The 72,089-nt window shown below is 36.3% G+C and overlaps 1 protein-coding gene and 1 pseudogene across 1 annotated transcript; both read left to right on the forward strand.

Moving 5' to 3' along the window:
• The first annotated feature begins 18,821 nt into the window (after window positions 1-18,821).
• LOC145036310 (vinorine hydroxylase pseudogene) lies at window positions 18,822-20,139 on the forward strand (annotated as a pseudogene).
• Window positions 20,140-21,517: 1,378 nt separating this feature from the next.
• LOC145036311 (cytochrome P450 82A4-like) lies at window positions 21,518-54,661 on the forward strand. The gene is made up of 2 exons (XM_078984759.1): window positions 21,518-21,661; window positions 54,029-54,661. The coding sequence occupies exons 1-2, from the start codon at window positions 21,518-21,520 to the stop codon at window positions 54,659-54,661; spliced, it is 777 nt and encodes a 258-aa protein (XP_078840885.1).
• The last annotated feature ends 17,428 nt before the right edge of the window (window positions 54,662-72,089 follow it).

Genomic DNA, 72,089 nt, shown 5'->3' on the forward strand with positions numbered 1-72,089 from the left:
TTGTCAAAAACTTACAATGAATAGAATCCGGTTTTTGAAAACCGGGATATATTGTAAAAAATGGGGACTTAAGGGTGAAAGTTTTATAACCCGGTTTAAAGTAAGGAACCGGGTTATATGATTGATATAAACAACCGGGACTTATAAGGGTGAAAGTTTTATGACCCGGTTTAAAGTAAGGAACCGGGTTATATGATTGATATAAACAACTAATGATACAACCGGGACTTATAAGGGTGAAAGTTTTATGACCCGGTTTAAAGTAAGGAACCGGGTTATATGACTGATATAAACAACTAATGATACAACCGGATCTTTTAATAGTACAATTATATGACCCGGTTTTGCAAATGAAAGTGTGTTATGTGGCTTTAGGGTGTGCATTTAAGAGGGATATAAGAAGTGGCGGAGACAATAGGGGGGCTGCGAGGTGCTTAACCCCCCCCCCCCCCCACCCTAAATCTCTTTCCAAATTGCAACTATATGTTATTGATAAGATAAGCCAATGGTAAAACTCTTAACCCACAATCCCACATCCATCAATTGATAATGCTAGAGCCCACTCAGTTATTTAAAAAAAAAAACAATTATTATTATACAAATATAAAACAAAGAGTCAACAAAATATGAGAACTATGAGGCCAACCGCCGCCTTAACGTCTTTCATTTGAATTTAATTGGCTATTAATTAATAGTGATATATATATCAATTTGTAAGTAAATTATAAGAATACGCCATTTGTTTTAAATAATGTTTCGTAATTCTATGTTTTTTTTTTTTAATTTAGACTATTACTTTATTATATTTTGGCGATGTGAGACTATTAACCCATTTATCCTTAAATCTTGGCTTTGCACCTCGATATAAGATCCATTTGTCAACAACCAGGTTTTTTACATTTAATTCATCCCCACTTAATGATCACCCTCTATCTCAGTGAGAAATGCTCATTTATATTCCAGTTAGTCAAGTTTGATACTTATAGTTTTTTTATACTAATTGTTTTTATCATATACAACATAATAACTACTCAGTCAGGAGTGATGCTTACACCTAAATATACTTGCACATATCACACAATAAACTTATAGAAAAGACCATCCCATTTCGTGAACATACGATACATATATGTTCTGAATGTGAAAAAGCTAAATGTCATACATTTACTTATCTCTTTACAACTTAAACCAACATATCATTGAGGGCGTCATTTAAATACTTAAGATATTCCATTCAAGTTAACACTACAAAAAAAAGTTTCCAAAAACTATTGAGATCATCATCCCTATTGCTAGGCCTCTGAATCCGCCCGTGTCCATGTTTGATTTTAATAGCAATGAACTTATTATCAGTTAAAAATGGAAATATACTACTGTAAGAAAAATTAAATGGCACTGAACTTATTATGACTCCTACAAAATCAAACAAATATAACAAACCTTACCTATCAACAAATCTATATAGACATTTCAATAGGTTACAAAAACTACTGTTTTTTAATATTCATAGATGTTCTTCCTACTAATGGGTGAAATTCTATCTCTTGCAATATGATAATAGTTGTTTGATCTTTTTCAAGATAGCACTAAATTTGACTATAACCCTACTAAAACATATAACGAATGGGAATTAAATTATCAACCAGGGCCATATCCCATAATTCTAATCGGCCATGGAAACAGAAACTACATAGCATTATCAACAAGAAAGAAATTTTGGATGAATATCATCTGTAATCCGAACAACATACCATAACAAATATTGACGTAATACCTAACTTAGATAACCACTTTCTTTTCTTCATTATCGCATCTCCTGTTTTTCCATACCCTAGGACGCCAAAACTCCTCGTTTTCCATGATTACCACCTCACATTTGCGAATTTGCCTCCATTTTTTTGATTTTCACAATTTAAACTTTACCACTCTCTCCTAAATCCTAATCGATTAACATGATAATGCCTTTTTTGTATTGGGTTATTGATGATACAAGGCCCACATCTGATGTATGAAAACTGAGCCTCGATTTGATTTTCCTCTGTGCATAGTTTTCTTTTCTCTCCTCTCTATCTTATGTTTTCAATCATGTCGTCTATCCAGGGCCGGTCCAAACATATATGGGGCCCAGGGCGAAAAGAAAAACATGGCCCCTCAAATACAAATATAATAAAGATTTAAAAAAATATCATTACTGTTCAATATAGAAGTTTTCGATTATAAATAAAAAACAAACTAAATTGTTTATATTTTGAGCTAAATTGAGTTTCAACCAACTTTAAGTCCTCAAAATCATTTAGGTAATAATTTTTTTTTATATATATAAACTACATAGCCCATAAATTTTGGGCCCTCTTGAATCGTGGGCCCTGGGCAATCACCCAGGTTGCCCACCATCTGGATCGGCTCTGCGTCTATCTTCCCAGGTGTTTATCTCTCTCTACACCAACCCCTCTCGATTTGATATTCATGTGTCTCGGTTTCTCGTCCTCGTATGGATCTATATCTATAAGGGTAGAATATGACGGGATTCCGGAGGGAAAATTAAGTAATCGCGCCATCAGGAAAACTAAAATTTTGAAATAAAATATAATTATATGCATTTATAATAATTGAGTTTTTTTATCAGTTTCTATTATTTATTTTTTGGAAAGGAACATCCTTAACGAAAGTTTCGGGCTAACTTCGTGCACCGATTAATTCTTTGCTGCAAACATAAGGTTGTGCCTTATGATCTTCATGATTATGGGGTTGAGCAGTGTCGGAATTTGAGCATGTATTAATAGGTTATCCAATATATCATTTCTCTCATGTTTGTTTTACAAAATGTTTTTAGAAAGAAAAAAAAATGTGAAATGAATTGCAATTGTTTATAATGGTTGGTTCACATAGAATGAAATATGTTTTGTGTTTGGTTTGGTTCGCATAGAATGAAATATGTTTTTTGTTTTGTTTTGCAAATTTGTCAACGTCATTGAAAATTAATTAGGTAATATAACCAAAATGATATTTTATTGATTTTTTTTGTAATTTTTTATTATTTAAAAAAATGATAAAACTTCCATTTATTAATTTTCACCCATTCAAACCTACATGGGCTTATTCATGTGGGCGAGTGTGTGTAGGTGTAGGTGTAGGGTGGGATGATGTCGGTGTTGGTGTTTTGGAATAAGCCTTTTATCTTAGGTTTGTAAGTGTGAGCATGGGTGTGGTGAGGCTGGTGTGTGGGGGTGTTTGTGTGGGTGTGGCGGTGAGGTCGGTGCGAGATTCTTGCAACGCATTTAACCAAGAAGGTTGAAGAAATAAGTGAATATATAAAATTAATCAAAGAGCTAACTTGCAAAAATTTATTGATGTTGCATCTAGAAGGATGAATGTTGTATAGATAGTGAATGTCATACGCATAAAGCCAAAAAATAGCAAGATTCTTACAATGCATTTGACTATAGCTAATAGAGCTTATATGTTTCCTGAAGAAATACTATTGGTTGAGATGGTAAAGTATTACGATAACGAGTGACAAGAAATGATGGTTTTTACCATGTTTGATCTCTCAATACAAAGTTTAAGTTTTATAGTAAAACTATGTAAATCATTTCATGAATGTTTCCATTTATATAAACAATTTCTACATCCATCTAATGTAGATATGGGTCAAAACGAACCATAAGTGCACCAACACCAATATGGTTGTAAACGTGAAACATAACCAACATATTAACACCAATATGATTGAAAATTTTCAAGATAACCAACATATATTCAAGTAACCTAAAGTGCACTAAAAAATACATAGATTAAGGTTGGCTCCGCACATATCTTACACTTTACAAAAAATTAACCTACAACACCTTCACATTTTCACTCTCATCTTGATTTTATCATTTTTTATGTATAGGGACCTCCTTGTTTGTATAATATGTGAATACATGAAATTTTGAACTTCCACCTTTTTTTTTTGAAGGTTTGACCCACCCTGAATGGTTTTAGATGAAGCTCCCCATGTGTGCATGTAGTTGACCTACTCAAGTCCTTAAGGAGTGTCTTCCTATTATATTCGTGAAATTCTGCAAAGTGATAATCATCACTATCAACAACTTCTGACTCTTCATCAACTATGTCATTTCCTGTAGTTGTGATATTATTTTTTAAAATTCCATGTTCATATACATCCACAACAATGTGGAATTCACTCCTATCTACATCCACATCAAGTTGTATGTTACACCCCTATACATTGTAGTCACCATCATCATAATCATCTCCATTGTTTTTAGAACCATATATACTCTCAATAAAGAAAGCATGTCCATTGTCACTATAGAAAACATCTCCGGTATCATCACTCACCATTCCATCTAGGATACCCACTCCTACTTGAGTTTCATAACAATTTTGGGCATTGTACTCAATATCACACTCGTAAAAAATGAATACTCCTCTAAAAATGGTTCAATCCAAAAATGTGGAAGTATCCCAATTTTGGTGGCGCAAATCATTTCGCCCGAAACGGAAAAGGGCGCAGTTTTGCCGGCCAAACATATGACCCAATTGTGTTTAATTAGTTTGACAAATTTTCCTAATAGTTTGAAAATTGTCCTTCCAGTCTTTATCGAAAGTAGAGTCTTCATCGTATTCGTAGTCTATTGCACATAATAAAATTTTATTGTTAAAATTCAGAAGTATGGGTTGAAAAAAGTTAGTTTATTGATATTGACTAAAAAATAGTAACTTTTTATAGTAATATTTTTTTAATATAAAACCCTAATGATTTTGAATTATATGACAATATCTATTAAAATTATATAATTTAATGGATGCTACCCACCAGTGTTGTAAATCAAAGTAAGAGAAAACTTTAGGAAAACCCAAGATATTTACATAAAATCCTTAAATAAACCATTATATTATTTATTTTTTTGTATACTAAAACATTTATATTTTTTTCAAAATGACTAATTTAAGGCTTTGAGTTTGGTAAACCATGGAAAGAAAAAATGATAGGTAATCGATTCTCAACGATTTGATGGTTAATTTTCATTAGATTAAAAATTTTCAAAAAGATAAGGGTTTTGATGCACTAAAAAAAATAATATAGTGGTTTTTCTAATGCTTATATAAAAATAGATTTTCTAAAGTCAAAAAAACATAATAAGACTTTCAGAAAATATACAGGTTTCAGTGCACTAAAAAATAATGTAGTTATTTTTTTAAGAAGTCAAAACTGAAAAAACGATCCATGTGGTATGCATTTTTTCTGATGTTTAGCCCAAACCTCGATATTTTTAGCTTCGTAGTCCTTTTGAACTAGTTTCATTGAAGATTTGGTCCTTCAGTAAACTAAAATGACTTTAATACCCTTGGGTATTTATTTTCTATTTTTCTTTCATTTTTCAAGTCTAATACTTATTTACTAATTTTAATAATAAAAATGTAAGAGGCCCATCTCTCTCTCTCTCTCTCTCTCTCTCTCTCTCTCTTTCTCTCTCTCTCTCTCTCTCATCCTTACTTTTTTTCCACACAAAGTCATCCTCTCATCCTTTGTTCTTTCATACACAAACATATAACCACCCATCACTTTCGGTCACCTCTAGTCCACCTGCCATTAATCTGTCCAAAGCTATTTCTTGACATCTGCATTCTTCACTGCAAAAATATTACTCATTCCTAATTAACACACAATAATTCACATATTTCAGTATCCATGATCACGATTCACCAAGAACTCTTTGAAATATAATCACTTTTTTTACATTATTTCAATGAAAAAAAAGCATAAATGATATTGACATCTTTAAAAAAAATCACAAGACAGCGAAGAAATTATCTAGGGTAGTGATTGAGAGGTATTAGTGGAAGATGACTCCAGATTTCCATACAAACAATAAGGTTTTGGAGGAAGTTGCAATCATCCCTTCGAATTCACATGAGGAACAAGATTGTGGATTTCAAACTTGTAGATAAAATCGCATATGAAATTATACACACCATTAACAAGAACCAAAGACGAAATCAAGAACCATTCATCCCAAAATCTTTCCTCGTCTCTCTGTTTCTCTCTCTAAAATCCTTCCTATTTTACCAATCCATGTGACATTTTGTTTTCGGCCTAGAATCAACATCTAACACCTTTACGAAGTGTATCTAAAAATAACACAAACCTCCAACCACCGCCACTTCCTATCAATGAACATGACCTGAAGAAACATAAAACATTTGAAAAAATTGATGTTTTTTATGTTTATTACATTTATGGAAAAATCTATTGCATTCAGAGATGGAATAGTTAATTAATGTTATAATTTTAATCATAGATTTAGACATATTGGTTTCAATGGATGACATCTAGGTACAGTTAATCCCAATCGGTGGTGGTGATAGCAGCGGTAGCTAGATAATCGATGGATGGAGAGGATGGAAAAGATAAAGCATATGGGGTTCAATGAATCAAATTTAGGTACAAACAAAATTTGAATTGTTTGTGGTTTGTTCAAATTTCGATGGTTGATGTTGCTTCCATTGTAATAGAAGTCTCAATTGTTTTCAACTAAAACAAGATGTGTTTGATTTGCAAATGGGGGAGAGATGGGGGCCCTTCTTTATTTGGTTTTACTTTTCAAATTTTAAATATAAAGGGAAATGTTTAAGAAAATATAAAAACAAATTAAAATGGTAGATTAGTCTTTTCAACTAGAATGTGGACTAATTCTATAGGCAAACTATATTAAAAGGACCATGAAACCAAAAAAGTTGAGGTTTGGACTAAACCCAAAAAGAATGCATACCACAGGGACCATTTTTGTAATTTTGTATTTTAATAATTAAATAAAAATATATTGGGTTTCTTATGTGGTTTTCCCTAAAATTAAATATAATTCTCAATTCAGTGTTATTATTAAGATTATGTATAATTAATTTATCAATTATTTATTTAAACTTTTATATAAGGTAATGTAATGTAATTTATAGGTTATATAACTTATAATTATTATTGTTGTTAATTAATTTACAAATTATTTATTTAGAAAATTTCCAATTATTAAAATTTTTTTGTATATTTGTTAAAGTGACGATATTCATTAAATTTTGCGCCCATTCAAATTCCTCATAAAAATCCAAATAGTATTACCTAAAAAAATTTCTAGGCATACAATCAAATTAATATATATATATATATATATATATATATATATATATATATATATATATATATATATATATATATATATATATATATATATATATATATATATTAAGACAATATGACATATGCCACCTTACAATTAAAAATCCTAACTAATAGCAATTAAAATACAAAAAAATAAATAAATAAATAAATAAAATAATGAAATCCATAACACGTGAACTAACAAATATTAAATTAAATGCAATGAAACAAATAAACTGTAAATATGTCTTTAATTTGTAATAATTTACAACCCACAAAGACATTAGAAAGTTAAGGCATTTGAGTATATACATTGGTTCTATTTGCCTACTCATGAGATTAATTTTAAGTCTTTTCTCCTACTATAAAAACAATGATACAATCATAAATATTTCTTGAATTTGTCAAAATATACTTATAAATAAACCTAAAAATGTCAGTTGCTTGGTTCTTGGTTCTTGAGCAATAACTTGCAGCCTCATTAATTTCTTCATTTCTTTTGGATTTAATAATCCTTAATTTCTTTATTTTGTGGTTTTTGAATAAAATGATGTAATAGGAAATTAAAAATAAAAAATAAAAAACTTGGAATTTTGACAACAGTAGGGACCAAGATCATAATAAAAACAAATAGTACGAACCTTCCAAGTTTAAAAAAAAATAAGTTAGGAACGAAGCGCGCAAATTACCCCATACCATAGGGACCATTCATGAAATTTACTCTAAAATATAATTATATGCATTTACAATAATAGAATTTTTTTTTATCAGTTTCTATTATTTTTTTTTAGAGGAACTTCCTTAACGAAAGTTTTGGGCTACCGTTCGTGCAGGAATTAATTCTTTGCTGCAAACAAAAGGCTATGCCTCATGACCTTCATGATTATGGGGTTGAGTAGTGTCAGAATTTGAACATGTATCATTAGGTTATCCAATATATCATTTCACTCATGTTTGCTTTACAAAATGTTTTTAGAAAGAAAAAAACTATGAAATCAATTGCAATTATTCATATGTTTGGTTCACATAGAATGAAATATGTTTTCTATTTGGTTTGGTTTACATAGAATGAAATATGTTTTTTTTTGTTTGCAAATTTTCAACGTCAATGGAAGCTAATTAGGTAATATAACCAAAATGATATTTTATTGATCTTTTGTAATTTGTTATTATTTAAAAAAAATGATAAAACTTCCATTTATTAATTTTTACCCATTCAAACCTACATGGGCTTATTCATGTGGGCGAGTGTGTAGGTGTAGGTGTAGGGTGGGATGACGTCGGTGTTGGTGTTTTGGCATAAAACTTTTATTGTAGGTGTGTAAGTGTGAGCGTGGGTGTCATGAGGCTGGTGTGTGGGGGTGTTTTTGTGGGTGTGGCGGTGAGTTTGGTGCGAGAATCTTACAATGCATTTACCCAAGAAGGTTTAGGAAATAAGTGAATAAATGATATAAATCAAAGAGCTAACTTGCATAAATTTATTGATATAGAGCTTATATGTTTCCTAAAGAAATACTATTGGTTGAGATGTTAAAGTATTACGATAACAAGTGACAAGAGATGATGGTTTTTACCGTGTTTGATCTCTCAATACAAAGTTTAAGTTTTATAGATAAACTGTGTAAATCATTTCATGAATGTCTCCATTTAGAAATACAAATTTTACATCCATCTAATGTAGATATGGGTCAAAACGAGCCATAAGTGCACCAACACCAATATGGTTGTAACGTGAAACATAACCAACATATTAACACCAATATGATTGCAAATTTGCAAGATAACCAACATATATTCAAGTGACCTCAAGTCATTTGCTGTAGTTGTGATATGATTATTTAAAATTCCATGTTCATATACATCCACAACACTGTGGAATTCACTTATGTGTACTTTCATATTAAGTTGTATGTTACACTCCTATACATTACACTCACTATTATCATAATCGTCTCCACTATTTTCAGAACGATATATACTCTCAATAAAGAAAGCATGTCCACTCTCATTATAGAAAACATCTCCAGTATCATCACTCACCATTCCATCTAGAATACCCAGTCCTACTTTAGTTTCACAACCATTTTGGACATTGTACTAAATATCACACTCATAAAAGACTGAATACTCATCTAAAAATGGTTCAAATTCATCAACTCTCACATTATAGACCCCCCAACAGCTTGACATCATAAAAAACTGAATACTCCTCTAAAAATGGAAATTGCAATCAACATCATAACATTCCACATGTTCTTCAGACTTAACTTCATGATTAACAAAATTACCCTTAGATACTTCTTCTCGAGTTTTAGTTTCATCTTTAATGACCAGTATCTTTTTTTTATATGTTACCCATGGTATCTCCTTCATTCACATCAATGACATTACTTTGTTGGCTAAACATCGATCCATGTTGTTCAGAACTCTTTTCCATGCCGTGGACATGCATTTTTCCCAAAATTCATTTTGGCTTCAAGTACCCCTAACTTTTTGTTTCAACTTTGTGTTCAATGATGTCACAATATGAAATTTTTAGACCTAGCAAAGCCTAAACCCAAACCTAGTACAAGTGAATCTACATTGCACTCCTCGTTGCATTGTATCCTCTATGGCCTTAAGGGCTTGTTTAGAAGCTTGTAACTAAGCTTGGATTGAAAACTAAATTAGTTTAAGCTTGTATAATTCAAGTATTAAAAAAGGAAAAGGGTTAAAACAATAAATATTCACCATTAAATGGTGAATTCGGTCAAGGAATAAAAACAAATGAGAAATCGGTTTTAGGAATCAAAATATCAACTTGATTTCGGTTCTTACACTTCTAGAACATTAAGAATTCGGTCCATAATCCAAAGAAACAAAAGAGAATTTGGTCATGGAAAGGAATTGATTCAAGAATTTGGTTTCTAGAATCTTTTCTAATATTGTTTTCGGTCCTAAATTCAATACAAGAAGTGTGTTCGGTCTAGGTGTGACCGAATTCACTTTCTATTGGACCACCATAACCGAATTCTCCATTCCCTTTAGACCAAGAAACCGATTTCCTCCCATGATAATCCCTTTGACACACTTTCCTAAGCTTACATTTAGCGCCTCATAAGTTCCTTCACATATAAGTCACAACTTAGATCTATTTCTCTCATTTCCCACAAGCACTAAACGAAAACCTTCTCATTCTCTCTCAAATTTGCCTTCACAATATCATTCTCAGTAAACTTCTCATTCTACAAACTCTCTCAAGTATCATCCTTCATATCCATCTTCAAAGTAGTTAGAAACTAAGTCCCTGGATATTCAATCTTCAAACTTGATTTCCTTTGAGTACATAGTAAGGTCTTATGATCTAAGTATCTTTATATTATATTTCATTCTAGTTTCAAATATATTCACACACTATTTTGTGTTTTAAAACCATTAGGAACACGACATCTTTCCCGTAATCTAGTCTGAATGTCACCGTTTCTATTTTGTATTCAAAACCGTTACCACACATAAGGTAAGTTCATACCCCCAATATTTTTCTAAGCTTTTTCAATGTTTTAGGGGTGGGGGGAGGGGGAATATAAGTGAAACACAAGAAATTGTGTGTTTAAAAGTATAATTTACTTATTATGTTTTCTTACCGTTAATTATGACTTCCGCCTTACTTCATGTTCCTTGTTTGGTTGTGGGCTTAGGGCAGATTCACACATTCAACTGTCTATTCAATATGTATTATATATAATTTTTATTCCCTAAATGATTGCAGAAGGAATAGACACGGTCATTGTCACAACTAGCATTTTAGCTAGGAAATTCTATTCTAGTGTAATCATCCAACTATTGTAAAACATATACTCTAAGTAAATATCACTCATTGCTCATTTAAATTCACCTCTCATGTTCAACAAAGAGTCTGAAACCCTGAGAACCCTGGTTTAAGTCCATTATGGACTAGAATTTTCTTATTGGGCCTAATGGACCAATAAGCATTTAATTCAACTATATTGGGCTTAGAAACCCTATTTGGATTCTAATTGGACCCAATTCATAAATCTATAATATTTTGGATCATTTGGGCCTAGAATGATTCATTCTAACCTGATGGGCCTTATTGGGCCATAAATGGATTAATTAGCCCTAATGGGCCATAAACTCATTCCTTTATACCATATTGGGCCGTGAACATCAATGAATGCCCAATGGGCCGAAAATTATTATTGGGCCTAGGAAATTCGAACAAAACCAAGAAATTAAGCCCAACACCATTTTTCCTTCATTCCATTAGGCCATTCTCGGCCCAAGTAAAAAAAAAGGAAAAAAAAAGAGAAAAGAGAAAGGAAGGGGAGGATTTCTTAACCCTTTACACATAATCTTTATTTGTTGGGTATCCATGCAAGGGTGCATGTACCCATGCACCTATCACACCACCATTAATCAACTCCATATCTCTCCCCTCTCTTCTTCTACTCACGACTGAGAGCAAGAAACACACACACACACACATCTTCAATATTTCTTTCAAAACTCTCTCAAACACTCAACAACACCCTCTTTCCTTTCATCCAAATTTTCGAGAATTCCAAGTGTTTCAAGAAGATCTTCACCAAAGATCATCAATCCTAGGTAAGTCATCGTCACATCCAAGCAAAGTAACTTCATTATTATGCTAGATCACTCCTCAATATTTTTTTGTGATCATACTCTTAGAAAACCCCCTAAGTTCAAGATCTACTCAAGGAAGACTTGCTAGGGCCGAAACCTCCATCTTTTCTTCACCAAACCAAGAACAAACAAGCAAGGTGAGTTCATACCCCCTTGTTTTCGGTTTTCATATGATTTTTGGGGGATAATGCAAGTAAAATGTGTAGATCTATGTGTTATGTGCATGTATTGTGTGATTTCTTAGTTTATTTTGTAAAAATGTGTTAGATCTTAACAATCTCGATATTTTAAGTAACCTTGAGCAAAGATCCATGAACTAAGACACTTTATACATAATATTATTGCTCCTTCTTGTCTTATCTTGAAAATTTTGTCTCTTAGGTCTACCGGGTGTCAAAATTCCTTCACACACGTGGAATATGCTGTATATATTCCATTTGTAAAGTAATACCCAAACTTATATTCATGTACATTCACTGTGAAAGGAGCATCTGGTGGCTTTCCTAGCAAAATATCCTTGAATATTGGTTACTGATCAAGAACATTTACATCGTTGTTGGAACCTGCAACCCTAAAAAAAAGTATGCCAAATCCATAATTCTTGGGAAGAAATAACCTCTAATACCAACAAAGGCGTTCCATGATGATCACTTTATTATTGGCCTTTCCACACCATGGGACAATTTATCCATATCCACTTTGTGAAATCAATGCTTCCAAGAATACTTTGAAAACTCTGTCTTTGTTTGTGCGCCACATATAGTTGTTTCATATCATTCAATGGTGATTTGCGCAACTAACTATCATCAAAGGTTTCAACACCTCTTTACAATCTATAGAAACTTTCTCAGGCAATTCTCTCGGAAACTCTCATATAATCGTTAAGTGAATCGGGTGACTCCCCCATATCCATAATCTTAATCGTCGAAACACATTTATGTAACCATGTGAAACCTCACTTACCTCTAGCATCGTACCTCATTTGGAAAAGTTCATACTTAAGCATATATTTAATAGGTAAAAATGTGTATTTATTTTATCAAAAAGCTACATTATAATTTACAAAACTTGAAAGAAACAATACCAGCTTTCCAATGTGTTGACTATCCGTTCAAACACATTTTTTCACAAACAAACCTTCTTTTGAAATCGCTAGGTTGGCAGACACAATTATCCGAAAAATAATCGTTAACTAGACATCTATACCCTTCTTCATGGTCTCAGTTTAACGTCGCTCATCATGTAATTAGTGGAGCGTGATCTAGTTGTAGAATACAAGTACATCATAGTCGCAAAGATATTGACATCGTGGTTATCATCTTTAAACGTTTGAAAAGGATCAAATGGATCCATTTTTTATTTTGAATAATTGAAAGTTTATATGAAATAGAAAGAAAGAAAAGAAAGTGGTAAAAATTGGTATTGTTTTTATGTCTTTATATGTGAGTTAAATTGAAAAAAAAAAAATTACTTTGTGATCGTTCCTCAACGGTCTAAATTGTGACCGATTGCAAGCCAATTTCAATTTGTTGCCTCTCGTTTCCATGAAAACACACAACATAAAGGCTAAAAATGCCCAAGTGGGCGATGTTGCACACTATAACGTCCACATATTCAGTTTAGTCAATTTAGAGACAATAAACGTCAAAAAATGACTTTTCAATGGAAGAATGCTAAAATCCGAGGTATAACGAAGAAGTTATGACCTGTCGAAGTTTTGCGGCAAAATCGGCACGACTCCGCATAACGTAAAAAGTGAGTTTTTGATAAATTACTTTTTAGCCTTATAAATCAAAACTAAAGTCGTAGTATACTTTAAACCGAGAACTTGCATAAAAACGTCTAAATCTAACTTCATATAAGGAAGTTAAGATCTCGAAGTCTATGTGTTATATGCATGTCTTGTGTGATTTCTTAGTTTATTTTGTAAAAATGTATTAGATCTTAACAATCTCGATATTTTAAGTAACCTTGAGCAAAGATCCATGAACTAAGAAACTTTATACATCATATTATCGTTCCTTCTTGTCTTATCTTGAAAATTTTGTCTCTTGGGTCTACCGGGTGTCAAAATGCCTTCACAAACGTGGAATACGATGTATATATTCCATTTGTAAAGTAATACCCAAACTTATATTCATGTACATGCACTGTGAAAGGAGCATCTGGTGGCTTTCCTGGCAAAAGATCCTTGAATATTGGTTACTGATCAAGAACGTTTACATCATTGTTGGAACCTGCAACCCTAAAAAAAGTATGCCAAATCCATAATTCTTGGGAAGTAACAACCTCTAATACCAACGAAGGCGTTCCATGATGATCAGCTTATTATTGGCCTTGCCACACCATGGGACAATTTATCCATATCCACTTTGTGAAATCAGTGCTTCCAAGAATACTTTGAAAACTCTGTCTTTGTATTTGCACCACATATAGTTGTTTCATATCATTCAATGGCAATTTGCGCAACTATTTATCATCAAAGGTTGAAAACCCTTGAAATTAGGGTTTCATCCAGACTGGCAGACTCGCCGAGTAGCCCACTTAAATCGGGTGCAAATCCCGTCTTTACTCGACGAGTGGGGTTGCTGACTCGTCGAGTACCCCCCTTAAGAAATGAAAATTACTTTATTTAAATCACATACCAGAGAATGGGGCATTACAATTTGAGCTTATAGTGTTGAATATTACATGTTGATACACCATAAACTCGAGATTTACAAGTCTCATGTTTTATAGACTAAATTTATCCTCTGGATAATCGCATGCTTAATACTTATGTATTGAAATACTTGTGTAAAAATGTATTTATCATATGTAGCTTCATAAAAAATCATGATGCACATGTTCATTAACACATTTGTTATACAAAAATTTGTGGACATGGGTTTGGTCACTCAAAATTTTCGAAATCATAGTGTATATATATATATATATATATATATATATATATATATATATATATATATATATCCATGTACTTTTGGATACATACATACTCCCCTTTAAAAAATCTACACTTATATTTGGATAAAATATTGTGTTTATCATTTATGGTGTTACAAAAGTCGTGACAGATTTGAGTTAAACTTAAACAGCATATTTTGTGTTATAAACTTGCAAAAATCGGTAAAAAGGATGTTAAAAATAATCACAAAGTTTGATATTTTACTAAAAATAATGTTATTAGTAAAATACTCATAAACTTGTTTATCATCATTTTTGGATGGTTTATAACCCAAGATAAGATGATACTTATGCAACATATGTTACAACTAGACACATTCACTAAAGTCTATTTATATAATATGTTGTAAATGGTTTAACAGAAATCATATACAAAACAATTTTATGATAGAAAAATGTGTGTGTCATAAACTGTCTGACATAAAACTTATATTGCATGAGTAATAAGTTGTGTGTCACGAATTTACACTAGTACAGGTATTTCATTATACAATAAATAGATTCGAAATTTGTGTAAATTCGTTAATGCTCTAGTGAGACACTGTATTCACCATACCTACCTAGTGTACACTCTATGTCTTATAGTTATAGCCAGAGTCTCCTGGAGGGAGAACGAGATAATTGTGTATAGATCTATACGGGGATTGACACCCACACCTAAGTTGTTCGCTACAGCTAGACGGGCCCAGTCTAGGGTGACAAATATGTTACTGCATCCGACACCTGAAGAACGTCATGACAGGCATAACAGTCATATCAAGCCTTGTTATAATGACTTACATAGTGATTAACAACACTATCTTGATTTAAAAATAAAAAATAAAAAATAAAAAAAATAAAAAAAACCTTACACTTCATTGGTTTTTATATATTATAAAACTAAACACCATTTCAGTACTTTGTTAACACTAATCCAGTCTTATGGTTTATGACTACTGTTTCATACAATCAACAAATATGGGAGTTTTGGGGAACATATATTCACATGATTTAAAGGAAAAGTGCATACATATATTCTTGGTTTTGGAAACAAACATACAATTCACTTTTATGGAAAATATTGGATATTCTGGAAACATACAAAATTTTTGTCAAGAAAAACATATACAAACTATTTTCATAATAAAATGCTTATGAACTCACCAATATTCTATGTTGAAGCTTTTCAAAACGACTTGTATTATAAGGAAACTAGTAAGCAGATACTCGAACCATGGATTTTGGATATTTTGCTGCATTATGAAATTTACAATTATGTCAATTTTGTGTATCATTTGAACAATTACAAATTGTAAACTTATGAAGATTATAATCTTAATGTATGTCGTTTGGTGGCTATGTCCATTTATATTCAATTGTGATTATACAATACAATGACGTCATCCGCCCCCAGACGTTTCCGCCGTCCTAGTTCGGGGGTGTAGCACATACCTCCTTCATTCTAAGTCATTTTTCGACGTTCATTATATCCACGGAAAGGTAACGAGAAGCTATACACTTTTATCAACTCATCCTCGCCTTAAGACTTCCCAGACAAAACCTAAAATTCATAAAGATTCGAATTGCAAAATCACTGATATACCCTTGGGCTCCGAAACACAATCAAACACTTGGATCACTTAATCTATAATACTCTCATCCAAGAAGAGCTAGTATCTCTTCCCCTAAGGCCTAAAGCCTTATGATAATTGATGATTCAGGTCATGTCCCCGAATAATGAAGCGATTCAAAATCGAGTGTTACAACTCATCCCCGCAATAGTTAGACTCATATGAGAGCTGTACAGTATGGTCGAATCAATTACTTTGAGATTATTTAATCTAAGCTCCAAGTGACTTAACATACTTATCGAATAACATGCGACTCCACCCTTGAGTCCTAAATCACTAATACTGTCTCGACCCATCTTGATTCCCCTTAGCTGCTTTCCAAAAGCAGCCGAGACCTCCTAGGTCCCATCTTGCATGTCGAATAACCGATTCACTGGATTTCCACCTGGTTACGGAGAAAATTAGTCTCACAAAGTCGCACCATGTGACTTCCAAACAAAGGCCTCATCTGATAACAATTTCCTTAGCTATCTTGCCACTATGGTTCCAATAACCTTTCTGATTCAACCAATTATCATAAGCCATCAAACTGACATCACCAAATCCAATGCTAAAAGTGAATGGTACATGGCCATCTGTAGTCTTATATCACAACCGACCTCATACGACCCACCAATTCCTTAATCCCAAAAATGATGTGTCGTTCACGGCCTCACATCCTAACCTACCCTGGTCTAATCCCCACCTGATGAAATCCTTAAGCCAAATCATAGATTTGTCATACCCTCGCAGCTACTCAAGAACCGGTGAATGCTACGGGCCACCCCGACAGTCTTATAACACTCCAATCTATCTGCCGCCCTAGTGAATGCTACGACCACCCTCCAGTCTTACAATATTCATATCTTTCCATGGCCAACGTCTATGGTCTAACCGCTCATATCCTTAACGTTTGATTGAATCTTTAACTTGCTTTCATTTTCCAACCATTAATGTTAGTGGAGATGAAGTGTTGGCGTAAATAGAGAAGTCATGGTCACCTTATGATTGATTGGTCATTTGTTCCAACATTGGGTCATGCAGCCAACTGTTATGTTCAAACATTTAAGGATTCATTTTAAGGTTTCTTAAAAAAAACCACAAAGAGAATTATTTAAACCTCCACCATCCTTTCAATCCTATAAACTTTGTAATTATAAAAAAAATTCTTTATTTTAATAAAGTTACTATATATTGTTTATAAAATTATTTTAAAATTTTAAAAATCAATTATTTAATTATCTAAAATCATATTTATATTTATTATTGTTTTTATTTATTTATTTTTATATTTCTGATTTATAATTTTTTAAATTTTTTTTACAATGTAGACAAATATGCTTCATTTAATATAGTATTATTTTTTTTACGTTTGTTATGTTGATCAGAGGATTAATCGGGTACCATTAATTCCTAATTTGTTGAATTATAAAAAATTAAATAAGACTAATATCATATCAAACTTCGTAAATACCACTAATATGTAACGTCCGGGTTTCAGGGCTAAGCATATTTTTCAATGTAATAGTGTAGGTCAACTCTTTTAACTCTTTTTAAAGTAATAAAGGCGAAATATTTGAGTATTATGTGAATTATGTTTATTTATGTGCTTATTATTTAATTATAAATATATAATTAATAAAAGATAAAAATAAGCGTCAAAATTAAAGTGTGAGATAAGCCCGATATCTTTATATAAAGTTGTAGTGGTTGAAACAAGGATTCCAAGGATATAAAGAACGCCAAAATCCGAGTTATAACGAAGAAGTTATGACCTGTTGAAGTTTCGCGACGGAATCGACACGATACGAGGAAGCGTAAATAGTGAATTTACGATAGAACAAGATTTAGCCTTAGCGATCTAAACGAAAGTTGTAGAATATGTTAAACTAAGAACATCGATAAAAAGAACGCCCAAATTCGACTTTGTACGAAGAAGTTATGATTTTTCGAAGTGTACAGCCCGAAACTCGAATATTAGATCGAGCGATTTTTAGCCAACACGACCTAAACGAGAATTTAATATCTCATTAAAAGTAGCGTAATGAGAAAAACATGGGCGAAAACGGACGTCGGATGAAGAAGTTATAAAAATTTAACGGACCAATCATGTCCCGGCCTGTTAATAATATAAAATTTAAAATCGAGTCCAAATTAGCCGACGGAGTCTAAATGAAAATTGTATAGTACATTCCCACCTTCGTGTGCATAAAAAGAACGTCGAAAACGGAGGTCGTACGCGAAAGTTACGAGTTTTTGAAGTTGTAACTTGTATATATATATATATATATATATATATATATATATATATATATATATATATATATATATATATATATATATATATATATATATATATATATATATAAAACGTTAGCAGCCAGGGGAGTTCAATCTGTATATATTATGAACCCTCGGTATGATCATTTTCATAATTCATTCTGGACGTAGAAAGCATGGAGCTGTTTCTCCCATTATCAGCCTGTATAGCAGCGATTGTTTTTTCTTTGCTACTAAAATTCCTGCTGCAAAGCTTTAAAGGAAAGAGAGTGAAGAACAGAGAACCACCTGAAGCAAAGGGCCGATGGCCGGTGATCGGACACCTGCGCCTTCTAGGTGGAGCTGAACTACCTCACAGGGTCTTAGGTGGCATGGCAGATAAATATGGCCCCATTTTCACCATCAAGCTTGGTGTTCACAATGTTTTGGTGGTGAGTAACGCTGAGATGGCGAAAGAGTGCTTTACCACAAATGATAAGGTGTTTGCAAGTCGACCCAAGTCAATGGCAGTAGAACACATGGGCTATAACTATGCCATCTTGGCTCTCGCTCCTTATGGGGACTACTGGCGACAAGTGCGCAAGATCTTGACGCTCGAGGTTCTCTCTCAGCGACGCGTGGAGATGCTTGGACCTCTTCGTGCTTCAGAGGTTAAAGCATCCATGGAAGATATATATAAGGCTTGGGCAAAGAATAAAGAGAGTGGAAGTTCCGACATGGTAAAGGTGGATATGAAACAATGGTTTCAGAACTTGATATTAAAACTTGCCCAAGATGAATTGGATGAGCATGTTGGAAGGAAGAGAGCAGTAGAGGAGTCGGACCTCAAGAACCTTGTTTACCTTGACGCAATCGTTAAAGAAACACTGCGTTTATACCCGCCTGGACCTCTAAACCTTCCTCATGAGTCCATGGAGGATTGCATTATTGGTGGCTACAAAATCCCTAAAGGCACACGTTTATTGACTAATCTTTGGAAAATTCAACATGATCCTAATAAATACTCAGATCCTGAAGAATTTCAGCCAGAAAGATTCTTGACAAGTCATAAACATGTTGATGTAAGGGGAAACAATTATGAATTGCTTCCTTTTGGTAGTGGTAGAAGAGTATGCCCTGCTATTCCCTTTGCTCTTCGGTCTTTGCATATAACTTTAGCTACTTTAATACAACAATTTGTGCTTAAAAACCCATCGAAAGAACCCATTGATATGAGTGAAAGTGCTGGAGTGACTATCAGCAAAGCCATCCCACTTGAGGTCCTTCTGGCGCCTCGTTTATCCCTTGATATGTACCCTGTTGCTCCATGATATGTGAGCTTCAAAGCAACTGCAAGCTCCAATGCCGCCTGACGATAAGCCCGAACCCCAAACCCGTTGAAGATTGATTGGAAGATAATCACGAATCGACTACTGACTAGCCTTATCAACAACTTGTTTAGTCATACTATGTTTGTTTTCGATCATCCTTATTTTTGGATGGTTTCTACTTACTGTTGTTTGTAATCTCTCTCTATATAGAGAGAGCCCTCCTTGGTTTATAATTCAATCGTCAATAATAAATAATTCTTAGCATGAAAATATTATTTCCATATTTATTTAGTATTGTTGTTTACATGAACTTTGTTCAAAGTAAAACGTGTGTAAACACGGAAAGAATTCGAGTAACTAAGATATCAGTTTAAAAATAGAATTAAGATATCAAACGTAAACAATCGCCAACAAGAATAACAACGTGGTAAATAAAAGAGATATGGAGATTTAAGTTGAAACCAAAAACAGAAAACTCAAATAATCAATTCACTATAATTTGAAGTTTTTATAGGGTTTGAGAAAAAAAAATTGGATAAAATTGCAAATTCCATCCCCGTGGTATTCAAAAAACTTTGGATAGGGTCCAAAAAGTTTCTAACTTGCATGGAATGTTCAAAATCAAAGTTTTTCTAAGTTTTTGGTCCATGACACACTTGAAAAGTCAATTTTGCCCTTTTCATTTCTTTTTTCTATTTTCTTTATTTATTTTGGTATTTAAATAATTTAAAATAAAAATAAAATCTCTCTCTCTCTCTCCCTCCCTCTCTCTCTCTCTCTCTCTCGTATCATCATGATCTTTCTTCTATATTCAAAACAATTTTCCTTAAATAATCATTTCAAACAAAGCCAACAACAACAATCTAAAATCAAAAAACAAATCAAAGATATGTATGTGTTTGTCGTTCTGTGTCGTCTCAAGAACAATTTCAAACAAACTCAACAACAACAATCGAGATGGAAGAAGAAGGGGAAAACATAACAAACACAACAACAAAAAATTTCCTGGATTCTAATGCTGAAACTCACAAGAACATATATACACACATATATTTCTTGATTTCTTCTAAAACCCCCTTTTTTTTTTTACCTCCGATTCTGAATCTAAGTGTTCTTGGACCTCCGATTTTACTCTGTAACTCAACTCTAAATTTCATCTTACCCCATAGAGCCCCGACGAATAGAAATTGGTTCAAAACCTGATTCTAGAAGTTCAAGGCTTCCAGATCAAAAATCGATTAAAAAAATAGGTTGGAGATTTCAAGAACATGATAGTGTTGTATATTTAGCAATTGATGTTCCTAAATTGAGATGGAGGAAGATGGAGACAAAGTTTTGTTGAGAAATCAATATCTTGCCTTTAATTTTCATTTCGTTTTCCGGGTTTTTTATTTCAGATATAGGCTTCGCAGCGCCGCCTGCCATGGAGGTTATCTTCAGATTTGCATAGTTAGGGTTTGCAGCGATGGTGAAATAGTTATGGTTTTTCTGCTTAATCTTTGTTTCCTGGTGTGAAGTAAATGAACGCGAGGACGATAAGGCGTACGTGTGGATCGGAAGAGATGAAGGTTTTGTGCAACCAATTACAAAGAAAATCCTCGCCGGAGCCGGAGTCGAGAGAGGATGTGAGCGAGGAAGATACAACAGTGTTCTTGAATGTTGAAGAACAAAGCAATAAATGTGAGTGTTATTGGTTGCAGATGAGAGTGAGAGAGAGAGAGAGAGAGAGAGAGAGGGGTTGGGTGAGATTTTATATTTTATTTTTATTCTTAATTATTTAAATACCAAAATAAATAAAGAAAATATAAAAAACAAATGAAATGGGCAAAATCGACTTTTCAAGTGTATCAGGGACCAAAAACCCAGAAAAACCTTTATTTTAAACTTTCCATGCAAGTTGGAAACATTTTGGACCCTATCTAAGGGTTTTTGAATACCACAGGACCAAATTTGCAGTTTTGTCAAAAACTTACAATGAATAGAATCCGGTTTTTGGAAAACCGGGATATATTGTAAAAAATGGGGACTTATAAGGGTGAAAGTTTTATAACCCGGTTTAAAGTAAGGAACCGGGTTATATGATTGATATAAACAACCGGGACTTATAAGGGTGAAAGTTTTATGACCCGGTTTAAAGTAAGGAACCGGGTTATATGATTGATATAAACAACTAATGATACAACCGGGACTTATAAGGGTGAAAGTTTTATGACCCGGTTTAAAGTAAGGAACCGGGTTATATGACTGATATAAACAACTAATGATACAACCAGATCTTTTAATAGTACAATTATATGACCCGGTTTTGCAAATGAAAGTGTGTTCTGTGGCTTTAGGGTGTGCATTTAAGAGGGATATAAGCAGTGGCGGAGACAATAGGGGGGCTGCGAGGTGCTTAACCCCCCACCCACCCTAAATCTCTTTCCAAATTGCAACTATATGTTATTGATAAGATAAGCCAATGGTAAACTCTTAACCCATAATCCCACATCCATCAATTGATAATGCTAGAGCCCACTCAGTTATTTAAAAAAAAAACAATTATTATTATACAAATATAAAACAAATAGTCAACAAAATATGAGAACTATGAGGCCAATCGCCGCCTTAACGTCTTTCATTTTAATTTAATTGGCTATTAATTAATAGTGATATATATCAATTTGTAAGTAAATTATAAGAATACGCCATTTGTTTTAAATAATGTTTCTTAATTCTATGTTTTTTTTTAATTTAGACTATTACTTTATTATATTTTGGCGATGTGAGACTATTAACCCATTTATCCTTAAATCTTGGCTTCGCACCTGGATATAAGACCCATTTGTCAACAACCAGGTTTTTTACATTTAATTCATCCCCACTTAATGATCACCCTCTATCTCAGTGAGAAATGCTCATTTATATTCCGGTTAGTCAAGTTTGATACTTATAGTTTTTTTATACTAATTGTTTTTATCATGTACAACATAATAACTGCTCAGTCAGGAGTGATGCTTACACCTAAATATACTTGCACATATCACACAATAAACTTATAGAAAAGACCATCCCATTTCGTGAACATACAATACATATATGTTCTGAATGTGAAAAAGCTAAATGTCATACATTTACTTATCTCTTTACAACTTAAACCAACATATCATTGAGGGCGTCATTTAAATACTTAAGATATTCCATTCAAGTTAACACTACAAAAAAAAGTTTCCAAAAACTATTGAGATCATCATCCCTATTGCTAGGCCTCTGAATCCGCCCGTGTCCATGTTTGATTTTAATAGCAATGAACTAATTATCAGTTAAAAATGGCAATATACTACTATAAGAAAAATTAAATGGCACTGAACTTATTATGACTCCTACAAAATCAAACAAATATAATAAACCTTACCTATCAACAAATGTATATTGACATTTCAATAGGTTACAAAAACTCCTGTTTTTTAATATTCATAGATGTTCTTCCTACTAATGGGTGAAATTCTATCTCTCGCAATATGATAATAGTTGTTTGATCTTTTTCAAGATAGCACTAAATTTGACTATAACCCTACTAAAACATATAACGAATGGGAATTAAATTATCAACCAGGGCCATATCCCATAATTCTAATCGGCCATGGAAACAGAAACTACATAGCATTATCAACAAGAAAGAAATTTTGGATGAATATCATCTGTAATCCGAACAACATACCATAACGAATATTGATGTAATACCTAACTTAGATAACCACTTTCTTTTCTTCATTATCGCATCTCCTGTTTTCCCATACCCTAGGATGCCAAAACTCCTCGTTTTCCATGATTACCACCTCACATTTGCGAATTTGCCTCCATTTTTTTGTTTTTCACAATTTAAACTTTACCACTCTCTCCTAAATCCTAATCGATTAACATGATAATGCCTTTTTTGTATTGGGTTATTGATGATACAAGGCCCACATCTGATGTATGAAAACTGAGCTTCGATTTGATTTTCCTCTGTGCATAGTTTTCTTTTCTATCCTCTCTATCTTATGTTTTCAATCATGTCGTCTATCCAGGGCCGGTCCAAACATATATGGGGCCCGGGGCGAAAAGAAAAACATGGCCCCTCAAATACAAATATAATAAAGATTTAAAAAAATATCATTACTCTTCAATATAGAAGTTTTCGATTATAAATAAAAAACAAACTAAATTGTTTATATTTTGAGCTAAATTGAGTTTCAACCAACTTTAAGTCCTCAAAATCATTTAGGTAATAATTTTTTTTATATATATAAACTACATAGCCCATAAATTTTGGGCCCTCATGAATCGTGGGCCCTGGGCAATCACCCAGGTTGCCCACCATCTGGATCGGCTCTGCGTCTATCTTCCCAGGTGTTTATCTCTCTCTACACCAACCCCTCTCGATTTGATCTTCATGTGTCTCGGTTTCTCGTCCTCGTATGGATCTATATCTATAAGGGTAGAAATATAATTATATAAGTAATCGCGCCATCAGGAAAACTAAAATTTTGAAATAAAATATAATTATATGTATTTATAATAATTGAGTTTTTTTATCAGTTTCTATTATTTATTTTTGGAAAGGAACATCCTTAACGAAAGCTTCGGGCTAACTTCATGCACCGATTAATTCTTTGCTGCAAACATAAGGTTGTGCCTTATGATCTTCATGATTATGGGGTTGAGCAGTGTCGGAATTTGAGCATGTATTAATTGGTTATCCAATATATCATTTCTCTCATGTTTGTTTTACAAAATGTTTTTAGAAAGAAAAAAAAATGTGAAATGAATTGCAATTGTTTATATGGTTGGTTCACATAGAATGAAATATGTTTTGTGTTTGGTTTGGTTCGCATAGAATGAAATATGTTTTTTGTTTTGTTTTGCAAATTTGTCAACCTCATTGAAAATTAATTAGGTAATATAACCAAAATGATATTTTATTGATTTTTTTTGTAATTTGTTATTATTTAAAAAAATGATAAAACTTCCATTTATTAATTTTCACCCATTCAAACCTACATGGGCTTATTCATGTGGGCGAGTGTGTGTAGGTGTAGGTGAAGGGTGGGATGATGTCGGTGTTGGTGTTTTGGAATAAGCCTTTTATCTTAGGTTTGTAAGTGTGAGCATGGGTGTGGTGAGGCTGGTGTGTGGGGGTGTTTGTGTGGGTGTGGCGGTGAGGTCGGTGCGAGATTCTTACAACGCATTTAACCAAGAAGGTTCAAGAAATAAGTGAATATATAAAATTAATCAAAGAGCTAACTTGCAAAAATTTATTGATGTTGCATCTAGAAGGATGAATGTTGTATAGATAGTGAATGTCATACGCATAAAGCCAAAAAATAGCAAGATTCTTACAATGCATTTGACTATAGCTAATAGAGCTTATATGTTTCCTGAAGAAATACTATTGGTTGAGATGGTAAAGTATTACGATAACGAGTGACAAGAAATGATGGTTTTTACCATGTTTGATCTCTCAATACAAAGTTTAAGTTTTATAGTAAAACTATGTAAATCATTTCATGAATGTTTCCATTTATATAAACAATTTCTACATCCATCTAATGTAGATATGGGTCAAAACGAACCATAAGTGCACCAACACCAATATGGTTGTAAACGTGAAACATAACCAACATATTAACACCAATATGATTGAAAATTTTCAAGATAACCAACATATATTCAAGTAACCTAAAGTGCACTAAAAAATACATAGATTAAGGTTGGCTCCGCACATATCTTACACTTTACAAAAAATTAACCTACAACACCTTCACATTTTCGCCCTCATCTTGATTTTATCATTTTTTATGTATAGGGACCTCCTTGTTTGTATAATATGTGAATACATGAAATTTTGAACTTCCACCTTTTTTTTTTGAAGGTTTGACCCACCCTGAATGGTTTTAGATGAAGCTCCCCATGTGTGCATGTAGTTGACCTACTCAAGTCCTTAAGGAGTGTCTTCCTATTATCTTCGTGAAATTCTGCAAAGTGATAATCATCACTATCAACAACTTCTGACTCTTCATCAACTATGTCATTTCCTGTAGTTGTGATATTATTTTTTAAAATTCCATGTTCATATACATCCACAACAATGTGGAATTCACTCCTGTCTACATCCACATCAAGTTGTACGTTACACCCCTATACATTGTAGTCACCATCATCATAATCATCTCCATTGTTTTTAGAACCATATATACTCTCAATAAAGAAAGCATGTCCATTGTCACTATAGAAAACATCTCCGCTATCATCACTCACCATTCCATCTAGGATACCCACTCCTACTTGAGTTTCATAACAATTTTGGGCATTGTACTCAATATCATACTCGTAAAAAATGAATACTCCTCTAAAAATGGTTCAATCCAAAAATGTGGAAGTATCCCAATTTTGGTGGCGCAAATCATTTCGCCCGAAATGGAAAAGGACGCAGTTTTGCCGGCCAAACATATGACCCAATTGTGTTTAATTAGTTTGACAAATTTGCCTAATAGTTTGAAAATTGTCCTTCCAGTCTTTATCGAAAGTAGAGTCTTCATCGTATTCGTAGTCTATTGCACATAATAAAATTTTATAGTTAAAATTCGGAAGTATAGGTTGAAAAAAGTTAGTTTATTGATATTGACTAAAAAATAGTAACTTTTTATAGTAATATTTTTTTAATATAAAACCCTAATGATTTTGAATTATATGACAATATCTATTAAAATTATATAATTTAATGGATGCTACCCACCAGTGTTGTAAATCAAAGTAAGAGAAAACTTTAGGAAAACCCAAGATATTTACATAAAATCCTTAAATAAACCATTATATTATTTATTTTTTTGTATACTAAAACATTTATATTTTGTTCAAAATGACTAATTTAAGGCTTTGAGTTTGGTAAACCATGGAAAGAAAAAATGATAGGTAATCGATTCTCAACGATTTGATGGTTAATTTTCATTAGATTAAAAATTTTCAAAAAGATAAGGGTTTTGATGCACTAAAAAAATAATATAGTGGTTTTTCTAATGCTTATATAAAAATAGATTTTCTAAAGTCAAAAAAACATAATAAGACTTTCAGAAAATATACAGCTTTCAGTGCACTAAAAAATAATGTAGTTATTTTTTTAAGAAGTCAAAACTGAAAAAACGATCCATGTGGTATGCATTTTTTCTGATGTTTAGCCCAAACCTCGATATTTTTAGCTTCGTAGTCCTTTTGAACTAGTTTCATTGAAGATTTGGTCCTTCAGTAAACTAAAATGACTTTAATACCCTTGGGTATTTATTTTCTATTTTTCTTTCATTTTTCAAGTCTAATACTTATTTACTAATTTTAACAATAAAAAAATAAGAGGCCCATCTCTCTCTCTCTCTCTCTCTCATCCTTACTTTTTTTCCACACAAAGTCATCCTCTCATCCTTTGTTCTTTCATACACAAACATATAACCACCCATCACTTTCGGTCACCTCTAGTCCACCTGCCATTAATCTGTCCAAAGCTATTTCTTGACATCTGCATTCTTCACTGCAAAAATATTACTCATTCCTAATTAACACACAATAATTCACATATTTCAGTATCCATGATCACGATTCACCAAGAACTCTTTGAAAGATAATCACTTTTTTTACATTATTTCAATGAAAAAAAAGCATAAATGATATTGACATCTTTAAAAAAAATCACAAGACAGCGAAGAAATAATCTAGGGTAGTGATTGAGAGGTATTAGTGGAAGATGACTCCAGATTTCCATACAAACAATAAGGTTTGCAATCATCCCTTCGAATTCACCTGAGGAACAAGATTGTGGATTTGAAACTTGTAGATAAAATCGCATATGAAATTATACACACCATTAACAAGAACCAAAGACGAAATCAAGAACCATTCATCCCAAAATCTTTCCTCGTCTCTCTGTTTCTCTCTCTAAAATCCTTCCTATTTTACCAATCCATGTGACATTTTGTTTTCGGCCTAGAATCAACATCTAACACCTTGATGAAGTGTATCTAAAAATAACACAAACCTCCAACCACAGACACTTCCTATCAATGAACATGACCTGAAGATACATAAAACATTTGAAAAAATTGATGTTTTTTATGTTTATTACATTTATGGAATAGTTAATTAATGTTATAATTTTAATCATAGATTTAGACATATTGGTTTCAATGGATGACATCTAGGTACAGTTAATCCCAATCGGTGGTGGTGATAGCAGCGGTAGCTAGATAATCGATGGATGGAGAGGATGGAAAAGATAAAGCATATGGGGTTCAATGAATCACATTTAGGTACAAACAAAATTTGAATTGTTTGTGGTTTGTTCAAATTTCGATGGTTGATGTTGCTTCCATTGTAATTGAAGTCTCAATTGTTTTCAACTAAAACAAGATGTGTTTGATTTGCAAATGGGGGAGAGATGGGGGCCCTTTTTTATTTGGTTTTACTTTTCAAATTTTAAATATAAAGGGTAATGTTTAAGAAAATATAAAAACAAATTAAAATGGTAGATTAGTCTTTTCAACTAGAATGTGGACTAATTCTATAGGCAAACTATATTAAAAGGACCATGAAACCAAAAAAGTCGAGGTTTGGACTAAACCCAAAAAGAATGCATACCACAGGGACCATTTTTGTAATTTTGTATTTTAATAATTAAATAAAAATATATTGGGTTTCTTATGTGGTTTTCCTAAAATTAAATATGATTCTCAATTCAGTGTTATTATTAAGATTATGTATAATTAATTTATCAATTATTTATTTAAACTTTTATATAAGGTAATGTAATGTAATTTATAGGTTATATAACTTATAATTATTATTGTTGTTAATTAATTTACAAATTATTTATTTAGAAAATTTCCAATTATTAAATTTTTTTTGTATATTTGTTAAAGTGACGATATTCATTAAATTTTGCGCCCATTCAAATTCCTCATAAAAATCCAAATAGTATTACCTAAAAAAATTTCTAGGCATACAATGAAATTAATATATATATATATATATATATATATATATATATATATATATATATATATATATATATATATATATATATATATATATATATTAAGACAATATAACATATGCCACCTTACAATTACAAATCCTAACTAATAGCAATTAAAATACAAAAAAATAAATAAATAAATAAATAAAATAATGAAATCCATAACACGTGAACTAAAAAATATTAAATTAAATGCAATGAAACAAATAAACTGTAAATATATCTTTAATTTGTAATAATTTACAACCCACAAAGACATTGGAAAGTTAAGGCATTTGAGTATATACATTGGTTCTATTTGCCTACTCATGAGATTAATTTTAAGTCTTTTCTCCTACTATAAAAACAATGATACAATCATAAATATTTCTTGAATTTGTCAAAATATACTTATAAATAAACCTAAAAATGTCAGTTGCTTGGTTCTTGAGCAATAACTTGCAGCCTCATTAATTTCTTCATTTCTTTTGGATTTAATAATCCTTAATTTCTTTATTTTGTGGTTTTTGAATAAAATGATGTAATAGGAAATTAAAAATAAAAAATAAAAACCTTGGAATTTTGACAACAGTAGGGACCAAGATCATAATAAAAACAAATAGTACGAACCTTCCAAGTTTAAAAAAAAATAAGTTAGGAACGAAGCGCGCAAATTACCCCATACCATAGGGACCATTCATGAAATTTACTCTAAAATATAATTATATGCATTTACAATAATAGAATTTTTTTTATCAGTTTCTATTATTTTTTTTAGAGGAACTTCCTTAACGAAAGTTTCGGGCTACCGTTCGTGCAGGAATTAATTCTTTGCTGCAAACAAAAGGCTATGCCTCATGACCTTCATGATTATGGGGTTGAGTAGTGTCAGAATTTGAACATGTATCATTAGGTTATCCAATATATCATTTCACTCATGTTTGCTTTACAAAATGTTTTTAGAAAGAAAAAAACTATGAAATCAATTGCAATTATTCATATGTTTGGTTCACATAGAATGAAATATGTTTTCTATTTGGTTTGGTTTACATAGAATGAAATATGTTTTTTTTTGTTTGCAAATTTTCAACGTCAATGGAAGCTAATTAGGTAATATAACCAAAATGATATTTTATTGATCTTTTGTAATTTGTTATTATTTTAAAAAAATGATAAAACTTCCATTTATTAATTTTTACCCATTCAAACCTACATGGGCTTATTCATGTGGGCGAGTGTGTAGGTGTAGGTGTAGGGTGGGATGACGTCGGTGTTGGTGTTTTGGCATAAAACTTTTATTGTAGGTGTGTAAGTGTGAGCGTGGGTGTCGTGAGGCTGGTGTGTGGGGGTGTTTTTGTGGGTTTGGCGGTGAGTTTGGTGCGAGAATCTTACAACGCATTTAACCAAGAAGGTTTAGGAAATAAGTGAATAAATGATATAAATCAAAGAGCTAACTTGCATAAATTTATTGATATAGAGCTTATATGTTTCCTAAAGAAATACTATTGGTTGAGATGTTAAAGTATTACGATAACAAGTGACAAGAGATGATGGTTTTTACCGTGTTTGATCTCTCAATACAAAGTTTAAGTTTTATAGTTAAACTTTGTAAATCATTTCATGAATGTCTCCATTTAGAAATACAAATTTTACATCCATCTAATGTAGATATGGGTCAAAACGAGCCATAAGTGCACCAACACCAATATGGTTGTAACGTGAAACATAACCAACATATTAACACCAATATGATTGCAAATTTGCAAGATAACCAACATATATTCAAGTGACCTCAAGTCATTTGCTGTAGTTGTGATATGATTATTTAAAATTCCATGTTCATATACATCCACAACACTGTGGAATTCACTTATGTGTACTTTCATATCAAGTTGTATGTTACACTCCTATACATTACACTCACTATTATCATAATCGTCTCCACTATTTTCAGAACGATATATACTCTCAATAAAGAAAGCATGTCCACTCTCATTATAGAAAACATCTCCAGTATCATCACTCACCATTCCATCTAGAATACCCAGTCCTACTTTAGTTTCACAACCATTTTGGACATTGTACTAAATATCACACTCATAAAAGACTAAATAGTCATCTAAAAATGGTTCAAATTCATCAACTTTCACATTATAGACCCCCCCCTCCCATCAGCTTGACATCATAAAAAACTGAATACTCCTCTAAAAATGGAAATTGCAATCAACATCATAACTTTCCACATGTTCTTCAGAATTAACTTCATGATTAACAAAATTACCCTTAGATACTTCTTCTCGAGTTTTAGTTTCATCTTTAATGACCAGTATCTTTTTTTTATATGTTACCCATGGTATCTCCTTCATTCACATCAATGACATTACTTTGTTGGCTAAACATCGATCCATGTTGTTGAGAACTCGTTTCCATGCCGTGGACATGCATTTTTCCCAAAATTCATTTTGGCTTCAAGTACCCCTAACTTTTTGTTTCAACTTTGTGTTCAATGATGTCACAACATGAAATTTTTAGACCTAGCAAAGCCTAAACCCAAACCTAGTACAAGTGAATCTACATTGCACTCCTCGTTGCATTGTATCCTCTATAGCCTTAAGGACTTGTTTAGAAGCTTGTAACTAAGCTTGGATTGAAAACTAAATTAGTTTAAGCTTGTATAATTCAAGTATTAAAAAAGGAAAAGGGTTAAAACAATAAATATTCACCATTAAATGGTGAATTCGGTCAAGGAATAAAAACAAATGAGAAATCGGTTTTAGGAATCAAAATATCAACTTGATTTCGGTTCTTACACTTCTAGAACATTAAGAATTCGGTCCATAATCCAAAGAAACAAAAGAGAATTTGGTCATGGAAAGGAATTGATTCAAGAATTTGGTTTCTAGAATCTTTTCTAATATTGTTTTCGGTCCTAAATTCAATACAAGAAGTGTGTTCGGTCTAGGTGTGACCGAATTCACTTTCTATTGGACCACCATAACCGAATTCTCCATTCCCTTTTGACCAAGAAACCGATTTCATCCCATGATAATCCCTTCGACACACTTTCCTAAGCTTACATTCAGCGCCTCATAAGTTCCTTCACATATAAGTCACAACTTAGATCTATTTCTCTCATTTCCCACAAGCACTAAACGAAAACCTTCTCATTCTCTCTCAAATTTGCCTTCACAATATCATTCTCATTAAACTTCTCATTCTACAAACTCTCTCAAGTATCATCCTTCATATCCATCTTCAAAGTAGTTAGAAATTAAGTCCCTGGATATTCAATCTTCAAACTTGATTTCCTTTGAGTACATAGTAAGGTCTTATGATCTAAGTATCTTTATATTATATTTCATTCTAGTTTCAAATACATTCACACACTATTTTGTGTTTTAAAACCATTAGGAACACGACATCTTTCCCGTAATCTAGTCTGAATGTCACCGTTTCTATTTTGTATTCAAAACCGTTACCACACATAAGGTAAGTTCATACCCCCAATATTTTTCTAAGCTTTTTCAATGTTTTAGGGGTGGGGGGAGGGGGAATACAAGTGAAACACAAGAAATTGTGTGTTTAAAAGTATAATTTACTTATTATGTTTTCTTACCGTTAATTATGACTTCCGCTTTACTTCATGTTCCTTGTTTGGTTGTGGGCTTAAGGCAGATTCACACATTCAACTGTCTATTCAATATGTATTATATATAATTTTTATTCACTAAATGATTGCAGAAGGAATAGACACGGTCATTGTCACAACTAGCATTTTAGCTAGGAAATTCTATTCTAGTGTAATCATCCAACTATTGTAAAACATATACTCTAAGTAAATATCACTCATTGCTCATTTAAATTCACCTCTCATGTTCAACAAAGAGTCTGAAACCCTAAGAACCCTGGTTTAAGTCCATTATGGACTAGAATTTTCTTATTGGGCCTAATGGACCAATAAGCATTTAATTCAACTATATTGGGCTTAGAAACCCTATTTGGATTCTAATTGGACCCAATTCATAAATCTATAATATTTTGGATCATTTGGCCCTAGAATGATTCATTCTAACCTGATGGGCCTTATTGGGCCATAAATGGATTAATTAGCCCTAATGGGCCATAAACTCATTCCTTTATACCATATTGGGCCGTGAACATCAATGAATGCCCAATGGGCCGAAAATTATTATTGGGCCTAGGAAATTCGAACAAAACCAAGAAATTAAGCCCAACACCATTTTTCCTTCATTCCATTAGGCCATTCTAGGCCCAAGCAAAAAAAAAAGGAAAAAAAAGAGAAAAGAGAAAGGAAGGGGAGGATTTCTTAACCCTTTACACATAATCTTTATTTGTTGGGTATCCATGCAAGGGTGCATGTACCCATGCACCTATCACACCACCATTAATCAACTCCATATCTCTCCCCTCTCTTCTTCTACTCACAACTGAGAGCAAGAAACACACACACACACACACATCTTCAATATTTCTTTCAAAACTCTCTCAAACACTCAACAACACCCTCTTTCCTTCCATCTAAATTTTCGAGAATTCCAAGTGTTTCAAGAAGATCTTCACCAAAGATCATCAATCCTAGGTAAGTCATCGTCACATCCAAGCAAAGTAACTTCATTATTATGCTAGATCACTCCTTCTCAACATTTTTTGTGATCATACTCTTAGAAAACCCCCTAAGTTCAAGATCTACTCAAGGAAGACTTGCTAGGGCCGAAACCTCCATCTTTTCTTCACCAAACCAAGAACAAACAAGCAAGGTGAGTTCATACCCCCTTGTTTTCGGTTTTCATATGATTTTTGGGGGATAATGCAAGTAAAATGTGTAGATCTATGTGTTATATGCATGTATTGTGTGATTTCTTAGTTTATTTTGTAAAAATGTGTTAGATCTTAACAATCTCGATATTTTAAGTAACCTTGAGCAAAGATCCATGAACTAAGACACTTTATACATAATATTATTGCTCCTTCTTGTCTTATCTTGAAAATTTTGTCTCTTAGGTCTACTGGGTGTCAAAATTCCTTCACAAACGTGGAATATGATGTATATATTCCATTTGTAAAGTAATACCCAAACTTATATTCATGTACATTCACTGTGAAAGGAGTATCTGGTGGCTTTCCTGGCAAAATATCCTTGAATATTGGTTACTGATCAAGAACATTTACATCGTTGTTGGAACCTGCAACCCTAAAAAAAAGTATGCCAAATCCATAATTCTTGGGAAGTAATAACCTCTAATACCAACAAAGGCGTTCCATGATGATCACTTTATTATTGGCCTTTCCACACCATGGGACAATTTATCCATATCCACTTTGTGAAATCAATGCTTCCAAGAATACTTTGAAAACTCTGTCTTTGTTTGTGCGCCACATATAGTTGTTTCATATCATTCAATGGCGATTTGCGCAACTATTTATCATCAAAGGTTTCAACACCTCTTTACAATCTATACAAACTTTCTCAGGCAATTCTCTCGGAAACTCTCATATGATCGTTAAGTGAATCGGGTGACTCCCCCATATCCATAATCTTAATCGTCGAAACACATTTATGTAACCATGTGAAACCTCACTTACCTCTAGCATCGTACCTCATTTGGAAAAGTTCATACTTAAGCATATATTTAATAGGTAAAAATGTGTATTTATTTTATCAAAAAGCTACATTATAATTTACAAAACTTGAAAGAAACAATACCAGCTTTCCAATGTGTTGACTATCCGTTCAAACACATTTTTTCGCAAACAAACCTTCTTTTGAAATCGCTAGGTTGGCAGACACAATTATCCGAAAAATAATCGTTAACTAGACATCTATACCCTTCTTCATGATCTCAGTTTAACGTTGTAACGACCCGTTTCCGGTATGTTAATTAACTTGATTTTAGGCTAAGTTTTTAAGAGGGACTCGGCGAGTTCTAGCCTGACTCGCCGAGTCGAGTCGCGCAGCATGGGCACGCGGGAGCCGGCGACTCGGCGAGTCCATATCATGGACTCGGCGAGTCCGTCCGTTTGGGAGAAACCCTAAATCCCCGGGTTTGCTCACTATTTAAACCCCATTATAGCCTCCATCTCGCCACTTTCCCCCTGAGAGCACTGTGAGAAACCCTAAACCTTCCATTTGTGAGCTTATATGTGATTTTGTTCCATTTTGTGAAGAGGTGAAGAAGGAGAAGAATAAGGAAGCAAGGAAACGTGTTCTAGTGCCAAGATCCGAGGTCAAGTGTGAACTTATTGAGGTATTTTCGGAGTTCCCTTCTGGTTTCATGCTTAAACTTCCATTAGAGCTCTTTTAGGGCTATTTGATGCTTGTTCCAAGCTTCATGCTTGCTTGAATGTGTTATTAAGCCGAAATATCTTTAGATCTGAGTGTTGGGGTGTTGTAGGGTCCAGATCCACTACCTTTTTGGAGTTACATTACATATTAGCCATGGATCTACCCTTATTGTGCATATTTTAGTCTTATTTCCCTCATTCTTGTGGTTGTGCACGTAAAGTTGGAAACTTTACGTGGTAAAACAGCTTAATGGACCCAGATCTATCATTTGCATGTGTTGGATTCAAGAGAAATCGAGTAAAAACATGTTGCATGGCGGCGACTCGGCGAGTCGGAAGAACGACTCGACGAGTCCGGTCGCGAGTCCCGAGTTCTTCAGTTTCTTCAGTGTCGAGTGGACGAGGTGAGTTAGGGAGTAGACTCAGCGAGTTGAGGGTAGACTCAGTGATGGAGGGACTCGGCGAGTCTGTTCATCTGACTCGGCGAGTCGGATGAAGATCATCTGAGTTCTTGGATCCAGAGGGTACTCGTCGAGTCGATGCCACACTCGACGGGTATCAGCGTGTAAGAGTTGAGTGGGGAGTCTAGGACTCGGCGAGTTGGGTATCCCGACTCGGCGAGTCAGCCCTGAGTAAGTCAACTTTGACCAAGGGTAAAAGAGTCATTTTACCCTGAGTGTAGTGCTAGTGATTGATTGATTGTGTTTATGGATTTGTAGCCGAGGAGATTCAGGAGCAGCAGCCGTTAGCTTTCCAAGCCACACACTCATCCGCTAGCTTACGAGATGAGTTTCCTTCCCGTAGGGGCGGGTCTAAGGCCACAATGCCGGCCCGTCCAGTTAATAGTAGTTTCAGGACTTCGGTCCGATGTAGTAGTTAGTATGTTTGATGCCTTCGTGGTTCAGACATAATTCATGTGCTATGTGTTATGTGTTTTATGTTCCGGGTTGCGGCCCGATGCAGTATGCAGTATGTTTGTTATGATATGCTATGCTATGCTCAGTCAGTTCCGGGCTCCGGTCCGATGCAGGGGACACGGTCCCAGTCAGTTCCGGACTTCGGTCCGATGCAGTCAGTTCCGGACTTCGGTCCGATGCAGTCAGTTCCGGACATCGGTCTGATGCAGCCAGTTCCGGACTTTGGTCCGATGCAGTTAGTTCCGGACTTTGGTCCGATGCAGGGGACAAGGTCCCAGTCAGTTCCGGACTTCGGTCCGATGCAGTTTCCGGGCCCCGGCTCGATGCAGTGGGCAAGGCCCAATATGTGTTTATAGGTTGTTGTATGGTATGTGGTAAGTTGGGGGAGCTCACTAAGCTTCGTGCTTACAGTTTCAGTTTTGGTTTCAGGTACTTCCGCAAGCAAAGGGAAGAGCTCTGGGTGACGGCATCGCACACACCACCGTTTCAGCTTTAGTCTGGATTTGATTTAGTTGTTGTTTTTGGATATAGTATGTTACAGTTTCCGCACAGTACTTTATTATATTTTGGGGCATATCACGCATGGTTTATTTATATGATACTCTGATTATAGTTTTGATGGTATTAAAAACGAAATTTTTGGGTCGTATTTTTGGGTCGTTTCAAGTTGGTATCAGAGCCCTGGTTTGAGGGATTCGGATACACTCTCGGGTGTATCTGAACTCAAACTAAGGGGAAATAAAAGATTTTTAATAAAATGTTTTTACAAAGGAATTTTGAAAACACTTAGAAGGAAAAGAATTGTTTTAAGATAGAGGTGTGTGCATGCGGTCAACCGAGCTCAAGTAAGTACTCCCAAATTACCCATACAAGTTATTTGTTCAATTTCAGCTTAGTAGAACAGCATGCTAGAATAGGACTAAGGGTGTAGGAGAATGCCTTATGTGCCTGCTTATGTGTTACAGCTCTATGAATATTGCATGCTAGAATTGAGTAGACAGCAGTAGGATAGCCTGTTTAGGTTATGCCTGATAGTATGCGCTTAGCATCCTATGCTAGTGCAGTTTCTTGTAAGAATAGCTTGCGTGAGTCTGTTTCACTTGTCTGAATGCTGCTTGCTTTGTGCTTAGTGGGATTCCGAGTAATAAGAGTTAGCCATTAGGTGGACACGTCGCACCACATGTAATCAGGTTTGAATAATCCCAGAGTGCTGGAACTGGCCCTACTGCGCAGCTCTTGTTTGAGTCCAACCGTTGTAGGGACGGATCTTTTACTTGAAGAATTATCCGATCCTCATCACATGTGATGGTGTTTAGGTGATGGCTAACTGGCAGTGCGAGGAGACCTACAGCAGCTGAGGACCAGTCGTATTGAGCTCGAGTTTCTCTAGGGCAAGCCTAGGGCGAGAGTAGCAGAGAATAGCAGCGGTAGAAGTGACTTGGGGAAGTCAAGGCGGTTCTTGAGGAAAGTACGGATAGATGTGGAAGGTAGTAGGGGCCCATACTACTGGAAGCAGAGGATCCGTACTCGAATCAAGGAAGGCCGAGATTAGACCAGGAAGCTAGTAGTCGTAACATGATCCCTTGAAATATTTCGGTGTTCTGATGTTGTTATGTTATGTTTCAGAATGGTAGTTTTGCGTCCGAGGCCAGCAGTCGGCAGTTCAGATGCCGGAGGGGGATCAGGATCGGGATCCGACCCGGAGGTTGGACAGATGGATGAGCAGACCAGAGAGTTCCTTTCTTCTGAGGTTACTCGCATCATACTTGAGCAGACTCCTGTGATCTTCGGTTCGATCAAGGAGGGCATTTTGGAGATGATGGATGAGAGACTGAGTACTTTCCGTACTGAGATAGCGGCCGTGATGGGGTCGCGCACACTCACTTTCAGGGAGTTCAGGGCATGAGGGGCTCCTGACTATCACGGGGCACGGGACCCCATAGCGAGTACCAGGTGGTTGGCGGACGTGGCCAACGCATTCCGCACTAGCAGATGTCCCGAGGGGGACAAGGTCAGATTGGCGTCCTGTCTCCTGAAGGACAGGGCACGTGACTGGTGGGAGGAGGTAGGACATACCATCGGGGATGATGCGGCATTGGATGCCATGACCTGGGCTGATTTCTCTACCAGGTTCAGAGCGGAGTTCGCACCGGTCATCGAGGTGCAACAGTTAGCCAGGGAGTTCCAGGATCTTACCCAGACTACCGAGACAGTGGCGGAGATCACCGCCAAGTTCAGGGAGCGGGCCCTTCTTGTTCCTCAGTATGCAGCAGATGAGGAGATGAAGAAGGCCCGTTATCACGAGATGTTGCGGAGCGACATTCGTATGTTTGTGAGCCGGTCCAGTTGCAAAACACTGGACGACATGATTGCTAGAGCCAGAGAGAGGGAGATTGATCTCGAGATGGAGAGGAAGAGGAAACCGGAGGCGGTTTCGGGTGCAGGCAGTGTGGGCAAAAAGCCCAAGGTTTCAGATCACAGGTCCAGAGGTCAGCAGAGCCACGGTTGGTGTGGCAAGTGTGGGAGGTTGCACGATGGGGCGTGCAAGGCAGGGAGTTCCGGCTGCTACAAGTGCGGTCGGACCGGGCATATGAGTAGGGATTGTACGGCCCCTGCCACTACGGTTACAGCATCGGATCTGATTTGCTTTCAGTGCAATCAGAGGGGACACAAAAGGTCCCAGTGTCCCAGTTTAGCTGCAGCAGGGAAGGTGCATGCACCCGCCCCTGCTACTTTGAGGATCACGGATGGCCGTCAGGGCCGAGCTGATGCGCCGTTGGCGAAGAGCAGGGCATTTCAGATGACAGCAGAGGAGGCGCGAGCGACTCCTGATGTGGTGACGGGTATGTATATTTCTTCATCCTTTAATTATTAATATATCGTTTGAATATTATTTGATGGTACGCTTTATTTAGGGTCGTTCTCGGTGAACGGCATCCCTGCTTTGGTATTGTTTGACTCGGGGGCCACCCGATCATTTGTATCGCTTGCGCTTAGCAAGAGATTTAGCAGAGCTCCGGGGGAACTGGATTGTCCATTAGAGGTTGAGATAGCAGATGATAGGACCGTGAGGGTCGACAAAGTATATAGAGGGTGTTCCCTTCAGATGTTTGAGGAGCAGTTTCCAGTAGATTTGGTTCCGATTCCCCTGCGCGGGAATAAAGTTATTGTGGGAATGGATTGGCTAAGCCCCAATGGGGCGGTGATTGATTGTGAGCTTCAGCTAGTGAGGGTTCGCACTCCCAGTGGGGGAGAGATAGTGGTTCAGGGCGAGAGGCCCCAGCGAGGATTGACCTTCTGCTCTGCCGCTAGGGCGAGGCGCTACGTTCAGCAGGGTTGCGCCGGTTTTGTAGCCTACGTCTTGGATGCCCGAGTTAAGGGCAAGACGACGATCGATGATGTTCCTATTGTTCGAGATTACCCGGATGTGTTTCCCGAGGATTTGCCGGGGATACCTCCTGAGAGGCAGGTTGAGTTCAGGATCGACCTGGTTCCTGGTGCGGCTCCGATAGCCAAAGCACCATATCGGCTTGCTCCCCCTGAGATGCAGGAGTTGTCTACACAGCTTCAGGAGCTGTTAGACAAGGGTTTCATTCGACCGAGCAGTTCGCCTTGGGGAGCGCCGATCTTATTTGTGAGGAAGAAAGACGGGTCGCATCGGATGTGTATTGATTACCGGGAGTTGAACAAGGTAACGGTGAAGAACCGTTACCCACTTCCGAGGATAGATGACTTGTTTGATCAGCTCCAGGGAGCGTCTTGGTTCTCCAAGATCGACCTACGCTCCGGTTACCACCAGATGAGGGTCAGGGATGAGGATGTACAGAAGACTGCTTTCAGGACCCGGTATGGTCATTATGAGTTTGTGGTGATGCCATTTGGGCTCACCAATGCCCCAGCCGCGTTCATGGATCTCATGAACCGCGTGTGCAGACCGATGCTGGATCGGTCAGTGATAGTGTTCATCGATGACATCTTGGTGTATTCCAAGACGCAGGGACAGCACGAGGAGCACCTGCGGGAGGTGTTGGAGACTTTGAGGAGGGAGAGACTGTTCGCTAAGTTCTCCAAGTGCGAGTTCTGGTTACGCGAGGTGCAGTTTCTTGGGCATCTCGTTAATCAGAAGGGTATTTTGGTTGACCCGGCCAAGATTGAGGCCGTGATGCAGTGGGAGGTCCCGAGGTCTCCATCTGAGATTCGGAGCTTCCTAGCATTGGCAGGGTATTATCGGAGGTTTATTCAGGATTTCTCCAAGATAGCAGTGCCGCTCACCCGACTAACCAAGAAGTCGGTAGTTTTTCATTGGGGGCCTGAGCAGCAGGCGGCGTTCGAGACTCTCAGGCAGAGATTGTGCGAGGCTCCGATCCTTACCTTGCCAGAGGGTGTTGAGGATTTCGTGGTCTATTGTGATGCTTCGATCACAGGTATGGGAGCAGTGTTGATGCAGCGAGGCCATGTGGTGGCTTATGCCTCGAGACAGTTGAAGCCTCACGAGGCTAATTATCCTACCCACGACTTGGAGCTGGGGGCAGTTGTATTTGCCCTCAAGATTTGGAGGCACTATCTGTATGGGGTCCGCTGTACTATCTACACGGACCACAAGAGTTTACGATATCTTATGGATCAGCCGAGTTTGAACATGAGACAGAGGAGATGGTTGGACGTGCTGAAGGACTATGACTGTGAGATCCTGTATCATCCAGGGAAGGCCAACGTGGTGGTCGATGCCCTGAGCCGTAAGGCGTCGGCGGCCCCTATCAAGGATTTGTGTATGAGGATGACGGTGATCACTCCTTTGTTGGAGCGGATCAAGGAGGCCCAGTTGGAGGGTCTCAAGGATGAGAGGCAGAAGTGCGAGAGGATAGTGGGCCGAATAGCTTCGTTCGACTACGACAGTCGGGGTTTGATGACGCTTCATGGTAGGGTGTGGGTACCATACTGGGGTGGGGTACGGCAGGTATTGATGGACGAGGCTCATAAGTCTCGATTTTCTATCCATCCAGGGGCGACGAAGATGTATCGAGATCTTCGACCTGATTATTGGTGGCCCTGCATGAAGCGGGACGTCGCTTGGTACGTTGAGAGGTGCTTGACCTGCCGGAAGGTCAAGGCGGAGCACCAGAGACCTCACGGCAAAATGCAGCCGTTGGATATTCCCGTGTGGAAATGGGAGGATATCACCATGGATTTTATCACCAAACTTCCCAGGACCGCACGTGGAGTAGATTCGATATGGGTAGTGGTGGATCGGTTGACGAAGAGTGCCCATTTTATTCCGATCCAGGAGAGTATATCGGCTGAAAGGTTAGTCGATATCTATGTGCGAGAGATTGTGGCACGTCATGGAGTACCGGTATCGGTAGTGTCGGACCGAGATGTTCGCTTCACGTCCAGATTCTGGAAGCGGTTTCACGACGAGATGGGTACTCGTCTCCTTTTCAGCACCGCTTTTCATCCTCAGACTGACGGGCAGAGCGAGAGGACGATTCAGACTCTCGAGGACATGCTTAGGGCATGTGTTCTGGATTTTGGGGGCTGTTGGGATACGTATCTTCCCTTAGCGGAATTCTCGTATAACAACAGCTATCATGCGAGCATTGATCGACCTCCTTTTGAGATGTTATTTGGCAGGAAGTGCAGGACCCCGATTTGTTGGGGCGAGGTCGGTCAGCGGGTCATGGGGAGCACCGAAGTGGTGCTCAAGACGACGGAATTGATCCAGCAGGTCCGTAGAAGACTACAGACTGCGCAGAGTCGGCATAAGAGCTACGCCGACAGGAGGCGTTCAGACTTGGAGTTCCAGGTGGGAGACATGGTCCTTCTGAAAGTCTCACCTTGGAAAGGTGTCATCAGGTTCCGGAAGAGGGGCAAATTGGGCCCCAGATTTATTGGTCCTTTCAGGGTTTTGGCCCGGGTGGGTCGGGTTGCTTACCGGTTAGATCTTCCTGAGGAGCTCAGTTTAATACACAACACCTTCCACGTGTCGCAGTTGAGGAAGTGTTTAGTGGACGAGACAGCGGTCGTTCCCTTGGAGGATATCCAGGTCGATAGCGGCCTGAATTATATCGAGAAGCCGATAGCAATTCTGGAACGGAAGACCAAGACCTTGAGGAACAAGGTGATCCAGCTGGTAAAGGTGCAGTGGCAGCACCGGAAGGGGTCTGAATGGACATGGGAGGCTGAAGAGGAAATGAGAACGCACTACCCGGAGTTATTCGCGGATCCAGCTGTAGCAGACTTCGAGGACGAAGTCTGAGACAAGTGGGGGAGAATTGTAACGACCCGTTTCCGGTATGTTAATTAACTTGATTTTAGGCTAAGTTTTTAAGAGGAACTCGGCGAGTTCTAGCCTGACTCGCCGAGTCGAGTCGCGCAGCATGGGCACGCGGGAGCCGGCGACTCGGCGAGTCCATATCATGGACTCGGCGAGTCCGTCCGTTTGGGAGAAACCCTAAATCCCCGGGTTTGCTCACTATTTAAACCCCATTATAGCCTCCATCTCGCCACTTTCCCCCTGAGAGCACTGTGAGAAACCCTAAACCTTCCATTTGTGAGCTTATATGTGATTTTGTTCCATTTTGTGAAGAGGTGAAGAAGGAGAAGAAGAAGGAAGCAAGGAAACGTGTTCTAGTGCCAAGATCCGAGGTCAAGTGTGAACTTATTGAGGTATTTTCGGAGTTCCCTTCTGGTTTCATGCTTAAACTTCCATTAGAGCTCTTTTAGGGCTATTTGATGCTTGTTCCAAGCTTCATGCTTGCTTGAATGTGTTATTAAGCCGAAATAGTGCTAGTGATTGATTGAGTGTGTTTATGGATTTGTAGCCGAGGAGATTCAGGAGCAGCAGCCGTTAGCTTTCCAAGCCACACACTCATCCGCTAGCTTACGAGGTGAGTTTCCTTCCCGTAGGGGCGGGTCTAAGGCCACAATGCCGGCCCGTCCAGTTAATAGTAGTTTCAGGACTTCGGTCCGATGTAGTAGTTAGTATGCTTGATGCCTTCGTGGTTCAGACATAATTCATGTGCTATGTGTTATGTGTTTTATGTTCCGGGTTGCGGCCCGATGCAGTATGCAGTATGTTTGTTATGATATGCTATGCTATGCTCAGTCAGTTCCGGGCTCCGATCCGATGCAGGGGACACGGTCCCAGTCAGTTCCGGACTTCGGTCCGATGCAGTCAGTTCTGGACTTCGGTCCGATGCAGCCAGTTCCGGACATTGGTCCGATGCAGTTAGTTCCGGACTTTGGTCCGATGCAGGGGACAAGGTCCCAGTCAGTTCCGGACTTCGGTCCGATGCAGTTTCCGGGCCCCGGCCCGATGCAGTGGGCAAGGCCCAATATGTGTTTATAGGTTGTTGTATGGTATGTGGTAAGTTGGGGGAGCTCACTAAGCTTCGTGCTTACAGTTTCAGTTTTGGTTTCAGGTACTTCCGCAAGCAAAGGGAAGAGCTCTGGGTGACGGCATCGCACACACCACCGTTTCAGCTTTAGTCTGGATTTGATTTAGTTGTTGTTTTTGGATATAGTATGTTACAGTTTCCGCACAGTACTTTATTATATTTTGGGGCATATCACGCATGGTTTATTTATATGATACTCTGATTATAGTTTTGATGGTATTAAAAACGAAATTTTTGGGTCGTATTTTTGGTCGTTTCAAACGTCACACATCATGTAATTAGTGGAGCGTGATCTAGTTGTAGAATACAAGTACATCATAGTCGCAAAGATATTGACATCGTGGTTATCATCTTTAAACGTTTGAAAAGGATCAAATGGATCCATTTTTTATTTTGAATAATTGAAAGTTTATATGAAATAGAAAGAAAGAAAAGAAAGTGGTAAAAATTGGTATTGTTTTTATGTCTTTATATTTGAGTTAAATTGAAAAAAAAATTACTTTGTGATCGTTCCTCAACGGTCTAAATTGTGACCGATTGCAAGCCAATTTCAATTTGTTGCCTCTCGTTTCCACGAAAACACACAACATAAAGGCTAAAAATGCCCATGTGGGCGATGTTGCACACTATAACGTCCACATATTCAGTTTAGTTAATTTAGAGACAATAAACGTCAAAAAATGACTTTTCAATGGAACAATGCTAAAATCCGAGGTATAACGAAGAAGTTATGACCTGTCGAAGTTTTGCGGCAAAATCGGTACGACTCCGAATAACGTAAAAAGTGAGTTTTTGATAAATTACTTTTTAGCCTTATAAATCAAAACTAAAGTCGTAGTATACTTTAAACCGAGAACTTGCATAAAAACGTCTAAATCTAACTTCATATAAGGAAGTTAAGATCTCGAAGTCTATGTGTTATATGCATGTCTTGTGTGATTTCTTAGTTTATTTTGTAAAAATTTATTAGATCTTAACAATCTCGATATTTTAAGTAACCTTGAGCAAAGATCCATGAACTAAGAAACTTTATACATCATATTATCGTTCCTTCTTGTCTTATCTTGAAAATTTTGTCTCTTGGGTCTACCGGGTGTCAAAATGCCTTCACAAACGTGGAATACGATGTATATATATTCCATTTGTAAAGTAATACCCAAACTTATATTCATGTACATTCACTGTGAAAGGAGCATCTGGTGGCTTTCCTGGCAAAAGATCCTTGAATATTGGTTACTGATCAAGAACGTTTACATCATTGTTGGAACCTGCAACCCTAAAAAAAGTATGCCAAATCCATAATTCTTGGGAAGTACCAACCTCTAATACCAACGAAGGCGTTCCATGATGATCAGCTTATTATTGGCCTTTCCACACCATGGGACAATTTATCCATATCCACTTTGTGAAATCAGTGCTTCCAAGAATACTTTGAAAACTCTGTCTTTGTTTTTGCACCACATATAGTTGTTTCATATCATTCAATGGCAATTTGCGCAACTATTTATCATCAAAGGGTGAAAACCCTTGAAATTAGGGTTTCATCCAGACTGGCAGACTCGCCGAGTAGCCCACTTAAATCGGGTGCAAATCCCGTCTTTACTCGACGAGTGGGGCTGCTGACTCGTCGAGTACCCCCCCTAAGAAATGAAAATTACTTTATTTAAATCACATACCAGAAATGGGGCATTACAATTTGAGCTTATAGTGTTGAATATCACATGTTGATACACCATAAACTCGAGATTTACAAGTCTCATGTTTTATAGACTAAATTTATCCTCTGGATAATCGCATGCTTAATACTTATGTGCTGAAATACTTGTGTAAAAATGTATTTATCATATGTAGCTTCTTAAAAAATCATGATGCACATGTTCATTAACACATTTGTTATACAAAAATTTGTGGACATGGGTTTGGTCACTCAAAATTTTCGAAATCATAGTGTATATATATATATATATATATATATATATATATATATATATATAAATATATATATATATAAATATATATATATATATATATATATATCCATGTACTTTTGGATACATACATACTCCCCTTTAAAAAATCTACACTTATATTTGGATAAAATATTGTGTTTATCATTTATGGTGTTACAAAAGTCGTGTCAGATTTGAGTTAAACTTAAACAGCATATTTTGTGTTATAAACTTGCAAAAATCGGTAAAAAGGATGTTAAAAATAATCACAAAGTTTGATATTTTACTAAAAATAATGTTATTAGTAAAATACTCATAAACTTGTTTATCATCATTTTTGGATGGTTTATAACCCAAGATAAGATGATATTTATGCAACATATGTTACAACTAGACACATTCACTAAAGTCTATTTATATAATATGTTGTAAATGGTTTAACAGAAATCATATACAAAACAATTTTATGATAGAAAAATGTGTGTGTCATAAACTGTCTGACATAAAACTTATATTGCATGAGTAATAAGTTGTGTGTCACGAATTTACACTAGTACAGGTATTTCATTATACAATAAATAGATTCGAAATTTGTGTAAATTCGTTAATGCTCTAGTGAGACACTGTATTCACCATACCTACCTAGTGTACACTCTAAGTCTTATAGTTATAGCCAGAGTCTCCTGGAGGGAGAGCGAGATAATTGTGTATAGATCTATACGGGGATTGACACCCACACCTAAGTTGTTCGCTACAGCTAGACGGGCCCAGTCTAGGGTGACAAATATGTTACTGCATCCGACACCTGAAGAACGTCATGACAGGCATAACAGTCATATCAAGACTTGTTATAATGACTTACATAGTGATTAACAACACTATCTTGATTAAAAAAAAAAAAAAAAAAAAACTTACACTTCATTGGTTTTTATATATTATAAAACTAAACACCATTTCAGTACTTTGTTAACACTAATCCAGTCTTATGGTTTATGACTATTGTTTCATACAATCAACAAATATGGGAGTTTTGGGGAACATACATTCACATGATTTAAAGGAAAAGTGCATACATATATTCTTGGTTTTGGAAACAAACATACAATTCACTTTTATGGAAAATATTGGATATTCTGGAAACATACAAAATTTTTGTCAAGAAAAACATATACAAACTATTTTCATAATAAAATGCTTATGAACTCACCAATATTCTATGTTGAAGCTTTTCAAAACGACTTGTATTATAAGGAAACCAGTAAGCAGATACTCGAACCATGGATTTTGGATATTTTGCTGCATTATGAAATTTACAATTATGTCAATTTTGTGTATCATTTGAACAATGACAAATTGTAAACTTATGAAGATTATAATCTTAATGTATGTTTTTTGGTGGCTATGTCCATTTATATTCAATTGTGATTATACAATACAATGACGTCATCCGCCCCCAGACGTTTTCGCCGTCCTAGTTCGGGGGTGTAGCACATACCTCCTTCATTCTAAGTCATTTTTCGACGTTCATTATATCCACGAAAAGGTAACGAGAAGCTATACACTTTTATCAACTCATCCTCGCCTTAAGACTTCCCAGACAAAACCTAAAATTCATAAAGACTCGAATTGCAAAATCACTGATATACCCTTGGGCTCCGAAACACAATCGAACACTTGGATCACTTAATCTATAATACTCTCATCCAAGAAGAGCTAGTATCTCTTCCCCTAAGGCCTAAAGCCTTATGATAATTGATGATTCAGGTCATGGACCCGAATAATGAAGCGATTAAAATCGAGTGTTACAACTCATCCCCACAACAGTTAGACTCATATGAGAGCTGTATAGTATGGTTGAATCAATTACTTTGAGATTATTTAATCCAAGCTGCAAGTGACTTAACATACTTATCGAATAACATGCGACTCCACCCTTGAGTCCTAAATTACTAATACTGTCTCGACCTATCTTGATTCCCCTTAGTTGCTTTCCAAAAGCTGTCGAGACCTCCTTGGTCCCATCTTACCTGCCAAATAATCGATTCACCAGATTTCCACCTCGTTGCGGAGATAATTAATCTCACACAGTCGCACCATGCGACTTCCGAACAAAGGCCTCACCCGACAACAATTTCCTTAGTTATCTCGTCACTATGGCTCCAACAACCTTTCTGATTCAACTAATCATAATAAGCCGTCAAACTTGACATCACCAAATCCAATGCTAAAAGTGAATGCTACATGACCATCTGTAGTCTTATATCACAACCGGCCTCATACGGCCCACCACTTCCTTAATCCCAAAAATGATGTGTTGTTCATACGGCCTCACATCCTGATCTACCCTAGTCTAATCCCCACCTGATGAAATAGATTTGTCATACCCTCGCAGCTACTCAAGAACCGGTGAATACTACGGGCCACCCCCACAGTCTTATAACACTCCAATCTATTTGCCGCCTTAGTGAATGCTACGACCACCCCGCAGTCTTACAACACTCATATCTTTCCATGGCCAACGCCTATGGTCTAACCGCTCATACCCTCAACATTTGATTGAATCTTTCACTTGCTTTCACTTTCCAGCCATTAATGCTAGTGGAGATAGAGTGTTGGCGTAAATAGAGAAGTCATGGTCACCCTATGATTGATTGATCATTTGTTCTAACATTGGGTCATGCAGCCAATTGTTAAGTTCAAACATTTATGGATTCATTTTAAGGTTTCTTAAAAAACCCATCAAGAGAATTATTTAAACCTCCACCATCCTTTCAATCCTATAAACTTTGTAATAATCAAATAAAAATTATTTTTTCTTTATTTTAATAAAGTTAGTATGTATTATTTATAAAATTATTTTAAAATTTTAAAAATCAAATATTTAATTATCTGAAATAATATTATTATTTATTATTGTTCTTATTTATTTATTTTTATATTTCTGATTTATAATTTTTTTTTTTTTTTAATTTTGACATTGTAGACAAATATACTTCATTTAATATAGTATTATTTATTTTTACGTTTGCTACATTGACTTTATATATATATATATATATATATATATATATATATATATATATATATATATATGTTCAGGTTCATTTGAAACCATGCTAATTTTGTGAGACCGTGAGACCAAATCTAAAAATAATTTTAAAATGCCAAAAAACGGAAAAATCCAAAAATTCTTTTTTTAATTATTATTTTCGGAACTTTATTTAACTAAAAAGATAAAAAAAATTACCGTTTTTTTTTTTTAAATACGTGAAATATTCTAGTAGAATATTACACTATACATATTCTAATATGATTTTTAGAATGTTAAGAATATTCTATTAGATTTACCAGATATGTAGAATATTCTATATATTTTACTAAACTATTTAAAAAATGTATATTTTTGTATTTTTTTTTTATTATTTGTTGTATTTTTTTTTTTTTGGAAAATATATATATTCTAAAATAATAATGGAAAAAAAATTCGGAAATTTTCAATTATGTTGCATTTTAAAAATGTTTTTGTTTTATCCAAGGTTGTAAAAATCACTCGACGTTAGCCAGTCGGTAGACTGGGATCAAGGGATTAATCGGCTAGACGGAGATTAATCGGGAACCATTAATTGCTCATTTGTTAGATTTTAAAAAATTAAATATGACTAATATCATATAAAAGTTCATAACTACCACTAATATCATAACAAAATAGGTTAATATGATAAATACAACAGTAATCATACCTCACATAGTTTCTATTGAGATATAACTTCTTCAAAGTGTTAAAGTTTCATCGGGCTCTACTGTTTTAGTCATTTTGTATGCATAGATTAATCATTAGGCGCTCTCTAATCGGTTAACTAACACATAAGGATTAATCGGAGATTACTCGGGACCTAATCAAGATTTTTACAACACTGGTTTTATCTAATTAATGAGTAGCTAGGATTGCATCTTACGGTCTTACAAAATTAGGCCGTCTTACATGAACCTAATCCTATATATATATATATATATATATATATATATATATATATATATATATATATATATATATATATATATGTATGTATGTATGTATGTATGTATGTATATATATATATATATATATATATAATTTTTTGGAAAAGAAAAAGATTTTTTATTCTTCTCGTAATATTCATATAACAAAAAAAATAATTGTTACGGGGTGTGTGTGTCTATATATATATATATATATATATATATATATATATATATATATATATATATATATATATATATACACACACACGGAAAGTTAAAAAAAATATTGATTTGACAATTAGAGAAAATTAGGATAGAAACCTAAATTGATCTGTCATACCCTCACAGCTACATAAGAACCGGTGAATGCTACATGTCACCCCCACAGTCTTATAACACTTCAATCTATCTGCCTCCACAGTGAATGTTACGGCCTCCCCACAGTCTTACAACACTCATATCTTTCCATGGCCACCACCTATGGTCTAACTACTCATCTACCGCTCATACCCTCAACGTCTGATTAAATCTTTCAGTCGCTTTCATTTCCTAGCAACTAATGCTATTGGAGATATAGAGTTGGCATCAATAGAGAAGTCATGGTCTCCTTATGGAGTCTGTGGGCCTTTAAAATTATGTCAATTTTGTGTATCATTTGAACAATGACAAATTGTAAACTTATGAAGATTATAATCTTAATGTATGTCGTTTGGTGGCTATGTCCATGTATATTCAATTGTGATGATACAATACAATGAAGTCATCCGCCCCTAAACGTTTCTGTCATCCTCGTTTGAGGGTGTAACACATACCTCCTTCGTTCTAAGTCATTTTTCGACGTTCTTTATATCCATGGAAAGGTAACGAGAAGCTATACACTTTTATCAACTCATCCTCGCCTTAAGACTTCCCGAACATAACCTAAAATTCATAAAGATTCAAATTGCAAAATCACTGATATACCCTTGGGCTCCGAAACACAATCGAACACTTAGATCACTTAATCTATAATACCCTCATCCAAAAAGAGCTAGTATCTCTTCCCCTAACGCCTGAAGCCTTATGATAATTGATGATTCGGGTCATGGCCCCAAATAATGAAGTGATTCATAATCGAGTGTTACAACTCATCCCCGCAATAGTTAGACTCATATGAGAGCTGTACAGTATGGTCGAATCAATTACTTTGAGATTATTTAATCTAAGCTGCAAGTGACTTAACATACTTATCGAATAACATGCGACTCCACCCTTGAGTCCTAAATCACTAATACTGTCTCGAGCTATCTTGATTCCCCTTAGCTGCTTTCCAAAAGCGGCCGAGACCTCCTAGGTCCCATCTTACCTGCCGAATAACCGATTCACTAGATTTCCACCTGGTTACGGAGATAATTAATCTCACACAGTTGCACCATGTGACTTCTGAACAAAGGCCTCATCTGACAACAATTTCCTTAGCTATCTCGTCACTATGGTTCCAACAACCTTTCTGATTCAACCAATTATAATAAGCCGTCAAACTGACATCACCAAATCCAATGCTAAAAGTGAATGGTACATGACCATCTGTAGTTTTATATCACAACCGGCCTCATATGGCCCACCACTTCCTTAATCCCAAAAATGATGTGTCGTTCATGAGCTCACATCCTAACCTACCCTAGTCTAATCCCCACCTGATGAAATCCTCAAGCCAAATCATAGATTTGTCATACCCTCGTAGCTATTCAAGAACCGGTGAATGCTATGGGCCACCCCCAGAGTCTTATAACACTCCAATCTACTGTCGCCCTAGTGAATGCTACGTCCACCCCGCAATCTTACAACACTCATATCTTTCCATGGCCAACGTCTATGGTCTAACCGCTCATATCCTCAACGTTTGATTGAATCTTTCACTTGCTTTCATTTTCCAGCCATTAATGCTAGTGGAGACGAAGTGTTGGCGTAAATATAGAAGTCATGGTCACCCTATGATTGATTGATCATTTGTTCCAACATTGGGTCATGCAGCCAACTATTATGTTCAAACATTTAAGGATTCATTTTAAGGTTTCTTAAAAAAAACCATAAAGAGAATTATTTAAACCTCCACCATCCTTTCAATCCTATAAACTTTGTAATTATAAAAGAAATTCTTTATTTTAATAAAGTTACTATATATTGTTTATAAAATTATTTTAAAATTTTAAAAATCAAATATTTAATTATCTAAAATCATATTATTATTTATTATTGTTTTTATTTATTTATTTTCATATTTCTAATTTATAATTTTTTTAAAAATTTTGACAATGAAGACAAATATGCTTCATTTAATATACTATTATTTTTTTTACGTTTGTTACGTTGATCGGAGGATTAATCGGGTACCATTAATTGCTAATTTGTTGAATTATAAAAAATTAAATATGATTAATATCATATCAAAGTTCGTAAATACCACTAATATGTAACATCCGGGTTTCAGGACTAAGCATATTTGCCAATGTAATAGTCTAGGTCAACTCTTGTAACTCTTTTTGAAGTAATAAAGGCGAAATATTTGAGTATTATGTGAATTATGTGTATTTATGTGCTTATTATTTAATTATAACTGTATAATTAATAAAAGATAAAAATAAGCATCAAAATTAAAGTGTGAGATAAGCCCGATATCTTTATATAAAGTTGAAGTGGTCGAAACAAGGATTTCGAGGATGTAAAGAACGCCGAAATTCGAGTTATAACGAAGAAGTTATGACCCGTTGAAGTTTCGCGACGGAACCGGCACAATACCGGGAAGCGTAAATAGTGTATTTACGATAGAGCGAGATTTATCCTTAGCGATCTAAACGAAAGTCGTAGAATATGTTAAACTAAGAACATCGATAAAAAGAACGCCCAAATCTGACTTCGTATGAAGAAGTTATGATTTTTCGAAGTTTCGGATTAGTAGTGTACAGCTTGAAATTCGAATATTAGATCGAGCGATTTTTAGCCGACACGACCTAAACGAGAATCGAAGATCTCGTTAAAAGTAGCATAACGAGAAAAAGATGGGCGAAAACGGATGTGGGATGAAGAAGTTATGAGAATTTAACGGACCAATCCTGTCCCGGCCTGTTAATAATATAAAATTTAAAATTGATTCAAAATTAGCTGATGGAGTCCAAACGAAAGTTGTAGAGTACATTCCCACCTTGCGTGGATATAAAGAACGTCGAAAACGGAGGTCGTACGCGAAAGTTACAAATTTTTGAAGTTGTAACTCGAATTTGCAAAATTAGTGCAAAGGGGGATGACGTGGCTCGATCATGGCCGTAGTTTGCGGATCACGGTCTGGTCTTAGGATTTGGACACCTGGCCTCACTACGCCTCGTGTACGAGAGGAACACCCTGTGTCCGAGTACGCCCCGCATCGGAAGAAGGCTACGCCCAGCGGACTTCGGATTGATCGGTTCGAAGGAGTGCCACGATAACCCAGCAGCGAAGCGACGCGTGTAGTACGACCGAGCCACTACGCCCAACGTAGGTCCAAGGTACACCCAGCGTAGCGAGGCCTCGCAGCCTATAAAAGGGGACCAAGGGTAGCTTCATTTCTTGCACCTTTCCACCTTCTTTCTCTCACTACTTTCTCTCTCTAAGTGCTATAAACCCCCCCTAAGCCCTAGATAAAACCCCTAGCTCACGAGGGAAGCCCCTAGGCTCCCGGAGTGCCGAGAAAAAGAGCCTTTTGGTTTCGAAACGCTGCTCCAATTAAGTTCCGGTTTTCGATAAAATTCGATGTAAGTGTGCTACGCTTACACAATTTTTGATATAGCTTTCAAATAATTATAGGAATGTTATTAGGACCTTAAAATAATTATTTAGGCTTTTATTATGAGTTATATTGAGTGTTATTAACGTTTATATAATAATAATAATAGTCAGACTAATTAATTCTCGCGGTTATCGTTAGACTAAACCATAGTGGTATTGGTACTAGGTTTTATCGAAGGAAAATCATTTTGAGAGTATCGAAGCGCTGTCTGAGTACCGAGTCACCACCTTTCAAGTGAGTGCATAGTTACTTTCAGCTTACACATAGATATGAAGTATTTTATATAAATTATGTACATTGTGTGCATATTACCTGAATACTTGCTATCTAGGCTGGATGAACATTTTTATACATGTTTTCAATGATTTAAACTATATATGTCTTTTATATCTACGAAAATGTTGGGGTAAAACATGGGTAGATGTATTAGTTGCTATGTGATGAAATGAAATAATGAGAGGCCTCGTTATAGATGTTATTGATGATCTAGTCATCTAGCGGAGTATAGATGACGACCACGGACTATTCTAGACAGTACAGTGGAACACTAGCAGGCTCGCAACCTGTAGGTGTTTATTCGAATTGTGTGTTTATTCGAACTGTGTGCTCAACAGATGTACTCCATCCCCCACATGGTTGAAATCTAGCTAATACAAGAAATTTGTTTCGACTTCAAACTTGCAGACTGTTTTAGCTGCAGGCTTGGACACATCGTCTGCAACATTAACATGGGCTTTATGTTTGTTGCTCAACAACCCAAGAGTATTAGAAATTTCCCAAGATGAATTGGATGAGCATGTTGGAAGGAAGAGAGCAGTAGAGGAGTCGGACCTGAAGAACCTTGTTTACCTTGATGCAATTGTTAAAGAAACACTACGTTTATACCCGCCTGGACCTCTAAACCTTCCTCATGAGTCCATGGAGGATTGCATTATTGGTGGCTACAAAATCCCTAAAGGCACACGTTTATTGACTAATCTTTGGAAAATTCAACATGATCCTAATAAATGGTCAGATCCTAAAGAATTTCAGCCAGAAAGATTCTTGACAAGTCATAAACATGTGGATGTTAGGGGAAACAATTATGAATTGCTTCCTTTCGGTAGTGATAGAAGAGTATGCCCTGCTATTCCCTTTGCTCTTCGTTCTTTGCATATAACTTTAGCTACTTTAATACAACAATTTGTGCTTAAAAACCCATCCAATGAACTCATTGATATGAGTGAAAGCACTGGAGTGACTATCAGCAAAGCCATCCCACTTGAGGTCCTTCTAGCACCTCGTTTATCCCTTGATATGTACCCTGTTGTTGCATGATATGTGAGCTTCAAAGAAACTACAAGCTCCAATGCCACCTAACGATAAGCCCAAACCCCAGATCCGTTGATGATTGATTGGAAGATAATCACGAATCGACTACTGACTAGCCTGATCAACAAATTGTTAAGTCCTACTAAGTTTGTTTTCGATCATACTTATTTTTAGATGGTTTCTACTTACTGTTGTTTGTAATCTCTCTGTATATACAGAGAGCCCTCCTTGGTTTATAATTCAATTGTCAACAATAAATAATTCTTGGCATGAAAATATTATTTCCATATTTACTTAGTACTATTGTTTACATGAACTTTGTTCAATGCAAAACGTGTGTAACCACTGAAAGAATTCGAGTAACTAAGAATAATATCAGTTTAAAAATAGAATTAAGATATCAAACATAAATATTCACCAACAAGAATAACAACGTGGTAAATTAAAGAGATATGGAGATTTAAGTTGAAACCAAAAACGGAAAACTCAAATAATCAGTTCACTATAATTTGAAGTTTTTATAGGGTTTGATAAAAAAAATTTAGACAAAACTGCAAATTTCGTCCTTGTGGTATTCAAAAAACTTTGGATAGGGTCCAAAAAGTTTCTAACTCGCATGAGATGTCCAAAATGAAAGTTTTTCTGAGTTTTTGGTCCATGATACACTTGAAAAGTCAATTTTGCCCTTTTCATTTCTTTTTTTATTTTCTTTATTTATTTTGGTATTTAAATAATTTAGAATAAAAATAAAATCTCTCTCTCTCTCTCTCTCTCTCTCTCTCTCGTATCATCATGATATTTCTTCTATATTCAAAAAAAATTCCTTAAATAACCATTTCAAACAAAGCCAACAATAACAATCTAAAAAAAAAAAAAACAAATCAAAGATATGTATGTGTTTGTCGTTCTATGTCGTCTCAATTTGATTTTCCTCTGTGCGTAGTTTTCTTTTCTCTCCTCTCTATTTTACGTTTTCAATCATGCCGGTCTATCTTCCCAGGTGTTTATCTCTCTGTACACCAACTCCTCTCGATTTGATCTTCATGTGTCTCAGTTTCTCTTCCTTGTATGGATGTGTATCAATAAGGGTAGAATATGATGGGATTCCAGAGGGAAAAATAAGTAATCGCACCATCAGGAAAACTAGAATATTGAAATAAAATATAATTATATTCATTTATAATAATAGAGTTTTTTTATCAGTTTCTATTTTTTTTTTTTGGAAAGGAACATCCTTAACGAAAGTTTCGGGCTAGCTTTCGTGCACCGATTAATTCTTTACTGTAAACATAAGGTTGTGCCTCACGATCTTCATGATTATGGGGCTGAGTAGTGTCAAAATTTGAACATGTATCAATAGGTTATCCAATATATCATTTCTCTCATGTTTGTTTTACAAAATGTTTTTAGAAACAAAAAAAATGTGAAATGAATTGCAATTGTTTATATGTTTGGTTTAAATAGAATGAAATATGTTTTGTGTTTGATTTGGTTCACATAGAATGAAATATGTTTTTTGTTTTGTTTTGCAAATTTTTCAACGTCATTGAAAATTAATTAGTTAATATAACCAAAATGATATTTTATTGATTTTTTTGTAATTTGTTATTATTTTAAAAAATGATAAAACTTCCATTTATTAATTTTCACCCATTCAAACCTACATGGGATTATTCATGTGCGCGAGTGTGTGTAGGTGTAGGTGTAGGGTGGGATGACGTCGGTGTTGGTGTTTTGGCATAAGCCTTTTATCTTAGGTTTGTAAGTGCGAGCATGGGTGTGGTGAGGTTGGTGTCTGGGGGTGTTTGTGCGGGTGTGGCGGTGAGGTCGGTGCGAGATTCTTACAGCGCATTTAACCAAGAAGGTTCAAGAAATAAGTGAATATATAAAATTAATCAAAGAGCTAACTTGCATAAATTTATTGATGATTCATCTAGACGGATGAATGTCGTATAGATAGTGAATGTCATATGCATAAAGCCAAAAAATAGCAAGATTCTTACAATGCATTTGACTATAGCTAATAGAGCTGATATGTTTCCTGAAGAAATACTATTGGTTTAGATGGTAAAGTAGTACGATAACGAGTGACAAGAGATGATGGTTTTTACCATGTTTGATCTCTCAATACAAAGTTTAAGTTTTATAGTAAAACTATGTAAATCATTTCATGAATGTCTCCATTTAGATAAACAATTTTTACATCCATCTAATGTAGATATGGGTCAAAACGAACCATAAGTGCACCAACACCAATATGGTTGTAAACGTGAAACATAACCAACATATTAACACCAATATGATTGTAAATTTTCAAGATAACCAACATATATTCTAGTGACCTAAAGTGCACTCCAAAATACGTAGATTAAGGTTGGCTCCACACGTCTGCTTACACTTTACAAAAAATTAACCTACAACACCTTCACATTTTCACCCTCATCTTGATTTTATCATTTTTTTTTTACGTACAGGGACCTCCTTGTTTGTATAATATGTGAATACATTAAATTTTGAACTTCCACCTTTTTTTTTGAAGGTTTGACCCACCCTGAATGGTTTTAGATAAAGCTCCCCATGTGCGCATGTAGTTGACCTACTCAAGTCCTTAATGAGTATCTTCATATTATCTTCATGAAATTCTGCAAAGTGATAATCATCACTATCAACAACTTCTAACTCTTCATCAACCATGTCATTTCCTGTAGTTGTGATATGATTGTTTAAAATTCCATGTTCATATACATCAACAACAATGTGGAATTCACTCCTGTCTACATCCACATCAAGTTGTACGTTACACCCCTATACATTATAGTCACCATCATCATAATCATCTCCACTATTTTTAAAACAATATATACTCTCAATAAAGAAAGCATGCCCACTCTCACTATAGAAAACATCTCCAAATTTTTTATTTAATCTTACTAAAAACCATAACATCAAATGTCATATAATAAAACCATGAATCGTATGTATCAAAATGCCACAGTAAATGTATCAATTCAAAACTGAATTCAATATCATATCAAAATGTCTGAATAAAACTCCCAGGATAAAACTGCAACTGTGGTGTGTGCCATGCCATAACCCGAGTTTTTCTCCTTGCTAACGGAAGTACCTAAAACTAAAACTGAAACTATAAGCCCAAAGCTTAGTTAGCTCCCCCAAACTACCACATATCATACAATAACACATAAAGCACATACTGGGCCTTGCCCACTGCATCGAACCAAAATCCGGAAACTACATCAGAAAAAAGTCTGAAAACTGCATCGGACAGATGTCCGGAAACTGAATCGGACCGCAGTCCGGAACTAACCAGGGCCTTGCCCTCTGCATCGGACTGAAGTCCGGAACTAACCAGGGTCTTGCCCTCTGCATCGGACCAAAGTACGGAAACTGCATCGGACCGAAGTCCAGACCTGACTGAACATAGCATAGCATAAGCATAACAGATAGCATAGACACATATATTGCATACTACATCGGACTGTAATCCAGAACACATAACACAAAGACATTCTTGAATCATAAAGACATCAAGCACACTGAACTACTGCATCGGACCGAAGTCCGAAAAATACTTCTAGCTAAACAGATCGGCATTGTGGTCGTAGACCCGTTCCTACTGGAAGGAAAACTCACCTCGTAATGATGGTTGTTCAGATGCTAACTCTAAAACTGGCTGACTGCTGCTTCGAAACTCTCCGGCTACAAATCCCAAAAACACTAGATTAGGTACTGATAACTGCCCTCAAGGTAAAATGACTATTTTACCCCTAGTCAAAGTCAACTTCCTGGTCAAAGTCAGCTTTCACTTCACCGGACTCACCGAGTCAGGGAGTAGACTCACTGAGTCCCTCCATCACTAGATCCGAACTCTAACTCACCGAGTCCATTCCTACTCACTGATTCACCCTAAACTCTCAAATCGAGGAAAAACCGGGGACTCGCGACTCGACTCGTCGAGTTTGAAGAACAACTCGCCAAGTCCCAAGCATGCCATTACTATACATTCGATTTTGCTCGATTCCAGTGCATCCAATTCATAGATCAGGGTTCCTAGGATTGATTTCACACGTAAAGTTTCTAACTTTACGTTCATGCATGCTCATAAGAAGCTCAAATTCCCAATAAAGAGCTAAAAGAAGAGATTTAGGTTTGGAATGGGTGTTTAGCTCAATAAAGGTGGTAACCTTGAGCTTAAGGAGTCCTGAAATGCTTAGATCTGAAACCCATTCATATTAGCTACACTTAAATCGACCTTAATGTTTAGAAAATGGCTCAAAGAAAACACTAGCAAGCTTTTAAGGAGGTCTACATGATAACAAGCAAAGATTCAAGCTTTATACCTTAATGGAAACTAGAATGACAAATGAAACAAATATCTTCTTTGCTCCTCTAGAAAACCCCTCTTCTATCTTCATCTTCTAACTTCAAAATTCACCAAAATCCTTCATAAAATGAGAAATACTCCAAGAATGCTTAAAGGAAGGCTAGGGTTTGGTAAGGGACGTTCAAAGGGTGATGGAGGCTGGTTTGGGGTGCATAAAGTTGCTTAAATAGGGTGCAAACCCTTGAAATTAGGGTTTCATCCAGACTGGCAGACTCGCCGAGTAGCCCACTTAAATCGGGTGCAAATCCCGTCTTTACTCGACAAGTTGGGCTGCTAACTCATCAAGTACCCCCTTAAGAAATGAAAATTACTTTATTTAAATCACATACCAGAAATGGGGCGTTACCATTTGAGCTTATAATGTTGAATATCACATGTTGATACACCATAAGCTCGAGATTTACAAGTCTCATGTTTAATAGACTAAATTTATCCTTTGGATAATCGCATGCTTATTAGTTATGTGTTGAAATACTTATGTAAAAATGTATTTATCATATGTAGCTTCATAAAAATCATGATGCACATGTTCATTAACACATTTGTTATACAAAAATTCGTGGACATGGGTTTGGTCACTCAAAATTTTCGAAATCATAGTATATATATATATATATATATACATATATATATATATATATATATCCATGTACTTTTGGATACATACATACTCCCCTTTTAAAAATCTACACTTATATTTGGATAAAATATTGTGTTTATCATTTATGGTGTTACAAAAGTCGTGACAGATTTGAGTTAAACTTAAACAGCATATTTTGTGTTATAAACTTGCAAAAATCGGTAAAAAGGATGTTAAAAATAATCACAAAGTTTGATATTTTACTAAAAATAATGTTATTAGTAAAATAATCATAAATTTGTTTATCATCATTTTTGGATGGTTTATAACCCAAGATAAGATGATACTTATGCAACATATGTTACAACTAGACACATTCACTAAAGTCTATTTATATAATATGTTGTAAATGGTTTAACAGAAATCATATACAAAACAATTTTATGATAGAAAAACGTGCGTGTCATAAACTGTCTGACATAAAACTCATATTGCATGAGTAATAAGTTGTGTGTCACGAATTTACACTAGTACAGTTATTTCATTAGACAATAAATAGATTTGAAATTTGCGTAAATTCGTTAATGCTCTAGTAAGACACTATATTCACAATACCTACCTAGTGAACACTCTAAGTCTTATAGTTATAGCCAGAGTCTCCTGGATGGGGAGGGAGATAATTGTGTATAGATCTATACGGGGATTGACACCCACACCTAAGTTGTTCGCTACAGCTAGACGGGGCCAGTCTAGGGTGACAAATATGTTACCGCATCCGACACCTGAAGAACGTCATGACAGGCATAACAGTCATATCAAGCCTTGTTATAATGACTTACATAGTAATTAACAACACTATCTTGATTTACAAAAAAAAAAATTACACATCACTAGTTTTATATATTATAAAACTAAACACCATTTCAGTACTTTATTGACACTAATCCAGTCTTATGGTTTATGACTACTGTTTCATACAATCAACAAATATGGGAGTTTTGGGGAACATACATTCACATGATTTAAAGGAAAAGTGCATACATATATTCTTGGTTTTGGAAACAAACATACAATTCACTTTTATGGAAAATATTGGATATTATGGAAGCATACAAAATTTTTGTCAAGAAAAACATGTACAAACTATTTTCATAATAAAATGCTTATGAACTCACCAACATTCTATGTTGAAGTTTTTCAAAACGACTTGTATTATCAGGAAACCAGTAAGCAGATACTCGAACCATGGATTTTGGATATTTTGCTGCATTATGAAATTTACAATTATGTCAATTTTGTGTATCATTTGAACAACTACAAATTGTAAAATTATGAAGATTATAATCATAATGTATGTCGTTTGGTGGCTATGTCCATTTATATTCAGTTGTGATGATACAATACAATGATGTCATCCGCCCCCAGACGTTTCCGCCGTCCTAGTTCAGGGCGTAACACATAACTCCTTCGTTCTAAGTCATTTTTTGACTTTCTTTATATCCACAGAAAGGTAACAAGAAGCTATACACTTCTATCAACTCATCCTCACCTTAAGACTTCCCGAACAAAACCTAAAATTCATAAAGACTCGAATTGCAAAATCACTGATATACCCTTGGGCTCCGAAACACAATCGAACACTTGGATCACTTAATCCATAATACTCTCATCCAAAAAGAGCTAGTAATCTCTTCCTCTAAGGCATGAAGGCTTATGATAACTGACGATTCAGTTCATGGCCCTGAATAATGAAGCGATTCAAAATCGAGTGTTACAACTCATCCCCACAACAGTTAGACTCATATGAGAGTTGTATAGTAGGGTCAAATCAATTACTTTGAGATTATTTAATCCAAGCTGCAAGGGACTTAACATACTTATTGAATAACATGTGACTCCACTCTTGTGTCCTAAATTACTAATATTGTCTCGACCTATCTTGATTCCTCTTAGTTGCTTTCCAAAAGCTGTCGAGATCTCCTTGGGCCCATCTTAACTGCCAAATAACCGATTCACCAGATTTCCACCTGGTTGAGGAGATAATTAATCTCACACAGTCGCACCATGCGACTTCCGAACAAAGGCCTCACTTGACAACAATTTCCTTAGCTATCTCATCACTATGGTTCCAACAACCTTTCTGATCCAACCAATCATCATAAGCCGTCAAACTTGACATCACCAAATCCAATGCTAAAAGTGAATGCTACATGACCATCTGTAGTCTTATATCACAACCGGCCTCATACGGCCCACCACTTCCTTAATCCCAAAAATGATGTGTCGTTCATACGGCCTCACATCCTGATCTACCCTAGTCTAATCCCCACCTGATGAAATGGATTTGTCATACCCTCGCAGCTACTCAAGAACCAGTGAATACTACGGGCCACCCCCACAGTCTTATAACACTCCAATCTATTTTCCGCCTTAGTGAATGCTACGACCACCCCACAGTCTTACAACACTAATATCTTTCCATGGCCAACGCCTATGGTCTAACCGCTCATACCCTCAATGTTTGATTGAATCTTTCACTTGCTTTCACTTTCCAGCCATTAATGCTAGTGGAGATAGAGTGTTGGCGTAAATAGAGAAGTCATGGTCACCCTATGATTGATTGATCATTTGTTCCAACATTGGGTCATGCAGCCAACTTTTAAGTTCAAACATTTAAGGATTCATTTTAAGGTTTCTTAAAAAAAAACCATCAAGAGAATTATTTAAACCTCCACCATCCTTTCAATCCTATAAACTTTGTAATTATCAAAAAAATTCTTTATTTTATTAAAGTTTCTATATACTGTTTATAAAATTATTTTAAAATTTTAAAAATCAAATATTTAATTATCTAAAATCATATTTATATTTATTATTGTTTTTATTTATTTATTTTTATGTTTTTGATTTATAATTTTTTTTAAAGATTTTTACAATGTAGGCAAATATGCTTCATTCAATATAGTATTATTTTTTTTACATTTGTTACGTTGATCAGAGGATTAATCGGGTACCATTAATTGCTAATTTGTTGAATTATAAAAAATTAAATAAGACTAATATCATATCAAAGTTCATAAATACCACTAATATGTAACGTCCGGGTTTCAGGGCTAAACATATTTATCAATGTAATAGTCTAGGTCAACTCTTATAACTCTTTTTGAAGTAATAAAGGCGAAATATTTGAGTATTATGTGAATTATGTTTATTTATGTGCTTATTATTTAATTATAAATATATAATTAATAAAAGATAAAAATAAGCGTCAAAATTAAAGTGTGAGATAAGCCCGATATCTTTATAATAAGTTGTAGTGGTCGAAACAAGGATTTCGAGGATATAAAGAACGCCAAAATCCGAGTTATAACGAAGAAGTTATGACCCGTTGAAGTTTCGCGATGGAACCGGCACGATACCTGGAAGCGTAAATAGTGAATTTACGATAGAGCGAGATTTAGTGTAAGTGATCTAAACAAAAGTTGTAGAATATGCTGAACTAATAACATCGATAAAAAGAACGCCCAAATTTGACTTCGTATGAAGAAGTTATGATTTTTCGAAGTGTATAGCCCGAAATTCGAATATTAGATCGAGCGATTTTTAGCCAACACGACCTAAACGAGAATTTAAGATCTCATTAAAAGTAGCGTAATGAGAAAAACATGGGCAAAAACGGACGTCGGATGAAGAAGTTATGAGAATTTAACGGACCAATCATGTCCCGGCCTGTTAATAATATAAAATTTAAAATCGAGTCCAAATTAGCCGACGGAGTCTAAATGAAAATTGTATAGTACATTCCTACCTTCGTGTGGATAAAAAGAACGTCGAAAACGGAGGTCGTACGCGAAAGTTACGAATTTTTGAAGTTGTAACTCGAATTTGCGAAGCTTGTGCAAAGGGGATGATGTGGCTCGATCAGGCCGTAGCTTGCGGATGACGGTCTGGTCTTCGGATTCAGACACCTGGCCTCGCTACGCCTCGCGTACGAGAGGAACGCCCCGCGTCCGTGTACGCCCCATGTCGGAAGAAGGCTACGCCCAGTGGACTTCGAATTGAGCGATTCGGAGGAGTGCCACGTTGACCCAGCAGCGAAGCGAAGCGTGTAGTACGACCGAGCCACTATGCCCAGCGTAGGTCCAAGGTACACCCAGCGTACCGAGGCCTCGCAGCCTATAAAAGGGGACCGAGGTCAGCTTCATTTCTTTCACCTTTCCACCTTCTTTCTCTCACTACTTTCTCTCTCTAAGTGCTATAAACCCCCCTAAGCCCTAGATAAAACCCCTAGCTCCCGAGGGAAGCCCCGAGGCTCCCAGAGTCCTGAGAAAAAGAGCCTTTCGGTTTCGAAACACTGTTCCAATTAAGTTCCGATTTTCGATAAAATTCGTTGTAAGTGTGCTACGCTTACACAATTTTTGATATAGCTTTCAAATAATTATAGGAATGTTATTAGGTCCTTAAAATAATTATTTGGGCTATTATTATGAGTTATATTGAGTGTTATTAACGCTTATATAATAATAATAATAGTCAGACTAGTTAATTGTTGCGGTTATCGTTAGACTAAACCCTTGTGGTATTGGTACTAGGTTTTATCGATGGAAAATCGTTTTGAGAGTATCGAAGCGTTGCCCGAGTACTGAGTCACCACCTTTCAAGTGAGTGCATAGTTACTTTCAGCTTACACGTAGATATGAAGTATTTTATATAAATTATGTGTTATGTGTGCATATTACCTGAATACTTGCTATCTAGGCTGGATGAACATTTTTATACATGTTTTCAATGATTTAGACTGTATATGGATTTTATATCTACGAAAATGTTGGGGTAAAACATGGGTAGATGTATTAGTTGTTGTGTGATGAAATGAAATAATGAGAGGCCTCGGTATAGATGTTATTGATGATCTAGTCATCTAGCGGAGTGTAGATGATGACCACGAACTATTCTAGACAGTCCAGTGGAACACTAGCAGGCTCGCAACCTGTAAGTGTTTATTCGAACTATGTGCTCACCAGATGTACTCCATCCCCCACATGGTTGCCTTAAGGACATTTATTGCTGAGGAATCCCCTTAGCAGTAGTGTCCATCTCGATGATAGTCCTTAGACTAGGTCCCTTGTGTTATATGTCTTAGGGACGTAAAGTGAGGATAACGGGAATAGGTAATCAGGTTTATTTGGTTTGATAAAGTTAATAAACTTATTTATTGTGGGTTGAAAACCCTATGTGCACACCAGGCTCCCAAGCCTGACCCACTCAGTTTCCTGTATTACAGGTAGTGGCGCATGAGCATAGATGTGATGTCTTGGGATGAGAGATTAATGGATTTTAGGCCTGTAAATACAGAATAATGTAGTAATGCCTATATTGTATTGTTATACTTATGTACTGTATCGAACATGACATCCCAAGTCTTTTTAATGAAATACATTTCTACGGAAATACTTTTGATAAATCTTTATCATAATATTTTTTTGGGACAAATTTCGCAACTCTTTTATTAAAAGATTACTCTGATTTTGAAATAAAGTATAAACAAAACCGGTCTTTTCTGGCCGTGATTTTGGGGATGTCACAGTTGGTATCAGAGCATTAGTTTAAGCGGACTAGGAATTTGTAGGATTTCTAGACTTAAACTTAGAATGCTAAGTGATGATTGTGAGGTGTGAGAACTTGCTTATTTTAGGAATTATGCCTAAAATGTTTTTATGTGCTAAATGCTTTGTGCCTAATATGCTGTTAATTGTTCGGATCTATGGTCTGTTGCTGACCGGATCTGGAAACCTTATGTGTTTAGGATTCTAAACGTACGACTACGATATTAGAACTAGCATGTAAACGTTTCAGAGAGATAAGGATGATTTGAACATCAGTCCTAAATAAAGATCTAAATTCACCTTATTCGGTGTATAGATCAAGATGGCAAGGACCCGTAGCGGGAACATGAATGCAAATGGGAACAGAAACCAACCCCCTGTGATTGAGCAAATACCGGTTATGGAAGCCGCTGCTGAGCCAATAACGATGGTCGGAGTGCAAGCAATGATCTAGGGCTGTCAAATCGGGCAGTCGTGTCGTGTTTTTGTCTGACACGACACGACACGACAAGGTTTTGGATGACACGAACACGACACGACACAATGTCGTGTTTTTTTTCATTAACACGAAAACGAACCAATTAAAACACGACAAACACGACACGACACGACAAAGATAATATTATATAACTATTAGTGTATTTCATTCATACTTAAAGATATATAACACGACAAAAACGACAAACACGAAAAACACGACAACCATATGCTTAATCGTGTCAATTTCGTGTTGATTTATGAACACGAACACGACACGACACGACATCGTGTTTTTTAATCTTGACACGAAAACGACACGAACACGAATTCGAATTTTGATTTCGTCCCAATTTCGTTTCATTTCGTTTATTTTTGTCGTGTCGTGTCATAAATTGACACCCCTACAATGATCCAAGCGATGTTAGATCATCAAATGGAGGAAACGAGACGTTTGATCCAGCAAAATCGAGAGGAAGCGACTATTCAGATCGAACAGCCCGAGTTGAACGAAGGGTAGACTGAGGAGGGAAACTACAGTGGGACTGTTGGTCAAGCCAACCCACCAATAGTTCAACAAAACAACCAAGGTGACGAAGTTGAGAGGAATGGATGCAAGTACAAGGATTTTCTGACTTGCAAACCATCAACTTTCACGGGGAAGAAAGATTCGATCGGGGTCATGGATTAGATCTCGGAGATGGAGTTAGCTTTCATGATGTGCGGTTGCAGAGGAAAACTACAGACCACGTTTGCAGTGCGTCAGTTTCGAGGAGGCGCTGTACGTTGGTGGACTACCTTGGGGAAGACTTTAAGCCCCAACAAGCCCCTGCAGCTGACATGGCAGAATTTTTGGTGCAATTCAAATGAAAGTACTGCTCAGCTCAAAACCTGCTCGAGTTAGAGAACCAGTTTCTAACCCTGAAGAAAGGAAGCATGTCGATCGATGAATACACGAACAAGTTCACAGAAAAGATGGAGCTTGCCTTACGTCTTGTTCCGGATGAGCTGACGAAAATCGATAAGTACGCAAAGGGACTTCCATGGGAGTACGCGGTGCCAGTGCATCAGGCACCTACTTTGGAGGCAGCTATCTGGGTTGCCAAGTATGTGGAGGATATGATTAAGGGAAGAGCTGCCAGCAAAGTCGAGGTTGGTGAGAAGAGGAAATTTGAAGGGTCTGCTAAACCCAACAAAAAGAAGAGCAAGTTCGGTTCAAAGAAGTTCGGGGGAAGAAATGAATTGAAATGGTGTGAGAAGTGCAAGAAGAAGCACTCGGGAAAATGTGGCGAGGAAGTAACCTGCTACAAGTGTGGGAAAACAGGGCACTATGCCAATGAGTGCACCACCAACAAGAGGGTGTTCTACGAGTTCCGTAAAGAAGGGCATATTGCTAAGGATTGCCCAAAGAAGAAAGATGCAGGAAGGCCCCACATACTACCGAAGCCGAAGGTGAGAGCCCTCCAGATGACGCTCGAGGCTGCAAAGGAGGTAGCAGACGTCGCTTCAGGTACCTTTCTTGTAAATGGTTTGCCTGCAAATATACTATTTGATTCTGGAGCCAACTACTCTTTTGTGTCGCATAAATTTGGTGGGAAATTAGCATTGCCTGTAGAAAAACTTGCTAATGGCCTGATTGTAGAAGTTGCAAGTGGCAAATTCGTACATGTTAGTAATCGTATTAAGAACATCGTCATCGACCTAAACGGAAACGAATTCTACGAGGAGCTATTACCCATAGAGTTAAACGGTTTCGACATCATTTTGGGTATGGATTGGCTTAGCGCCAACGATGTTGAGATTCAATGCCGAAAGAAGATAGTAAGTGTAAACCCACCCGGAAAGGAATCATTTATAGTGAATTCTGGAATCATCTCCCTGATGAAAGCCAGGAAATGTTTGTCCAAGGGATGTGCATCATACTTGGCATTCGTAATCGATGCTAAGTAGGAGAAGAAAGAGGTGCATAATATAATGGTTGTATGTGATTATCCAGAAGTCTTTCCCGAAGATCTTCTCGGATTACCACCTGATAGGCAAGTGGAGTTTCGTATAGACTTGTTACCAGGTACAACACCGATAGCAAAGGCACCTTACTGATTAGCACTGACGGAGATGAAGGAGCTTATGACGCAATTTCGGGAGCTGTTGGACAACGGTTTCATATGACCTAGTTCATCACCCTGGGGAGCTCCGGTGTTATTCGTAAAGAAGAAGGACGGAAGCATGAGAATGTGTATAGACTACCGAGAGCTGAACAAGGGAATGGTGAAGAACAAGTATCCATTGCCAAGAATTGACGACCTATTCGATCAGCTGCAAGGTTCGAGCTACTTCTCAAAGATCAATCTTAGGTCAGGATATCATCAGCTGAAGGTGAGAGAACAGGATATTGAGAAGACTGCATTCAGAAATCGATATGGACACTACGAGTTCTTGGTTATGTCGTTTGGAGTAAACAATGCTCATGCAGGATTCATGGATTTGATGAAAAGGGTTTGTAAACCATTCCTCGATAAATCTATGATAGTTTTCATCGATGACATTCTGATCTACTCGAAAAGCCAAGAGGAGCATGGCAAGCATCTACGGGAAGTGTTGGAAGTGTTAAAGAAGGAGAAGCTTTACGCTAAGTTCTCCTAGTGTGATTTTTGGATCCGAGAAGTCCAATTCTTGGGTCATGTGGTTAACCAAGAAGTGATAATGGTTGACCCAACAAAAATCGAAGTTGTAATGAAGTGGGAACGTCCGAAAAGTCCCACAGAGATTCGAAGCTTTCTAGGATTAGCCGGATATTATCGACGATTTATCCAAGGATTTTCTTCGATAGCTGCTCCATTAACATCATTGACCCACAAAGGAGCTACATATACGTGGAGTGAGAAGCACGATGAGGCATTCGAGAAACTAAAGAAGAAGTTATGTGAAGCACCGATATTTTCTCTACCCGATGGAGTCAAAGATTTCGCGGTTTATAGTGATGCTTCTGGAGTCGGGTTGGGTTGTGTTCTGATCCAAAGAGAAAGGGTGATAGCATACGCATCTCGACAATTGAAAGAGCACGAAAAGAACTACACCACTCATGATCTGGAGTTGGCAGCGATAGTATTTGCCTTAAAGATATGGAGGCATTACCTCTACGACACGAGGTGCAAGACCTTCACTGATCATAAGAGTCACCAGTATCTCTTTAATCAGAAGGAGTTGAACATGAGGCAACGACGCTGGCTAGAACTACTCAAGGACTATGACTGTGAGATACTTTACCACCCAGGTAAAGCAAATGTTGTTGCTAATGCTCTCAGTCGGAAAGTCAATCTTGAAAGGAAAAGGCCAAGAGCGTTGAGAGTTGAAGTCGTCTCGACGATTGTGGAAAGTATCAGGAAAGCCCAAGAAGAAGCTTTAGAGAAGAATGTCCGAAAGGAAGAACGTTTGGGCAAAACGTTAGTATTCGGTACAAACAGTCGAGGACTGAAGGTATTCCAAGATCGGATTTGGGTACCTAAGACGGGAGGAATAAGAGACCTTCTGATGGAAGAAGCACACAAGACCATGTACTCGATTCATCCCGGTAGCACTAAAATGTATAGGGACCAAAACCCTACTACTGGTGGCCGACGATGAAGCTCGATGTTGCGAAGTATGTGGCCGAGTGTGTGACTTGTGCGAGAGTTAAGGCACAACATCAAAAATCGTATGGGAGTTTAGAACCTTTACCCGTACCCATGGGTAAATGGGAGGATATCACCATGGATTTTGTGACTAAACTGCCCAAGACGAAGAACGGTCACGACATGATTTGGGTAGTCATGGATCGTTTCACCAAGAGTGCACACTTCATAGCCGCCAATGAGAAGTGGTGTATGGATAAGCTCGCAAATGCTTACGTGAAGGAAATTGTAAGACTTCACAATGTTCCTCTTACGATTGTATCAAATCGTGATAGTCGTTTCACGTCGAGGTTTTGGAGGAGTCTACAAGAGGAATTGGGTACGAAGTTGTGTTTAAGTACTACTTACCATCTGCAAACCAATGGTCAGAGCGAAAGAACGATTCAAACACTGGAGGATATGCTGAGAGCATGTACCCTTGAGTTCCAAGGGAATTGGGATGAGCACTTACCTCTGGTGGAATTTTCCTACAACAATAGTTTCCACTCGAGCATCAAGATGGCACCTTATCAAGCCTTGTATGGACAGAAGTGTCGTACGCCGTCTTGTTGGCTTGAAGCCAGAAAGAAGCAGTTTATGGGCCCCGAGATAGTCCATGAGACAGCTGAGAAGTTGAAAGTGATTAAGGAAAGGATGTTAGCACCTCAGGATCGTCAGAATAGCTATGCTGACAAGAAAAGACGACCAATGACTTTTGAAGTTGGGGATTCCGTTTTGCTTAAAGTCTCACCGTGGAAGGGACTTATAAGATTTGGAAAACGAGGAAAGTTGAGTCCAAGGTTTATTGGACCGTTCAAAGTTCTTCAGAATATAGGGAACCAAGCTTACAAGCTCGAATTACCCGAAGAACTCAATGGTATTCATAACACCTTCCATGTGTGTTATTTGAGGAAATTCACGGGAGATGTTCCCGACATAATTCCAATCTTAGAGTTAAGGATGGATGAGAATAAAAGGGTGATCGAAGAGCCCGAGGCAACTGTTGACCGTAAGACGAAAAAGTTACGACACAAGATGGTCGACTTAGTGCTAGTCCGATGGAAACATTCGAATGGGCCGAATCTCACTTGGGAAACAGAGGATGACATGATGAGTCGCTATCCACATCTGTTTGCTGATGCATGACTCCGTGATGGAATCATCCTAAGGGGGAGATAATTATAACGCCCGGGTTTCAGGGCTAAGTATATTTGTCAATGTAATAGTCTAGGTCAACTCTTCTAACTCTTTTTGAAGTAATAAAGGCGAAATATTTGAGTATTATGTGAATTATGTGTATTTTTGTGCTTATTATTTACTTATAAATGTATAATGAATGAAAGATAACAATAAGCATCAAAATTAAAGTATGAAATAAGCCCGATATCTTTATATAAAGTTGTAGTGGTCGAAACAAGGATTTGGAGGATATAAAGAACGCCGAAATCCGAGTTATAACGAAGAAGTTATGACCCGTTGAAGTTTCACGACGGAACCGGCACGATACACGGAAGCGTAAATAGTGAATTTATGATAGAGCGAGATTTAGCCTTAGCGATCTAAACGAAAGTCGTAGAATATATTAAATAAGAACATCGATAAAAAGAACACCCAAATCTGACTTTGTATGAAGAAATTATGATTTTTCGAAGTTTCGGATTAGCAGTGTACAGCCCCAAATTCGAATATTAGATTGAGCGATTTTTAGCCGACACGACCTAACCGAGAATCAAAGATCTCGTTAAAAGTAGCGTAACGAGAAAAATATGGGCGAAAAAGGACGTCGGATGAAGAAGTTATGAGAATTTAACGGACCAATCCTGTCCCAGCCTGTTAATAATATAAAATTTAAAATTGAGTCAAAATTAGCCGACAGAGTCCAAACGAAAGTTGTAGGGTACGTTCCCACCTTCGCGTGGATATAAAGAACATCTAAAATTGAGGTTGTACGCGAAATTTACGAATTTTTGAAGTTGTAACTCGAATTTGCGAAGCTGGTGCAAAGGGGGATGACGTGGCTCGGGCCGTAGCTTGCGGATCACGGTCTGGTCTTCGGATTCGGACACCTGGCCTCGCTACGCCTCGCGTACAAGAGGAACGCCCCGCATCCAAGTACGCCCCGCTTCGGAAGAAGGCTACGCCCAGCGGACTTCGGATTGAGCGGTTCGGAGGAGTGCCACGATGACCCAGCAGCGAACGAACACGTGTAGTACGACCGAGCCACTACACCAAAGGTAGGTCCAAGGTACGCCCATCGTACCGAGGCCTCGCAACCTATAAAAGGGGACCGAGGGAAGCTTCATTTCTTGCACCTTTCCACCTTCTTTCTCTCACTACTTTCTCTCTCTAAGTGCTATAAACCCCCCTAAGCCCTAGATAAAACCCCTAGCTCCCGAGGGAAGCCCCGAGGCTCACGGAGTCCCGAGCAAAAGAGTCTTTCGCTTTCGAAACGCTGCTCCAATTAAGTTCCGGTTTTCGATAAAATTCGCTGTAAGTGTGCTACGCTTACACAATTTTTGATATAGCTTTCAAATAATTATAGGAATGTTATTAGGTCCTTAAAATAATTATTTGGGCTATTATTATGAGTTATATTGAGTGTTATTAACGCTTATATAATAATAATAATAATAGTCAGACTAGTTAATTGTCATGGTTATCGTTAGACTAAACCCTAGTGGTATTGGTACTAGGTTTTATCGAAGGAAAATCGTTTTGA

This window comes from Lactuca saligna, chromosome 3 (assembly GCF_052625555.1).
Source record: "Lactuca saligna cultivar CGN05327 chromosome 3, ASM5262555v1, whole genome shotgun sequence".
In the NCBI taxonomy this organism is placed as follows: Eukaryota; Viridiplantae; Streptophyta; class Magnoliopsida; order Asterales; family Asteraceae; genus Lactuca; species Lactuca saligna.

Excerpts from the sequence above, each read along its gene's own strand:
- LOC145036311 (XM_078984759.1), top strand. The coding sequence starts at position 21,518 with ATGAAGGTTTTGTGCAACCAATTACAAAGAAAATCCTCGCCGGAGCCG. Across the intron at positions 21,662-54,028 it reads GTTATTGGTTGCAGATGAGA|ACTGTTTTAGCTGCAGGCTT; the intron begins GTGAGAGAGAGA and ends TCAAACTTGCAG.